This window comes from Aquarana catesbeiana, linkage group LG04, assembly GCF_042186555.1.
Source record: "Aquarana catesbeiana isolate 2022-GZ linkage group LG04, ASM4218655v1, whole genome shotgun sequence".
Taxonomy (NCBI): domain Eukaryota; kingdom Metazoa; phylum Chordata; class Amphibia; order Anura; family Ranidae; genus Aquarana; species Aquarana catesbeiana.
The window spans coordinates 441,210,577-441,282,665 of NC_133327.1; the positions used below are offsets into that span (position 1 = coordinate 441,210,577).

The 72,089-nt window shown below is 44.7% G+C and overlaps 1 protein-coding gene and 1 non-coding gene across 2 annotated transcripts; both read right to left on the reverse strand.

The window, feature by feature from the left end:
• Positions 1–581: 581 nt before the first annotated feature.
• On the reverse strand, positions 582–59,832 carry NUP43 (nucleoporin 43). The gene is made up of 8 exons (XM_073627453.1): positions 59,575–59,832; positions 54,583–54,705; positions 51,486–51,563; positions 49,690–49,861; positions 34,094–34,229; positions 19,709–19,860; positions 19,427–19,546; positions 582–2,872 (listed from the first exon to the last, which is right to left on the reverse strand). Exons 1-8 carry the CDS (start codon positions 59,692–59,694, stop codon positions 2,646–2,648), a joined length of 1,128 nt encoding a protein of 375 aa, XP_073483554.1. The 5' UTR covers positions 59,695–59,832; the 3' UTR covers positions 582–2,645.
• Positions 38,634–38,825, reverse strand: LOC141141790 (U2 spliceosomal RNA). Its single transcript, XR_012244235.1, has one exon. It is a non-coding gene; the product is annotated as a U2 spliceosomal RNA (small nuclear RNA).
• Positions 59,833–72,089: the final 12,257 nt, after the last annotated feature.

Genomic DNA, 72,089 nt, shown 5'->3' on the forward strand with positions numbered 1-72,089 from the left:
CACAACAAAACAAAAACAAACAAACAGATAAAAATAAAATATATGATAAAAAAAATGTCATTTATAAGCTATGGCATTAAAAATGCACTCCAGCCTTGGTCTATTATCCCGTTTCTTACTATTTTTGGGCTATGCGTAGCCGACATGAATGATGCCATCTCCCTGGTTTAGATGGCAAATGTTCTGTTTTGTATGTTAAAGAGAAAAAAAAAAATGCTCTCCAGCCCTACCTTATGTCTTGCAGTTATACAGGCTCCTGTCCTGTACTGAAAGTGCTTACTCTTTCACTGCACACGGACCTTCTAATAGTGTGCATTAGAAGCAGTAGCAAGTCAGATAGATGCCTCATTTTGTGTATGGAAGGCATCCAGCATTGTCTAGTACTTTCCTTTCCAGATTTACTATCCCTGGATCGCCCCTTTCAATCATGGAGGTTCAGCATCCCATCTGGGGGTTTTGTAGCTTCCAGAAAGCAGAAGTTATGATACAGGACCCGGTCGATCCCTTTCCACCAACAATAATCTACCTACATTGCCTAGAAACATCGTTATGTCATCAATGTGTCTAAAATATATGATATGTAATGTAAACAAAGATTTTTATTTAAAAATGTCATTAGCTTTTTGATTGGATAGGTAGGGGGAGGAACCATGGAAGGTAAAATATAAGCAGATTCAACTAAAGTTTAAAAAAATAAAAAAACAAATAATTAGTCCATTCAAAACCGATTGAGAAAGTAAAGCATACAAAAGTAGGACTCCTTGTACTGTGCAGCCAGAAAGTATTCACAGTGCTTCACTTTTTCCACGTTTTGTTATGTTACAGCCTTATTCCAAAATGGATTAAATTCACAATTTTCCTTCACAAAACTACAAACAATACCCCATGATGACAACGTGAAAGAAGTTTGTTTGAAATTTTTGCAAATGTATTAAACATAAAAAAAAAAAAAAAAAATAATCCCATGTACCCAAGTATTTACAGCCTTTGCCATGACACTCAAAATTGAGCTCAGGTGCATCCTGTTTCCACTGATCATCCTTGATGTTTCTACAACTTGGAGTCCACCAGTGGTAAATTCAGTTTAATGGACACGATTTGGAAAAGGCACACACCTGTCTATATAGGGTCCCACAGTTGACAGTACATGTCAGAGCACAAACCAAGAAACACTTCTGCAGCTTTGAAGGTCCCAATGAGCACAGTGGCCTCCATCATCCATAAATGGAAGAAGTTTGGAACCACCAGGACTCCTCCTAGAGCAGGCCGCTTGGCCAAACTGGGCAATCGGGGGAAAAAGGGCCTTAGTCAGGGAGATGACCCGATGGTCACTCTAACAAAGCTCCGTTTCTCTGTGAAGAGAGGAGAACCTTCCAGAAGAACCACCATCTCTGCAGCAGTCCACCATTTAAGGCCTGTATGGTAGAGTGGCCAGACGGAAGCCACTCCTCAGTAAAAGGCACACGACAGCCCGCCTGGAGTTTGCCAGAAAGAGCCTTAAGGACTCTGACCATGAGAAACAAAATTCTCTGGTCTGATGAAACAAAGATTGAACTCTTTGGCCTGAATGGCAAACATGTCTGGAAGAAATCAGGCACCGCTCATCATCTGGCCAATACCATCCCTACAGTGAAGCATGGCAGCATCATGCTGTGGGGACGTTTTTCAGAGGCAGGAGCTGGGAGACTAGTCAGGATCGAGGGAAAGATGAATGTAGCAATGTAGAGAGACATCCTTAATGAAAGCCTGCTACAGAGTGCTCCTGACCTCAGACTGGGTGAAGGTTCATCTTCCAACAGGACAATGACCCTAAGCACACAGCCAAGATAACAAAACAGTGGCTACGGAACAACTCTGTGAAAGTCCTTGAGTAGCCCAGCCAGAGCCCAGACTTGAACCTGATTGAACATCTCTGAAGAAATCTGAAAATGGCTGTGTACCAATGCTCCGCATCCAACCTGATGGAGCTTGAGAGGTCCTGCAAAGAAAAAAAATGGGAGAAACTGCCCAAAAATAGGTGTGCCAAGCGTGTAGCATCATACTCAACAAGACTTAAGGCTGTAATTAGTGGCAAAAGGTGCTTCAACTAAGTAATGAACAAAGGCTGTGAATACTTATGTACAGGTTTGAAATTTTATTAAAAAAAATATATACAAACTTCTTGCATGTTGTCATTATGGGGTATTGTTTGTAGAATTTTGAAGAAAATAATGAATTAAATTAAATTTGGAATAAGGCTGTAATATAACAAAATGTGGAAAAAGTGAAGCGCTGTGAATACTTTCCGGATGCACTAAACTTAAACAGGCAAAAGTAGGGCTCCATATTTTAAGCTTGATAACCTTTTACACCTATTTCATAAAGTTAAATTTTCTGTAGCAACCAGGCAAATATATATCAAGAATACCATGAAAACATCAACATACATTGATTTACTACATTTGTTTGAAGGAACACCACTTGCATCCGCATATCCATATTATCCCAAGGATAAATGGGAATCTTCTTTTGAGTATGGCATCACTAAAAACAAATGATTTGCAGATTAGAAGATTATTATAAAATGTTTAATCTTCTAGCAAAATACAAAAACAAAAGAAAAAAAAAAGGTCTTGCCACATCCCAATCCACTTCTGTTCAAAAATCTATGTTAAAAAGTTTTTGGAAACATAGATGGACTCTGAATCAGTGCCACATACAAGGTATTCCCCTAAAACATCCAGGCTATTCACAGATAGCGTGTAAGAGGGCATTAGATTGATCGTTTCTAGACGTCCTTTTGTGGGATCACTGCTGAGCCAAGGTGTCATTAATGACTGGTTAATAGACTGTCCTAAAGTGCTACGGGACAAATGTGAAGTTCCTCTTCCTCCTGTAAAAAAGGAGAAAAAAAAAAAAAGTAAAAAATAGAGTATGAGCAGGGTTAAATAGACAACATACAGAGATCAATGTATAAATGTTTTCACACATAATTTATACAAACTTTCAACCAGGATTCACAAATTTTTCCTATTTAATCTATGCGGTACAATAGATGAATTATTGGTGAAAGTCATTTAAAGAATAAGTTCACCTTTCATAACATGTTACGTGTTGCGCCTATATTCAGGGTGTAACATGTTATGAGCTCTGTAAATGGAAAACTACAAGGTCCGGCAGCCTTTGTGGCAGGTAGTTCATTCATTCTTCCTGTCGGAATGTATCGGCTTCCTCGTAAGAGGTACAAGCAAGCTGACACACTGACAGACCTGCATGGCACCAGCAATAATCTGCTGATCGCTGGTGCAAGGCTTTACAGGCTCCAATAAAAAATAATAAATGCACATTTGTTTACCTGCAAAAAAATGTGCATTTGTTATTTTTTGTGAAAAGGTGAACTTAGCCTTTAAATCCTGTGAAAACATGAATAGACTTCACAGTATTCAATCAAATAAGAAGATGATGATTAGCAAAGACAAAACTAGACTATGCCAAAACCACTAGGGGTGTCATATTTAGATTCAGTGTAACCACTTGCTGACCGGGCCTTTTTCTGATATTCTTTGTTTAGCAGTAAAAATCTATTTTTTGATAAAAAATTACCTAGAACCCCCCAAACACACACACACACATATATATATATATATGTGATATATATATATATATATATATATATATATATATATATATATATATATATATAATCTCTAGAATGTTTCGGTTCTGGACCATTTCCCTTGGACAGTCACCTCTTCCAGGACTGCTCCCCAACCCGAAAGGCTGGCATCTGTTGTTACCACCTTCCAGGTAACTGGTAAGGCTTCCCCCTTCCGCAGATTCTCAGATATCCTCCACCAACTGAGGCTCTGGCGCACTTTGAGGCAAACGCGTTGGAAAATCTAGCGCCTGGACCTTCTTGTTCCGGGCAGACAGGATACTGTTTTGCAGCAGTCTCGAATGAAAATGAGCATAGGGAACCGCTTTCGAATGCAGCCACCATCTTTCCCAACAACCTCACGCAAAGGCGAACAGAAGGACCCTTCTTTGCTCTGACCACCTGAACCAGCTCCTTTACAGCGCTGATCTTTGCCTTGGGTAAAAACACCCTCTTCTGGGCTGTATCTATAACCAAACCCAAGTACTCTAGTCTTCTTACTGGCTTTAAAAAAAAGATTTCTCTAGATTGAGGACCCAACCTAGGTATTCCAGGTAGGTGCCCATGCTTTGGTCTAAGCAGGCTACCAATCGGTCTATCAAGAGCAGGTTATTTAGGTATGCTATTGTTAATTGTGGACAGAGGAACACGTCACCCCCACCAGATAAAAGGGCGGTCCTCCAGGCCCATGTCAGTATTCTCAAGAACCGTAGGACCCTGCAAAACATATGCATAATACACATAACTTCAGACAATACCGGGTGGGAATCCGGCTGTCCTGGAAGACTCTCAGAAAAGGAGTTACCGGTAAGTCTAACTCAGCTTTTCTCCAAGCATCTTCCAGGACAGCCCATGAGACGATGAGCCAGAACTTACCAGTCTAGGGAGGGACAACTGCCTGAAGGACCTTACGACCAAACGCCTGCTCCTGAGCTGATAGGAGATCCAGGCGATAATGTTTAATGAAGGTCGAGTAACTGGACCAAGTGGCAGCCCTGCAAATTTGTTCCGGTGAGGCACCAGCCCTCTCAGCCCAAGACGTAGACAAGGCTCTAGTTGAGTGCGCAGTAACAAAAGGTGTAGGGACCTCCCTAATTTTGTAAGCTTCCAAGATGGCTTGCTTTATCCATCTAGCCAATGTGGCTTTAGATGCACTATTCCCCTTGTGAACTCCAGAAAAGAGGACAAACAAGGCATCAGTTTTCCTAAAGGTCTTCGTGACCTCAAGATAGACCAAGAGAATCCTTCTTACATCTAGAAAACTAAATTTTCTTTCTAAGTCGCCCTGTGGCGAACTACAAAAGGTTGGCAATGCAATGTTTTGAGATCGGTGTAATGTACTTGCCACCTTGGGCAAAAAACCTGGATCGGTTCGTAACACAACTCGATCCTCAAAAATCGTGAGGAAGGGCTCCCTAACTGATAGGGCCTGCAACTCACTTACCCTACGAGCTGAGGAAACAGCTATAAGGAACACAGTTTTTAATGTAAGTAATTTAACTGACATACTTTCCAGAGGTTCAGGGGCGTGACCGGATGCGGGAGTGAGTGGAGGAGTGAGTGAACCTCCCCCAGCTCGATGCCTCCGTGTCTACAGGAACCTACTCCAGTGCCTCCGACCTGGCTGTGAGTGCTCTCTCTCCCCATAGATCTTGGCCCCTAGCCAGCTGATCGACTCCCCCGCCCCTGTCTGTCCCGGAGCGTGACGCCGCAGCACCAGCTCAGCCGCTCGGGAGAAGCGGCACATCTGAATCCCTCGGAGCGGAGAGGAGGGGCGGTTGCCAGGGCGACGGCTTCGGCTCCAGCACTAAGGGGAAGGAGACGGCGTGGACGGTGTGCGCTCTTAGAGAAAGGAGCCATCAAGCATTTCCAGGGAAAGGAGCGTCCCTGTGCTGCCCAGGTATCCGGCAGCGCCAAGGTACAAGCTTTTGTGGCCACATTAGGGGGTGTACTAGAAGTGGACTATCTCTCCCCCCTCTCCAGGTGTTAGCCCATCGTTGTGGACGAAGGGGGAGCGGAGACACAGGTGAGCCCTGGCAGCCTGACATATTATCAGCCTATGACTAGTCCTGAGCCTAGACTGCCTTAAGCAGCCTGTTACACTGCCACACAGAGACCTGTGCATATTTGGGGAAAGTTATTATATGACGGTTGGTGGAGGACTATATCAATAAGGGATATTATTGGGCCTGAGACAGAATCGAGCGAAGAGAAGAGGAGCAGGGGAAAAGATAAGAGAGGGGGGGGGAAACATTAACCCCACGAGTGGCCAAACTTTCTTACACAACCCCCCGGCTGGTATAACAAGCCATGACCAGGAAAAAAGGAGAGGAATTACAACAACAGGACAACACTAGCTCCCAAATGACCCGTACCTCAAAAGAAAAGGCGAACCAGGCAGCAGTCGCAGCAGCGGCCAAACTGGAAAAGTTTGCTCACCCCTCCACTTCACCACCATCTAAAAACACCCAGCAGCAGCAGGACAGGCCGCAAGCAGGGGGCTCAGGGGATAGAAAGGGCTTAGGAAAAGGACCAGCTGTAACGCACACAATGAAAATGGCGGCCAGCAAAGGTCCTGCGGGTGACTCCGCGGGATTAGCAACCAGCAACGCTGCTGCGCAAAACGCATCAGCAGATGCTGAACCCACGCTGAAAGATGTTCTGCAGGCTGTCAACTCCTGCAAAGCCTCCTTAAACGACCTGAGTGATCAGCTGACGGGATTAAAGGAAGAGATAATTAGGGTAAGCCAAGAATTGCAAAGGACTATAACTAGAACATCTGAGCTGGAGGAGAGAGTAAGCCAGGCTGAAGATGATTTAACCCCACTAAAGCAAGATCTCAAGTTACTAAAAACGCAGATGGGACTACATAAAGCGAAAATGGAGGAAATCGAAAATAGGTCCCGCAGGAATAACGTGAGAGTGGTAGGCCTACCGGAGCGGTGCGAGGGCCCCCACCCTGAGGAGTTCTTGGAGAAGTGGCTTAGGGGTGTATTCGGGACAGAAACTTTCTCTCATTTTTTTGCCATTGAAAGAGCCCACAGAGTACCAACTAGGACCCCACCATCAGGGGGGTACCCCAGGCCAATAATAATGAAGCTTTTTAATTATAGAGATAAGGTAACATTGATGCGTAGGACCAGAGAACTGGGGGATATTCTGTACAATGGAGTTAAGATTTTATTTTTTCCTGACTATTCCCCAGATCTCCAGAAACGAAGGGCTGAATTTAGGGACATCAAGCGTAATTTACGGACTTACAATATAGAATACGCCCTGTTATACCCTGCACGGCTACGCATTACTGCCTTAGGATCTACCCATTTTTTCGACACAACAGCAGGGGCAACAAAATGGCTGGAAGATAATAAAACGGGCCTACAGAGTTAAGGGCCAAATAACGTTATCTAAACCTGGACAGGAAAGGAGGAAAATGTAATTTTTTTTTTTTTCCTCTTGTTTTTCTCATAGCAAATTAGTAGATGGCACGGGGGTGGGGGTTGGGGGGGGCACGAGAGTGGAAGCACGGATGAAGGAGGTGATTCCACTAGTTGCACATATTCTTTTGTGGGCTTGGAAGTGGGTTGTGGGAGGGGGGGTGGGGGGGGATGAGTGTGGTAGCAAATCACAATGTATCTTTTCAGTGTATGTGTGGGAAGTCACTTCTTGTATGGTTGGGAGGGGGAAAAAAGGTCACAAGCGCAGCCCCTAGGGCTAGCCTAACTAGGCAGGGGGAGGGGTCACGAATAAGGGTGGGAAGAAGGGGGTTGGATAAAGTCGAAGGGGGGCGGGAAGGGGGGTTTACAGTGAGTCATAGGGATAGGCAATGGCGCAAAAGCAAGCCACACATAGGTATGAAGGGTCGGTTCACAAAAACAAATGCAATGTATATTAGCACAAGTAATTTGTATTTGCAGTCAGAAATTGTAGGAGGGGGGTCCCCGGATGCGGGGGCCCCTTGCCCTTTTCACTTCATTTTTTCTTATTTTTCTTTGTATTTTCTCTTGGCTAACACAATCACAGAGCTCACGATGAGTTTGGAACCCACAAATGCACAAATGATTTTTTCCTTTTTTTTTTTCTTCTCTAAGATGCCTTTTAAAACATTAAGGATTGGCTCCTGGAACATCAGGGGCATGGGTGATCCCGCCAAAAGGGCAGCAGTATTTTTGGCAATGGAAGCTCACGGCGTCGGACTGGCTTGTCTGCAGGAAACCCACCTCACCAACGATACTAAATTACAGGTTCGGAACCACAAATTCCAAGAACAGTACCACTCAGTTTACACCTCATATTCTAGAGGGGTGAGCATACTGGTGGGGAGAGGCTTCTCGTTTTCCTGCAGGGAAGCCAGAATAGACGCGTTGGGTCGTTATGTCTTCCTGAGCTGCGTTGTGGAAAATCAGCCCCTGGTGATAGCAAATATTTACATTCCCCCTCCGTTTAAAACAGAGGCTATTTTGGACCTGTTGGAGTTTGTGGAAAGTAAAGTAGACGTACCGATTATACTAGTGGGGGACTTTAACACAGTTCTGGATAATAAATTGGATCGTTTTCCTCCCATGAACCGGGCGGAAAGGCTATCAGAGGGCCGCTTAGGCCAACTTTTGGAGGAGGTGGGGTGGTGTGACCTATGCAGAGCCCACAACCCAAATATCCGACAGTATTCCTGCTACTCAGGGACACACTCCACTCTCTCGCGCATAGACATGGCGGTAGGCAATGGGGATGCTATGCAATTAATAGGGAATATAGAGTACAAGCCGAGGGGAATTTCAGATCATTCTCCCTTGATCTTGACTCTGAATCTAACTGTTGGGTCTAGCCGCAAGAGGTGGACAATAAAACCATTGTGGTTGGATTTAATAAGCGGTCCAGCAGAAGTAATCTCTAAACTAAAAGAATTTGTAACATTTAATTCTGGCTCAGCCCCTGCGGGAGTAGTGTGGGACACCTTAAAAGCGTTCCTTAGGGGACTATTACACCAGCAGGTGGCCATAGCTAAGAAAACGTCAAGGGAATGGGAGGAGAGGGCTAGCAGGGAAGCTACGGTATCAGAAGCACAATATGTGGCGGACCCAACCCCGGAAAAACAGGCGGTATGGCTCAGCAGACAACAAGAGTATAGAGAAGTAATTAACAGAAGAGTAGAAAACAAAAGACTCTTCCAGAAGCAAAATTATTTTGGTGAAGGGGAGAGGGTGGGCCGGATGTTGGCCCTCATAACTAAGTCTAACATATCCCCATCAGCTATTTTCTCAATTAAGACACCGTCTGGAGAAATTACTTCCGACCCCGCCAAGGTCCTGGGGACTTTCTCGGTGTTCTATAGGGACCTGTACAGGTCGCGCAGGGGGTCGGACTGGCGTGATATGGACAGGTTTATGGAAGGGGTAGAGTTGCCTGTGCTCTCGGATAGGGACAGGAGTGAGATGGATTCCCCCCTGACCCTAGAGGAGTTGCAAAAAGCTGTCGCGGAGCTGTCAGGCCAGAAATCTCCAGGCCCGGACGGCTTGCCATTGGAGATCTATAGAAAGTATGGGGAAGTGCTACTTCCAGAGCTCCTAAAAGTACTGGAGCAGTCGATTAAGGACGGAAGGTTACCCCTGTCGATGTCGGAGGCCGATATAGTGGTGATACCAAAGGAGGGGAAAGATTTATCGGAAGTCTCCTCATACAGACCAATATCATTACTGTGTACGGACGCCAAGATTGTCGCAAGGGTATTGGCATCCAGACTAAATAAATGCATTACAAAACTTGTGCATCCAGACCAATCGGGGTTTATCCCCGGTCGGTCCACCAGCACTAACATCAGAAGGGCCTACTTGAATCTTCAGGTACCGGCGGAGAATGAGGGGTCTAGAGCCATATTGTCCTTAGACACCGCCAAGGCTTTTGATAGCCTGGAGTGGGAATATCTTTGGTGGGTCCTGGAGAGGTTTGGATTTGGCCCCCTATTTATCAGCTGGTTAAAAACCCTATATAACCACCCAAAGGCAAGACTCAAGGTAAACAATGACTTCTCGGAAAGCTTCCCCCTCGAAAGAGGAACTAGGCAGGGCTGCCCCTTGTCCCCTTTGCTGTTTGTTTTGGCTATGGAGCCATTGGCGGGAGCAGTGAGATTATCGGCCGAACTGCAGGGCTTCCATAGGAACGGCGAGGAAGAGAGAATAGCGCTTTTTGCGGACGACGTTTTATTCTTCCTTGGGGACACGATCTCCTCATTGGAGAAAGTGGTCCATTTGGTGGAGGACTTTGGTAAATTCTCAGGTCTGACCATCAACTGGGAGAAATCATCGCTTTTGCCGGTCGACCCATCGGTCAACCCTATCCCACTGAGCCTACCTCAATTAAGAGTCACGGGGAAAATGAAGTACCTTGGTGTTGTGCTGTCCAGGGACCCCGACGCGTTTATCGAGGACAATTTGGTCCCTCTCCTACTGAAATTTAAAAAAAAGTGCGACATCTGGTGTAGACTCCCTCTCTCTACAGTGGGTCGGGCCAACTTGATTAAAATGATATGGCTGCCCCAGTTGTTATATCTGCTCCACAATTCACCAGTGTGGATTGGGGAGAAGTGGTTCCAAAGAATTCAATCCCTCTTTAGGGAATTAATTTGGAAAAAAGGGCAGGCCAGGATAGGCTTACAAAAATTGCAGTGCCCCGATACGGAGGGGGGATTGGGCATCCCCCACCCGTACACTTACTTTTTGGCTGCCCAGCTGCAACAAATTGGTGGATGCGCCACTGATGGAGGGGGAGGTAAGAGTGTCCAAATTGTCCTACAGGGAAGCCCTCATAGCTCATTAGTCGAAGCACTGGAGGCAGATTCGCTACAACGAGAGATCCCAACATTTAAAATGATTACTAAGGTTTGGCAGGCAGCTAAGCGAATAATGGGGTACAAGGGAATCTCAGAATATTCACCAATCTGGAACAACAGGTTCCTGCAGGAACTATTATCAGTTGATAGGAACAAGTTGTGGGAAAGGAGTGGGATATGCCGGCTGACACAACTATACGAGGGGGACACCCTGAAACCCTTCGAGGAACTGAGGCATGAGTATGGGTTGCCAAACCGAGTATTTTTCAGTTATTTACAGATCAGGCACGCCTTGAGTAAACAGTTCGGAAGGCAACCCCCCATATGGTGTAAGATCCCATTATTACAAACGATAATAAAATCAGAGACCTCTAAGGGGTTAATCACAGTGATATATACCCAATTAATAAAGAAAATAAACACACAGGCAGGCTTTCCCGGGGGCAGGGACAGGTGGGTGGCTGACGTGGGAGAAATCACGGACACGCAGTGGAAAAGGATTCTGGAACTTGGACCAGAGGTGTCGGTTTCTCCCGCGCAAAAAGGTCTCTCACCTGATGCTGCTGCACAGATCCTACTATACACCGAAAAAGCTTTTTATATTTGGTCGCAGAGCTAATGATGAGTGTCCTAGATGTGGAAACACAGGCGATTTAATCCATATGTTCTGGAGGTGCCCAAAACTAGTTAGGTACTGGCCTGAGATCTTAAAGAAAATAAATACCACGCTTAAAACTAACTTAGAGTTAGATCCCAAAACCTGTGTGCTGGGATACGTTACCAATGGACTGGGAGACAGAAACACGGTGGTAGTGGCAGCAAGATGCCTGTTCCAGGCCAGGAAACTAATTGCACAGTCTTGGCAATCAAGAACTCCCCCTACTCCGGAAGACTGGATTAGAACCGTCAACTCCACTGTATGGAGCGAAAGAACATTCTACACTAGGTTGGGCAACCACAATAAGTTTGCGAAAATGTGGAACCCGTGGATTCAAGCAATGCCTTGTCCATCAGCAGTGTTAATCTAGTGCTGAATATACCTGCTCTCCCCATTAATGGAGCGAGGCTGAGCGAGTAGTAGCTTAGAGGTTAGAGCCGAGAGAACATAATGTATTGAATTAATATTGGCCAAAGTATGCGCCTTAGAAATAGGGGGGCTTAATAAGGGGGGGTTAAAAGGGGGGTGGGAAAAAGAAAAAAAAAAAAAAAAAAGACATACTTTCCAGAGGTTCAAACGGAAATTCTACCAGAGTTTGAAGTACTAGGGACAGATCCCACGTTGGACAACTTCTCACTACTACTGGTCTGGCCCTAGAAATAGATTTGAAAAATCTGGCTATAGTGGGATTTTCCAGGAGAGAAAACTGGAGGAACACACTAATAGCTGTCGCCTGTACCTTTAAGGTACTAACAGAAAGACCTTTGTCGACACCCTCTTGGAAAAATTCCAAAATAGACGGAATATCATGAGTTAATCTATCATTTTCAGATAACCATGAGTTAAACCTTTTCCAAACTTTGGAATATATGGCTCTAGTAACTGGCTTCCTGCAATTAACGAGAGTCCTGACTACTTTGTCAGAGAACCCTTGGGCGCTCAGTATCTTTTCTTCAGATACCAGGCCGTCAAGTTTAAGGAAACCACCTGAGGGTGTGATATTGGACCCTGCAATAATAGGTCTTCCCTTTTCGGAAGACTCCACGGAGGCTCTGAAACCAGAGACTGTAGCAGGGAAAACCATGGCCTCTTGGGCCAAAACGGGGCAATTAGAATCAGATCTGTCTCTTCCAGCCGAAACTTCCGGAGGACTTCTGGGATCAGCCTGATTGGCGGAAAGGCATAACATAGGCCTGGAGGCCACGGGTTCGCCAGAGCATCGATCCCCAAGGCTTGGTCTGCCGGGTTCATGGAAAAGAATATCTCCGTCTTGCAGTTGTTTCGGTTTGCGAACAAATCTGCTACCGGATAACCCCATCTCTTGGTGAGGTCTGCAAAGACTTCGGGATGAAGGGACCAGTTGTCTCGGTCTATCCTGTGACGGCTGAGATAATCTGCCAGGCAATTGTTTTTCCCCTTCAGGTGTACAGCAGAAATGGAGGCTAGATTCCCCTCTGCCCATGAAAGGATCTCCTGGGCAATGGACTGAAGCCTCCAGCTTCTCGTGCCTCCCTGCTTGTTGATATACGCGACTGTCGCTATATTGTCTGACAGGATTTGGAGGTTGTGACCCCTGATCTCCATCTGAAAAGACTGGAGGGCTCTCTGGACTGCAAGCAGCTCTCTTTGATTGGATGAGGCCCTTGCCTCCTCTGGGGACCACTCTCCTTGTGCTACTGCATTGCTGAGGTGGGCCCCCCATCCCCAGGAACTCGCATCCGTGGTAATCCTTCGGGAAATGGGAAAGGACCATGGGAGACCTCCTGCTAGGTGCTGACCAGCTCTCCACCACCACAGGCTTCTTTTTATCCTGTCGGGAAGCCAGATCCTTGACTCCAGGGACCTTACGTCCCCGTCCCAGTTTCTTAAAAGAAACCTTTGTAACGGACGCTGACGGAGTCTTGCCCATGGTACTGCGGGAAAACATGAGGTCATAAGACCCACTGCCCTCGACACCTGTCTCAGAGAGACCGACTGGTTGGTCTGCAATGTTGACATAGTCTGGAACACTTTGGTAATCTTCTCCTGAGGAAGAAAAACTCTTTGGTTCACGGAGCAAAAATCGTAACCCAGATAAGTTACTTTCTGGGCCGGAATCAAGGACGATTTTTCTTTGTTTATTAGCCAGCCTAGGGACTGTAAGAAGTCCTGTACAGCCTGGAGATCTTCCAACAGCCTTTGGTATGATTTTGCCACTATCAGGAGGTCGTCTAAGTAAGGGATAACCGTTATTGCCTTTAATCTTAGAGGAGCCAGCACTTCCCCCAACACCTTCGTAAAGATGCGTGGGGCTGAGGAAAGACCGAAGGGGAGGGCCTGAATTGAAAATGTCGGGTCCCCATACCCGTCTTCACTGCCAATCTCAAAAACTTTTGGAAGGCTGGATGGATAGGGATGCGAAGATAAGCATCCCTTAAGTCCAACGTGGCCATAAAGCAGTTTGGGTATAGTAGGTTTTGATTGTAAAAACCGTCTCCATACGGAAATGCTTGTATCTGATGGACTTGTTTAAGGTCCGGAGATTCAGGATAAGTCGAAACTTTCCTGCTGGCTTTCTGACCACAAATACATGGGAATAGAATCCCTTGCCCCGCTCCGATCGAGGAACAGGAATCAGGACTTTTTGATCTAATAAGTCTCCGATCTGGAGACCCAGAGCCCTTGCTTTCTCCCGATCTTGTGGAGGAAATGTGACCAACAAACGTTCTGGTGGTTGGTGAACAAACTCCAGCCTGTACCCGTTGGTCACTAGGTCCAGGACGAAGGGGCTCAGAGTGACTGCTGCCCACTGTGGGATGAAGGCCCTCAATCTCCCTCCCACCGGGGAACACAAGTCACTGCGGCTTGGCGGGCTGTTGAGGAGGGTTAAATAGCACTCCCCCTTTGCCTCTGCCTTTGTGCCCAGTCCAATGCTTTTTCGGCCTGCTGTCCTTTTCTCTAGGACTCGGTTGCCTGTTTGGCCACGAAAAAATTTTCTGGCTGTCTGAACTCTCTTTTTCTCTGGAAACGCCTTTTTCTTATCAGCCGTGCGTTACAGTGCCTCCTGTAGACCTGGGCCAAATAAATGATCGCCAGTTAAAGGAAGGCCACAAAGGCGCAACTTGGAGGCCGAGTCCCCTGACCAGGTCTTAAGCCAAAGGCTTCTCCTGGCCGAGTTCACTAGAGCCGAAGTCCTGGCTGACATTCTTACCGACTCAGCGGAAGAATCTGCCAAAAAACCCACTGCCTGAAATAGGAGAGGAAAAGACTTTAAAATTTGCTCTCTGGAGGTACCTGCTGACAGATGTGACTGAATCTGAGTCAACCAAACCTCCAGATTTCTGGCCACACAAGTGGAAGCCAAAGCTGGTTTCAGGTTTCCAACTGCTGAGTCCCAGGCTCTGTGGAGAAGGATATCCCCCCTCTTGTCCATCGGTTCCTTAAGCGTACCCATATCATCAAACGCCAGGTCCGAGTTTTTTGAAACTTTTGAAAGAGGTGCGTCTAACTTGGGATTCTTATTCCATGGCTGCGCAGTGTCCTCATCAAAAGGAAACCTCCTTTTTAGGTTACTGGAGAAGAATGGTTTTCTCTCAGGATTATCCCATTCCAGTTTAATAATATCAACCAAAGAACTATGAACTGGAAACACTCTTGATTTTCTCTTATGTAATCCTTTATACATAAGATCATGTTTGGATAACTGAACCTCTTCCTCTTTTAATTCAAGGGTAGTATAGATAGCCTTTAATAAGTCATCTACATCCTCAGATAACTTAAATCTTGAGCCTCGAGTGGATTCTCTATCTCTGGGCTCTGTATCTGACCCTGATTCTTCCAGAGAAGAACGGGTAGATCTGACCTCAGCCTCAGAGTCTTCACTCTCTGCCTGCTGCGGAGTGCTTACTGACGCCTTCAGTGAAGACGGACTCTCTGCTGGAGTCTGGAGCTTGTCAATAAGCGTTCTAAAGGAACTGAAGGTGGACGCAAGCTCATCCCTAACAGAAGTAAGCATCTTCTGGCAAGAGGCAACCGGGTCATCCTTTATTAGGCCTTCTATACAGGTGCAACAAACTGCTTTGCTCCATGAGGAGCTCAATTTGTTTGCGCAAACCGCACATTTCCTTTTAAGTGGCTGCGCTTGGGCCTTGTCCTGAGTCTTGGTCTGCAAGACAAAATAAATGACCCACAATGAAATTAAAGCCACACAATCACTCCGTAACACCACGTGCAGGAGGGAGGAAATGTGTCCCCTTACACCCACTACTACAGAGGGGGGAGGGGGAGGGAACACTCACAGGGATAGTAAGGTGGTGACAGAACACCCCAGGCTTACCTGTGAGGTGCTGGTGTTGGGAACTGCATCCGCTGCCTGTGCAGGTACTGCAGGAGGATCCATTCTGCCCCTCTTGGTCATCCACAGCCTGGCTGCTTAACACCAAGAAACACCAGCAGCCAGCGTTCTCTGTTCGCGCCGTTTATGAAGACTGGAACCTCGTCTCCCGCGCCCGATGATGATGTCATATGCCCCGGAAGTAACCCTCTCCAGGCACTTCCTGTGGGCCAGCTTGGAGCACAATAGCTCCGCCCCCTCAAACGCTGCGGCTTCCTCCATTCCTTGCTCAGATCAGCCAGGCTGTCGGCAGGGAAGGACAACCGAAGCTCAGCTGAGCTAGAGTGCAATGCACTGCGCTAGGGGCACGACCTCACACCGGTCCTGGCCCTCTCCAGGCACTGAGGACAGAGAACAGCAACACAGCCAACCTCCCCAGCGGTGTGCTGCTTCTGGCAGAGGAAGAGGTAAGTGATATGCCCCAGAAAAAAGGCCATACAAAGCCCCTGCTTATAAGGCCTATGGGAGCAGGTTCCATGAACATGTTACGCCCCGTCCGGAGGAAACACAAATAACTGACATGGGCCTGGAGGACCGCCCTTTTATCTGGTGGGGGTGACGTGTTTCCTGTCCTGGTAGGAGGAGCCCAAGGTCTCATGGGCTGTCCTGGAAGACGCTTGGAGAAATAAAGTTTTTCTACTTCGAAATGCAGATATTTCTGATGAGAGGGGAAAATAGGTACATGCAGGTATGCATCCTTGATGTCGATTGACGCCACAAGTTCTCCTTGTAGGATGGAGACTACTGATCGGATTGATTCCATGTGAAAAGAGCGGATTTTCAGGAACCAGTTTAGATCTTTAATTTAGAATGGGTCTGACATCTCCATTTGGTTTTGGCACCGTGAAAAGGTTTGAATAAAACCTCAACCCCTGTTTTTCCATGGGGTCCACCATGATCACTTTTTGCGACAAAAGTCGGTCTAACGCTTGAAGGAGAAAATTTTTTCTCTGGATCTTTGGGAACATTTGACCCGAGGAAATGAGGAGATGAGGAGATGAGAATTCTCAGAACTCTAATTTGTAACCTAGTTTTTGAGGAGACCACCCATCTGTCTTGAAACTCCTGCCAGACCTTTGAGAACTGTAGCAGTCTTCCCCCCATTCGAGCGAGCGGGGGCCACCCCTTTATAAAGAGGCTTTAGCGTTCTGTCTTGTAGGTTTCCTCCCCCAGGACTTCCTTTGTCCCTGGGGTTGACCCTGAGGTTTACCTCTTGAACGTGACGGGTCACGACTGCCTGGAGGCTGATGTCCCCGGCACTGGAGAAAGAGCACGTTTAAAATGAGGGAAGTTTACTCCTTTTCTTACCTGGCAAATGGGTACTTTTCACACTTGATATCTTTTGGATATATTTGTCCAAATCATCCCCAAACAGCCTTTAACCGCGGAAAGGAAACCCAGCAAGGAGCTTTTTGCATGGCGCTTCGGCTGACCAATTTTTCAACCATAAGATTCTATGCATATGCACCAACCGAAGAGTAAGGCGAGTAAGTAAGAGTAAGTCTGAAGAATAGAATCTCTGATTGCGTCAATTGCAAAACACAAAGCCCCTGGCAGCTCGGCTAAATCCTGGGCCTGTTCAGGGAAAACCTTGAGCACCTGTTTCAAGTGGTCCCTCAAGGATTGACATACCCCAATTGCCGCCACTACAGGTTGAGCTACTAAACCTGCCAAAGAAAAAATGTTTAACAGGAATTCCAATTTTTTATTGGTTGGATCCCTAAGCATTTGAGCATTGTCATCAAACTTTTATTCACAGAGGATATGGCAGCGTCAATTGCTGGTATACCCCACATCTTTGTAAATTTTTCCTCCATAGGATAAAGTGTTGAAAACTTTTTAGGAGGGAAGAAATGCTCATCTGGGTGATCCACTCAGAATACATAAGCTTTTCCAGCAATGGACAGGAAAGGCACGCAAAGCTTAGGGAGAATTCAGTGAACCCAAACAAGAAGTGGGCTTTTCAACCGACTGAGTTAAGGGTAGCTTAAAATGTGGAGCGGACCATTTCAGTAAAAGATTGCACCATCAATTTCTCAGCCTGCGAAGCTGAAGAAGGTCATTCCCCCACTTGATCCCTCAGAAGAGGAGTCATAAGCCTCTTCACAGTCCCGTGAGGGGGAATCATCTTACCCCTTCCACTGTTCCTCTGTTTGAGGGTCCTGGGTGGTAGAAGGGGACCTAATGCGTTTTCTTCCACTCTGAAGATGCAATTAAAGCCACTAATCTTTCCTCTAATCCAATCATGGCTGAGGAGAAAACCTCCTCAGTAATATATACAGGGGCTGAAATGCCAGAAGCCGTTGCAACCCCTGACAACCCCGATGGCTCGCTCTGACCAGCCTCCCTAGGCCTTTCAGGGGGGTGGTGGCGTTGCAGAGGGAGGGTCCTCAGAGCCTGAGGGAGATCCCTTTGAGCCCCTGTTTTTTGGGGTATTTGCACCTCCCCCTCTGCCCATAGTGCTAAGCACAAATGCAGAGGTACTGCCAGAAAACGCACCCACTGTTGAGCAAATAGTTCAGCAACTGCCGCTGCTATCAAGGCTCAGGCTTAAGTAAACGTGCCCTGGGAATGCCTGTGTCACCAACACTCACATGCCCCGTCTGCTCTGTGTCCCTCCATTAGCATTCAGCTAACGAATGCACCTGCAAAAGGTGTATTTATAGCCTTCACCACCCATGCGTTGTGAATGTTGAAGCATGACGAGCTAAGCCCTGCCCCTTCCGTCTTCCCACCGCAACCCCCACCCTCACTCTCTTTAAAAAAAAAAAAAAAAAAAAGAAGACTGCTTTCCCGCGAGAGTGGGGCCCTGATCCGACCGGATTGGCATGTAGGGGGGCTGGGGTGGAGGAGAGCTGCTGGAAGAAAACTGCCGTGCTATGGCGGCGCAGCATACCGCCCACTGGTCCGCGCTCCTTCAGCCTCCTGGAGAGAAAGAAATACCTCAGTCCAGGTGGGAGATGTTTAAAAGAAAAGCCCCCCTTCCAACATCTTACCCGAGGATTGGGACTGGAGGAAGCGTGCAGCTTGTACTGACACAGAGCGAGACTGACAAGCATGGAATCAGGTACGTGCTCTTGACAGCCCCCGGTGGCGACTTTAGGCATGACAACATTTACTTAAAGGAGAAACCCCATAAGAATTAGAAAATTTCTTAGGAATCTCCACTTACCTTATCCAGCTGCAGGGTTCTGTGGTAAACCAATCTTCACCACTCACGGTGGGCTTCATTTAAAAAACCTTCAAGGATAGGGGCCCCTTTTTAATCGGGGGTTCCACCCCCCTTGGACCCGTAAAGCACCCCACCAGGAAATATGGCTGAAAAAACAAAGCACTGGATCCCGGGGTCCAGCTCTCTAAAAAGAGAAGCGTTACAGGCAAAACCTCGTTTCTTCCAACGAGGCCCGGGTACCATTCAATTCAGCCTGAAAAGACACTTTGAATGGATCCGGTTGCATAGCTTGCCCCAGCAAAAGGAATATTCCAGTGGAGCTCAGCCCAGCACATCTTTACTCGTGACCAACACCTAAGACACTGGCGAGGTACTTCCAGTAAGGGGAGGGGTTATATAGGGAGCTAAACTTCCTGTCTAGGGTGTGCCAGTGTCCATCACCTAAAGGTGCCTATATAACCCATTCAGCAATTACTGTGGCTCTGTGTCCCGTGGTGTACGATAAAGAAAGAAAATCGCCGTCTGAAAATTTTAATACCGGGGTTATGGCTGACAGCTACAACCATAGCCCTGGTAAACCAGTTACGTAAATGTACATTAGGGGGTCTCGAAGTGGTTAATGTGCACTTTAACAAGAACATAGATTTAAAATTTGAGTATTTTTGGCTTTTAACACACACACATTCTAATAGATTTCCATGAGCCAGTTTTACTTTGAAACTCTAAAAAAAAAAAAAAAAATAAGAAAAATTTATATTGCTTACCAATAAGAAAGGAAGGTCGGTCTGCAGCTTCAGCTGATGCATCCCAATGCCAAAGGGAACCATCTTCAGAACATGTGAATATGTGATCTGGTTTTGAAGGGTGAAAATGAACCTCCCACACTATAAAAAACAAAATTGACAAAAACATTACACTATCCAGCCAATGGACGATAAGTGGTAGGTTATATAACTGATAACTACTTAGTTTTCTGTACTTAAAATGAGAACTTGTACAGACACTGAAGGTGCAAGCCTACATGAAAGTACCAACTACCAACTTACTTTCTGCATTGTGAGCGCTGAGCAAGGATACTGGAATTTTGCTCTGTCTAACATCCCAAATACATAGCATGCCATCTTGACCACCTGTTGCGACAACATGCTGTTGACTTGGATGCCTGTCCAAGCAGTGTAAAGGGACCCTCTCATTAGCTCTGATAAAAATGGGAAACAGAAAAGGTTGTTACATCATTTTTAAAACATTCGTTAAAGCTAAACTCCGGGCACAAAAACTCTCATTCAAATATATTTCTAAACAGCCACAGATATAATCTCACTTTGTGTACACTAAATGCCTTACAAACCCAAATATTACCACACGTCTGGCTCAGGGTAGAATTTTCGGCACTGCTGAGTGACTGAACTCCTGCACATGAGCAGGAATGATGTGATCTCGGGCCAACAGTAGTATATTTCCGCTTTAATGAGTTGCTTAAATTTGGATTTCTACACGGATATGGATAATATACACAAAGAACACCAATATTCAACTCACAATACACATGTCTCTTGTATTTAGACCTCTTTCACACTGAGGTGTTTTTCAGGCGCTTTTGGGCTAAAAATAGCGCATGTAAAGCGCCGGAAAAACACCTCCCCTGCAGCCCCAGTGTGAAAGCCCGAGTGCTTTCACACTGGGGCGATGCGCTGGCAGGACATTAAAAGAAGTCCTGCAAGCAGCATCTTTGAGGCGGTGAACGAGTGCTGTGTACACCACTTCTGCCGATTGCAATGAATCAGCAGCGCTTCGGTAGCAGCGCTACATGGGTGCATTTAACCCTTTTTTCAACCGCTAGCAGGAGTTAAAAGCACCCTGCTAGTGGTCTAATAGTGCCACCAAAACTTGCAGTTTTTACCAGCAACGCCAGCCCCAGTGTGAAAGCAGCCTTAGACAAAACCTTTTTGCTTGCAATTCAGCTTTGACATATTTCCAATAATGAATTACCGAAGCACTTATGCAAAAAGCAGCAATATTCATTTTGTATACTACTGCACAATTTACAGGGAAGAGCAGGAAGGAGGGCTTATACAAAACCAGTCACCCTTCACAATATGAGCGAGCAGCAGTGACTGTTTTTTACTCCTACTTTGGTAATGTAATATCAGTCAGAGATAGATAAATGCAATTGCATTATTTTAAATTCATTTCTGACAATTTAAAAGCCCAACAACTCCTGGCGATTTAAAGCCTAGGCCGGAGATTACCTAAAACAAAACAAAAAAAAAAACAGCACAAAGGATTTTACTTTCAGCAAGATGTGTCCCTTGTGCTCCTGTGTTCTCCTTTAACCACTTCAGCCCGGAAGGATTTACCCCCTTAATGTCCAGGCCATTTTTTGCTATACTGCACTGCGTCGCTTTAACTGACAATTACGGGATCGTGCGACATTGTACCCAAACAAATATGATGTCCTTTTTTCCCCCCACAAACAGAGCTTTCTTTTGGTAGTATTTGATCACCTCTGCAGTTTTTTTTGCGCTATAAACAAAAAAACAAAACAAAACAAAAACAAAAAAAAAAAAAAACCCTGACAATTTTGAAAAAGAAAATAGGATTTTTTATAACAGCTTACCTGTAAAATCCTTTTCTTTCGATGGACATCACGGGACACAGAGCCTCAGTAATAACTGATGGGTTATATAGGTATCACTAGGTGATTGGACACTGGCACACCCTAACCAGGAAGTTCAACCCCCTATATAATCCCTCCCCTTACAGGGATACCTCAGTTTTGTAGCAAAGCAATATAAGTGTATTAGAAGAGGGGCGGGACCTCTGTGTTCCATGATGTCCATCAAAAGAAAAGGATTTTACAGGTAAGCTGTTATAAAAAATCCTATTTTCTTTCTCGAACATCACGGGACACAGAGCCTCAGTAATAACTGATGGGATGTCCCAGAGCAATGCTATCTGAGGGGAGGGGAATCACAACCAAGTAGGGTGCAATCAGACCTGAGGACCCTGTACCACTGCCTGCAGCACACTACGCCCAAAGGCGATATCCTCATGCCTTCTCACATCCACCTGATAGAATCTGGTGAATGTATGAACTGAAGACCAGGTTGCGGCCTTGCAGATTTGAGCCATAGAGGCCTGGTGATGCACTGCCCAAGAAGCACCAATAGCCCTTGTGGAACGTGCCTTGATCTGAAACGGAGGAATCTTCTGTTTCAAACCGTAAGCTTGAATAATCAATTGTTGAATCCATTTAGGAATAGTAGCTTTTGACGCTGCCTGTCCTCTATTGGGACCCTCTGGCAGCACGAACAAAACATCTGTTTTGCGAATTTGAGCAGTTGCTTCCAGATAGGCCTTGACTGCTCTTACTACATCCAAAGAATGTAGTGACCTCTCTTCCGAAGAACAGGGGTCTGGAAAAAAGGAAGGCAGAACAATGTCTTGGTTTAGATGAAAATCTGAAACCACCTTCGGCAAAAAACTAGGATGAGGGCGCAATACCACTCTATCCTTGTGTACAATCAAATAAGGCTCTTTACAGGAAAGAGCTGCTAATTCTGATATTCTTTTAGCAGAAGAAACGGCTATCAGAAAAATAGGATTTTTTAAAACAGCTTACCTGTAAAATCCTTTTCTTTCGAAGGACATCACGGGACACAGAGCCACAGTAATTACTGATGGGTTATATATTTATCACTGGTGATTGGACACTGGCACACCCTATCAGGAAGTTCAACCCCCTATATAATCTCTCCCCCTTGCAGGGATACCTCAGTTTTGTAGCCAAGCAATATAGTGTATTAGAAGAGGGGCGGGACCTCTGTGTCCCGTGATGTCCTTCGAAAGAAAAGGATTTTACAGGTAAGCTGTTTTAAAAAATCCTATTTTCTTTCTCGAACATCACGGGACACAGAGCCACAGTAATTACTGATGGGATGTCCCAGAGCAATGCTACCTGAGGGAGAGGGGACCACGACCAAGTAGGGTGCAATCAGACCTGAGGACCCTGTACCGCTGCCTGCAGCACACTACGCCCAAAGGCGATATCCTCATGCCTTCTCACATCCACCTGATAGAATCTGTTGAATGTATGAACTGAAGACCAGGTTGCGGCCTTGCAGATTTGAGCCATAGAGGCCTGGTGATGCACTGCCCAAGAAGCACCAATAGCCCTTGTGGAATGTGCCCTGATCTGAAACGGAGGAATTTTCTGTTTCAAACCGTAAGCTTGAATGATCAACTGTCGAATCCATTTAGAAATGGTACATTTTGACGCTGCCTGTCCTCTATTGGGACCCTCTGGCAGCACAAACAAAACATCCGTCTTGCGGATCTGAGCAGTTGCCCCTAGATAGGCCTTAACTGCTCTTACTATATCCAACGAATGTAGAGATCTCTCTTCCGGAGAACAGGGATCTGGAAAAAAGGAAGGTAGAACAATGTCTTGGTTTAAATGAAAATCAGAAACCACCTTCGGTAAAAAACTAGGATGAGGGTGTAGTACCACTCTATCCTTATATGTGTAATCAAATAAGGCTCCTTACAGGAAAGAGCTGCTAATTCTGATACTCTTCTAGCAGAAGAGATGGCCACCAGAAAAATTAATTGCCTTGTCAACAAGACCAAAGGAATCTGACTTATTGGTTCAAAAGGCTGTTTCTGTAACACAGCCAGGACCAAATTCAAGTCCCAGGGGTTTAGGGGCACTTTAACCGGAGGATTAAGACGCATCACCCCCTGCATAAAGTTTCGGACCAAAGAATGCAAAGCAAGTGGCCGCTGAAATAATACTGATAAAAGCAGAGACCTGGCCCTTGATGGTACTCAAGGCCAGCTTCATCTCTAATCCGAATTGTAGAAAATCAAGAATTCTACCTATGACATATTTCCTGGGATGCCAACCTCTGGATTCACACCAGGTTATATAAGCTTTCCAGACTCTATGATAAATCATCCTGGAAGCTGGCTTCCTTGCATTGATCAAGGTAGATATCACCGGACCTGAAAGCCCACGACTCTTCAGAACGTGGGTTTCAATAGCCAAACCGTCAAATTTAGCGTTTGTAAGGCAGGATGGAACACTGGACCTTGAGATAACAGGTCTGGGCGTACCGGTAGGGTCCACGGGGAACCCACCGTCATCCTTACTATTTCTGCATACCAAGTCCTTCTGGGCGAAGCGGGGGTCACCAGAAGTACCGACTTCCTTTCCTGCCTGATCCTGCGAAGGAGTCGTGGTAATAGCAGAATAGGCAGGAATGCATAGATCGGTGAGAACCGATGCCACAGAATCACCAACGCATCCGTCCCGCATGCAAGAGGATCCTTTGTCCTTGCCACAAATCTGTCTATCTTTTTGTTGAATCGGGATGCAAAGAGATCTACATCTGGAACCCCCCATGTTTGGCATATGGCCCAAAAGACGTCGGGATGCAGAGACCATTCCCCTGGGAGTAACTGCTGGCGACAAATAGTCTGCCTGCCAGTTCTCTATCCCTGGAATGAAAACTGCCGATATGCATGGCACATGCTTCTCTGCCCAGACTAAGATCTGGTTCATCTCTCTTTGAGCAGCTCGGCTCCTGGTGCCTCCCTGATTATTGACATAAGCCACTGCTGTGGCATTGTCGGACTGGATCCTGACCAGGCAACTCTGTAGCCTGATAGTCCAGGCCTTTAGGGGTAGATATACCGCACGGATCTCCAGAATGTTGATGGGTAAAGTCCTCTCTGTCCTGGACCATACCCCTTGGACCGCAGACTGTTCCAGAACTGCTCCCCAACCCAACAGACTGGCATCTGTTGTTACCACCATCCAGGTAACCGGTAGAAAGGATTTCCCCTTCTGCAGGTTTTCGGGTAATAGCCACCAATTGAGGCTCTGGCGCACCGCATGAGACAGGTGCATCGGAAAGTCTAATGCCTGAACCTTCTTGTTCCAGGCCGACAGAATACTGTGTTGCAGCAGTCTTGAATGAAACTGGGCATAGGGAACTGCTTCAAATGAAGACACCATCTTTCCTAGAAGCCTCATACAAAGGCGGACAGAAGGACCCTTTTTGGTCCTGACTGCCAGAATCAGCTCCCTTTAAGCAGTGATCTTTGCCTGAGGAAGAAATACTTTCTCCTGGCTTGTATCTATGATCAGACCCAAATACGCCAGTCTTCTTACTGGTTTTAGGAAAGATTTTTCTAGGTTGAGGATCCAACCTAGGTGTTCCAGATACTTGACTGTGGTCCTCAAGTTCCCGTTCAAGGAAGCTACTGACCGGTCTATCAAGAGCAGGTCATCTAGGTATGCTATGACAGTTATACCTTGAGCCCTTAATCTGGCCAGAGGAGGAGCCAAGATCTTTGTGAACACCCGAGGTGCAGTGGCTATTACCGAAAGGCAGAGCCACAAACTGGAAATGGCGCCCTCCTATCTCGAAGCGCAGAAACTTCTGATGAGCAGGAAAAATGGGCACATGCAGATATGCATCTCTGATGTCTATCGATGCCAGAAATTCTCCTCCCTGCAGGATGGAGACTACTGTCCGAATTGATTCCATGCGGAAGGAATCCTTAGGAATCGATTCAGATCCCTTAAATCCAGAATGGGTCCAACACCCCCATTTGGTTTTTGGACCGTAAAAAGGTTGGAATAGAAGCCCAATCCTTGATCCTTCGTGGGAACCACCATAATGACCTCCTGCGACAAAAGTCGCTCTAATGCTAGAAGGAGCGACTGCTTTTTCTCTGGATCTCTGGGGACACTTGATCTGAGGAAACGAGGAGAGGGAAATTCTTGGAACTCCAGCTTGTACCCTAAGGTTACTGTGGAGATTACCCATCTGTCCTGGAAGTCCTCCTGCCAGAGCCTTGAGAACTGTAGCAGTCTTACCCCAACTCGAGCGAGCGGGGGCGCCCCTTCATAAAGAGGCCTTAGTGTCTTTCCTAGTAGTCTTCTTCCCCCAGGACTTCTTTTGTCCCTGGGGTTGACACTTGTTTCTTGACCCAGACGGAGGAGGCCGTCGTGACTGCCTGGAGGCTGATGCCCCTGGCGCTGGGGAAAGAGTCTGTTTGAAAGAGGGACGCTTACTCTTCTTCTTAACAGGTAAGAGTGCTTTTCCCACAAGAGATTCTCTTGATATAGTTATCCAAGTCTTCTCCAAACAACCTTGCACCACAAAATGGAAACCCAGCCAGCAGCTTCTTACATGGTGCTTCGGCTGACCAATTTTTCAACCATAGGATTCTACGTATATGCACCAACCCAAGTGAAAGACGAGAGGTTTGCATGATAGAATCTCTGATGGCGTCAACAACATAACATAAGGCTGCTGGAAGGTTAGCCAACCCCTGGGCCTGCTGTTCAGGTAGAACTTTGATGACCTGCTTAACATGGTCTCTTAAGTATTGACAGACTCCAATCGCTGCTACTGCAGGTTGAGCCACTGAACCTGCTAAGGAGAAAACATCCTTCAATAGGGATTCCATCTTTTTATCCACAGGATCCCTGAGCATCTGAGCATTGTCTACAGGACAAGTCAGACTATTATTTACGGAGGAAATGATCGCATCAATGGCCAGTATTCCTCGCATTTTAATAAACTTTTCTTCCATAGGATAAAGTGTTGAAAACTTTTTCAGCAGAAAAAAAAAACGTTTATCTGGGTGATCCCACTCAGAATAAAAAGGAGTTTTTCAAGTAAATTATGAACAGGAAAAGCATGTGCTGTTTGAGGAGGTTTCAGTGACCCTAAAGAAGAAGAGGGTTCTTTAACTGATTCAGATATGGGCAACTTAAATGTGGAGCGGACCAATCCAGTAAGGATCTGTACTAAGACTTTCTCCTCTTGGGAAGCCGAAGAGGGTCCCTCTCCACCTGATTCCTCCGAAGAGGAATCATCCGTCCCATCCTGATCCTCTGAAAGGGATTCTTCTCCTTCATCCCAGAGCTCCTCTGCCTGAGGGTCTTGGGAAACAGAGGGAGGCCTAGTGCGTTTTCTTCCACTGAGTGAAGATGTAATCACGGCCATCTTTCCTCTAAACCATTAATGGTTGAGGAAAAAACCTCCTGTGTAATGTATACAGGGGCTGAAGTGCCAGAAGCAGGTGTAGCCCCTGACCCCAACGGCCCTCCCTGGCTAGCCGTCCCTGGCCCCTCGGGGGGGGAGGATGCTGCAGAAAGGGGGTCCTCAGAACCTGAATGAGATCCCCTAGAGCCTCTGGTTCTTGGGGTATTTGAACCTCTTCTACCCATAGTGCAAAGCAACAAGGTGGAGGTATCACAAAATGAACACTGACTGCTGAGCGATGTAGTCTGGCAAAAGCCTTGCTACCAAATGCCCAGTCTGGTGTTACCTTAGTAAATGCTGCCTAGGAGAATGCCTGTGTCCCACCTTACATGCGACCTTCAGCTCTGTGTGCCTCCAAAGGGTTGTGCACCTGTAAAGTGTGCCTTTAATAGCCATGCAGCCGGCTATGTGGGCGTCTGAGCACGCTGGACGCTGTGTTGACGCCCCCCCCCCCCTCTACCCCCCCCCTTCGTTTTTCAAAAAAACGCGCGCTTCCCGAGCTAGCCGACCCTCTGGGACAAGCATGGAGTTAAGGCTGGGGGTGGGGGAGGAAGGAGAGAGGCCGGTAGTGATGGGGCCTGCACGTGGCAATGGCGGCGGTGATAGTGCAGTGTACAACCGCCTCACAGACCACCTGCGGCCTCCCCCTAGTCTGGGGGGAATATCCAGAGGAGAAAACCCCCCATCCCATCCTACCTGGAGCCGGCCGGAGGAGCTTGTGCAGCGTGAGAACACTGAGACAGACATCAGCATGAGAAGGTATGTGCTCTTGGCAGCCCCCGGTGGCGACAATAGGCATAGCATGCATTTACCTTAAAGGAGAAAACCTACTAGAATTAAAAAATTCTGTGGAATCTCCCTTACCTTATCCAGCCGCAGGGTTCTGTTTATACAGACCCAATCTTTACCTCTCATGGTGGGCTCCGTTTGGAAAACCTTCAGAGACTGGGGCCACCTACGGATAAGGGGATCCACAGTTCTGGGCCTGTAAAGCACCCGGCCAGAAATTAGGCTAGAAAAAACATTTTCTGAAATGCGGGGTCCAGCTCTCTAAAAAGAGGAAACGTTACAGGTAAAACATTGTTTCTTCGGACACAAGGCCCGGGTACCATCCAATTCGTCTAGAAAGGACACTTTGAAATGGATCCGGTTCACCTGGCTTGCCCCAGTATAGGATATAGGATATTCCCTTTGGAGCTCAGCACAGGAAATCTTTACACGTCCAACACCTAAGACACTGGCGTAAAAACTGAGGTATCCCTGTAAGGGGAGGGATTATATAGGGGGTTGAACTTCCTGGTTAGGGTGTGCCAGTGTCCAATCACCTAGTGATACCTATATAACCCATCAGTTATTACTGAGGCTCTGTGTCCCGTGATGTTCAAGAAAGAAACAATATTTTTTACTTTCTGCTAGAATACATATTCAAAAAAGAAAGGAAAAAAAACCCAAACATAATAAAATGTATTCAACAGTTTAATTAGGCCAATGTGTATTCTTCTACATAATTTCTGGTAAAAAAAAAAAAAAAAAAAAAAAGCAATAATTCTATATGGATTGGTTTGCGCAAAAGTTATAGCATCTATAAAATAGACGCTTTTTTTTTTTTTTATTTTTTTTTATTTACTAGTAATGATGGGGATCAGTGATTTTTAGCAGGACTGCAACATTGCGGCAGACAAAGCTGACTAAGTGACACTTTTTGGTGACAAGTGTGACACCAATACAGTGATCAGTGCTATAAAAATGCACTGATCACTGTATAAATAGCACTGGCAGGGAAGGGGTTAACACTAGGGGTGAGCAAAGGGTTAAGTGTTCCCTAGGGAGGTGCTTTCTAATTGTCGGGGACGGACTGACAGAGTAGCGAGAGATCGCTGTTCCGGATCACTAGAAACAGCTGATCTCTCTCTCTCCTCCCGTCAGAACAGGGATCCACCTTGTTTACATAGGCAGATCTCTGTTCTGCCTCTCTTTAACACAATCGCAGGTGGCCGGCGGACATTGAGGCCACCGGACCCGCACGTGAGCTCCTGCGGTGCGCGCTGTATCTAATGCACAGACCGATGTACAGGTATGCGCAGTTGGCGTTCCGGAAGTGGTTAACCAAAATCTTCCTCCTCCAATGCTTTCCCACCCCCACTGCTGTAATCTTCCACTGTGGCAGGGGTTGATAGAACTATGACCTCTTGCACACTGTACTGGTGTATTAGCATCAGACATTCCTGGCAGAAAAAAAAAACAAAAAAACGCAAGGATTGGCGGTCTTATCACTTGCACATACTTCCACATATTTGCGAGTATGCAAACACAAGCATAAAAATTCTTCTAGCTTTATTTTAATGAAGGGAGTGTGTGTCATATGTGTGTAATTGAGAGCATGCACGCAAAAATACTGACTCAGATTTCTGTTTATTTTTTTTACTGATCAATAGGCAGTACATGTTTATATCTGCTGTGTCGCACAAGCACACTGAGAACAATGGGCTGCATTTAGATCTGTAAAAAACAAAAAACACAAAAAAACAACGCTTGTAAAAAAAATGAGCGTTTTCAGGCAATAGTGTACAAAAGACCTAAGGGGCTGTTTGACAGGCACTCATCTAGAGTGCCCAACTAGGTCTGCCCTTACCATCCAGCTTCTCCATTCATACTACAAAGTTAATGAATGAAACACGACCTCTGAATGGAGAGGGAGAACCTATCATTTGCCTGCTCTCTATTCATAGATCCAAGCGTGTTACTGGTCAGACCACCAGGTAAAAATAAAGGGAAAGAAGAAAGAGAAAACGAATACAGCCAATACATTTCATGACTGGTAGGGCTCTTTCACACAGGGCGGATCAGTGATGATCTGCCCCGTGAACATCCGCTTGCTCAGCGGGGATCGCTCCTCCGATCCCTGCTGAGCAGGAAGATGACAGGTCCGTTGCTGCACAGTGTGCAGCGACGGACCTGTCAGAGCACCGCTCTCCCCTATGGGGGATCAGGTGATGACGGACCGTAGAGTCCGTCGTCACCCGATCTGATCCGAAAACTGATGGAAAAGTAGGTTTTTCCTCCGTTACACTTTTTCGGATCGGAGCAGGTCGGATGTCAGCGGACGTTCATCCGCTGACATCCGCTATTCCATAGGGATACATGTATGTCCGTTTTTCATCCGAAAATGGAAGGATGAAAAACGGACATACGGATTGTCCGTGTGAAAGAGCCCGTAAGCTGCTATATATTTATGTATTTGGATACAGTAACACATTAAATAATGGCTCTTCAGTCTGAAGGTGGCAGAATTCACCTGCAGATTAAAGACTTTAATATTTGTCAATGGAGACTCCAGCCTGCATGTGATCTCTATGACAGTAGATATAGCGATTACATAAATCAGAAAACCACTTGGATTTGTGCCTGCTCTTGAGTGTGACCCTGGCTATCAGTGAAAGCTGGGACTGAAAGCTCACTTTGTCACCTGCTGGTATTGATAGTAAAGAACACTTATCAATACTTTTCAAGCATGGGACATTGTGCCGGAAACACTGACATACTGTTCAGATTACGAGCAGCAAGGGGTTACCTCAAAAGATATAGTATATGAAGGCAGTATACTTTGGAGTTTATATACATGGGTTGGACAAAATTATGGAAACCAGTATGGTAAAAGAACAACATGGTTACCCAGTATGATGTTGGATCACCTTTGGCATCCAAGACAGCCTGAATTCTCCTTGGAATGACAAATACAAGTCTTGGATGGGGGATAATGGAATCAGATACCACACTTCATGCAAAAACCTGGGTCACAATCCTACGCAATGTCCTTTTGCCTCTTTCAGTCCAAAGGCATGCAAATTGCTGCTGACAGCTATGGTGATATTTTATTGTTGCAGGGTTGGGAAGGAGATGAAAGTAGGTGGCCTCCCAAGTTAAAGCCCAACTCCAGGAAAATCCTATCTTGGATGGAGTTATGCCATCATTGTATAGGGTTAGCTGCTCAAAGGTCTAGGAGGCTAGATTTACTATGCTGCTAGACCATTCCCTTGCGGGATCTGCCCCCCTATGCCCCAGCCGTCTAAAGGTCCTGATGTCATCAAGACTGATGCAGAGTCCACAGCCCCGCACTGAACATGAGGATGCTGAGGGGCAGTCCACCGCCAGAGCAAGAGGGAGCACTGTCTTCCAAGATGATTAAGTAAAATGCTTTTCATTTTTTTCTGCTTTGAAGTGGCAGCAGTGGCAGATTTTTTTTCTCTGTAACAGCAGTATGGTGCTAAGTAATCAGACCAGGACAGTGGTGACATGACTGCTACTATATTGCCCATACTTCAGAACAAAAAGATGTGCTGACATAGCAACTAGATGCTGTCACCACAGCCTGCATCACAGGTATGTGACAAGCAGAAAAGTCCAACACTAAATAAATAAAAATGGCACTTCCTAAAAACAGCTAAGCCACATGCTACACAAGGGCAGAACAGAAAACTCAGTAAAGATACACTGTGTGCCTCGGATATAACAGGCCATACAGAGAGAGAATCCACCTAAAACACAGGCATTAAACCAATGCAAATGCACTTCTTATAAAAACGAATACGAAAAGAATATGTCTAGAGCAAACCATCAGGTTTTAGATTCAGCCCACTCCCATGCACTAGAATTTAAATCACTATAGGCATGATTTTCAAGTACCTTTTCGCATAGGAAATGTTATTATAAGCCTTGCTGCACTACCATTATGCCAATTTCTGCTAATCATACTAGCTGCTACCTCTCAACTTTGTATAATTTTGTACACATAAGCATGTAAATGTATTACATATATTAGCTGAAGCAGGATTTAGATATCATACCAATCACGTATGCATCTCTTTCCTAATTTTACTGCGTTCTAATCGCCATAATTTGACGTAAATGATTGGGTCCACTGACGTATTATAGTGCTACATATCTAAACATTAGATTGTGCTCTATGGCGTTGAATGTCACTGCTGGAAACCACGTCTTTCAGGCAACAAGTGTTTGTTTTGCTGGTGCAAAGCTGCAGCAGCAGCCTGGTGGCTTCCTAGAGCTGGATAGAGTACTCTGTAAAAAGAAAACAAAAACAAAACAGTGAGACCCCTTTCACACTGGGGCGCTTTTCAGGCGTTTTAGCGCTAAAAATACCCTCTGTAAAGCACCTTTCAAGCCACCCCAGTGTGAAATTCCGAGTGCTTTCACACTGGAGCGGTGCGCTTGCAGGATTGAAAAACACAAAAGTCCTGCAAGCAGCATCTTTGGGGCGGTGCGGGAGCAGTGTATACACCACTCCTAAACCGCCCCCTGCCATTGAAATCAATCAGCAGCGCTGCCGGGAGCCTTTAACCATTTCTTTGGCCGCTAGCGGGGGTTAAAAGCGCCCCGCTAACAGCCGAAAATTGCCGCTATAACAGTGGTAAAGCGCCGCTAAAACTAGCAGCGCTTTACCGCTAATGCCTGTGCCACCCCAGTGTGAAAGGGCTCTAAACACTACCATATTTGCTTCAGTGTTTCAAACCCAAATTTACTTTTGGAGCCTACAACCAGTTCATGAACCTACGCAAATATCTGTCAGCTTCACAAGAATTTATCTGAAAACAAGGACATATGCATATCCTGTCACTAACAACTGAAATTTAATGCATAGCTTAACCACTTCACCCCTGGAAGGTTTTACCCCCTTCCTGACCAGAGCACTTTTTGAGATTCGGCACTGCGTCGCTTTAACTGAATACACACAACAAACCAAGTTTAGCGCTGTCCCCACTATACCTATTACAACAGTGAACAGTCTGTATGTATATTCCTCGCTTAAGGTGTTGCAGCTCTCCCAAAATTCCACTGGGTGGTAGACATGATTCATGAATGAATCAGGATGAATCATGTCGCTTTAACTGACAATTGCGCGGTCGTGCGACGTGGCTCCTAAGCAAAATTGACGTCCTTTTTTCCCCACAAATAGAGCTTTCTTTTGATGGTATTTGATCGCCTCTGCGGTTTTTATTTTTTGCGATAAACAAAAAAATAGTGACAATTAAAAAAAAAAAAAACGCATTTTTTCACTTTTTGCAATAATAAAATATCCCCATCCCCAAAAAATATTTAAAAAAAATTTTTTTCTTCCTCAGTTTAGTCCAATACGTATTCTTCTACATATTTTTGGTAAAAAAAAAAAAAAAAAAAAAGCGCAATAAGCGTTTGATTGGTTTGCACAAAAGTTATAGCGTTTACAAAATAGGGGATAGTTTTATGGTATTTTTAGTATTAATTTTTTTTTTTTTTTTACTAGTAATGGCAGCGATCATCGATTTTTATCGTGACTGCGACATTATGGCGGACACATCGAACATTTTTGGGACCACTGTCATTTATACAGCAATCAGTGCTATACAAATGCACTGATTCCTGTGTAAATGACACTGGCAGTAACCACTAGGGGGCTAGGGAAGGGTTAAGTATGTCCTGGGTAGTGTTACTAACTGTGGGGGGGGCGTGGCTACGTGTGACACGTCACTGATCTCTGCTCCTGATCACAGGGAACAGAGATCAGTGACACTGTCACTAGGCAGAACGGGGAGATGCTTGTTTACATTAGCATCTCCCCGTTCGTCCTTTCGTCGACTCACGGAGCACCCGGCCAGCGCACGCAATGGCATGGCGGCAAATTTAAAAGGGACGTACAGGTATGCCCATTTGCCCAGCCGTGCCATTCTGCCGACGTACATCGGCGTGCGCCGGTCGGGAACCGCTGTCTGTGCCCCCATTGGAGAGATTTACCCTATTTGTCCAAATTTACCATTATTATTGGAAGGGAAAGAAAAAAGAAAATCCCAAATTTTAGTTTGTCCCCACAAAAGCAACAGAGGGGAAATCTTCCAATGGGGACACTAGTTCTGGTGACCTGACCTGACCTGCCCCCCCAAACCCAGCCCCCCCCCCCCCCCCCCAGGGATTCCCTTAATTTGCAGGGATTTCCTCTCACTTCTTGTTTTGGCTACGGGACAGGAAGTGAAGAGAAATTTCCCCAATAAAACAATGCCAAAAAAAAAATCACTTGCCCTACCATTTTAGATTCTAAGCTTGTACATGCAGGGTCCTCCTAACCCTCTGAATTATTTTGTAACTGTATGATCTCCCTTTATTTTGTGAAGTCGTGAGCAAACTGCTGGCGCTATATAAATCCTTTATAATAATATGCACAAGTCAGTTGTAGCTCTGTGAAGTAGAATCACCCAGAAGGTACAATCAGCAGATGAACTGTGAACACAAAACAGTGTAATTTACATACTTCTCTCACCCCCAAACTTGATGCTTAAAAATTGGAGGTGCACTTTAATAACTCCTAAAATGAATACTCACACAGAGAAGATTTGTGTAGGATCATTGCCCTGCTGTCTAAGGTCCCACATCTTTAGCTGCCCAATGGAATTGACAGTCAAAATCTCAGTGGTACGAAGATAAGTTACTGCATGCATTGTACTGCTGTCTGCATCATCTAAAATAATGAAGGGAATACATGAGATGCTTCAGTAAATTTCTGGTGGCAACAACATTTATCACAAAATGAGGGTGATTACTGTTAGTTGAGTGCAACATATCCCTCTTATCTTAGTTACCCATATAAGCATGAAGAGAGACTGATCATAACGGCACTGCACAATGAAGAAAGGTGGTGTACAGAAAACATTGTTCCTGTAATAAAAGTCATCTCAGTTATCTTCATACAAGAACAAAGAGCAAATGTTGCTCTACATTATCTGCACACCAATTTTAATAAAAATCTGAGCTTACAGATATCAGATTATACAGATCTATATATGTAAAATTGCAAAATTATAAAATCAAACACTGAACTTTGTTCTATTGAAGGAAAACCGCTAATCGTTAAAGAAAAGAAAAACGAAAATCATTAAAGAAAAAAAAAGTGACATCCCCTTCTGCAACAAACAGAATTACATTTTAAAATAAATCAATGTAAAAAAAACTATGCTGATAGGCAGAAGTCCCCATGCCCCACTGTCTCCAAACTGCCCAGTGTGTACAAGGTTGGTACAGCATTTACATTAGCTCTTTTACTTCAATATCAGGATAAGTTAAGCCTATAAAGCGAAAGGTGGGGTCTGTGCCAAGATGGCTCATTGGTGCCATTCTGGCACAGACCAAGCTTTTCCTACAGGCAACCCTACAGACCCTCCCTTCCCTCACAAAGTCAATATAACCACTTGCTGACCTCAATACGTAAACATAGTCAGGTCTATAAATATTGGGACATCAACACAATTCTAATCTTTTTGGCTCTATACACCACCACAATAGATTTGAAATGAAACAAACAATGATTTGCTTTAACTGCAGACTTTCAGCTTTAATTTGAGGGTATTTACATCCAAATCAGGTGAACAGTGAGGGAATTAGAACAGTTTGTATATGTGCCTCTCACTTTTTAAGGGACCAAAAGTAATGGGACAGATTAACAATCATCCATCAAACTTTCACTTTTTAATACTTGGTTGCAAATCCTTTGCAGTCAATTACAGCCTGAAGTCTGGAATGCAGAGACATCACCAAACACTGGGTTTCATCCCTGGCGATGCTCTGTCAGGCCTCTACTGCAACTGTCTTCAGTTCCTGCTTGTTCTTTGGGCATTTTCCCTTCAGTTTTGTCTTCAGCAAGTGAAATGCATGCTCAATCGGATTCAGGTCAGGTGATTGACTTGGTCATTGTATAACATTCCACTTTTCCCTTAACCTCCCTGGCGGTATGATTATTTCGGATTTTAGGTGCTGAAAGCGGTACCATTATTTTGCATGGAAATCTGGCGTTATATATTGTAGGTCTGTAAATCTTAACAATAACACACTTAAATCTGTCCAAACCAGAGTCTAGTAGATATCCCGGGTATGATAAAGTTTGAAACACAAAAACATAAATTATAATATAATAAATAAAAATAAATAATTAAAAAAAAAAAAAAATAGTAATAAAATAAATTTCCCCACAATTCACTATCGCTCAATTCTGCAAGTGTTCTAATTTACTATCGCTGTTTTCTAGCTGGTCTAAAGCCACTTTTGACGTAAAGGGACACTTTTTGGTTGCTATGGACAATCTCCAGTTTCCAGGCAGAAAGAACAGTGTATATCATGTAAAACTGCATGCGGGGCAAGGGCCAAAGCACTGGGGACAAAAGGGATGTGAAATCATTTCATACAGTACTGTAATCTGTAAGATTACAGTACGTGTTATGATTTTTACTTTTTTTTTTAATTTGCCACCAGGCTCCGCCCCCGTGCGTCGTGCCGCTCGCAGGGAACGGAGCCTGGCACGGAGAGGCTTCGGAGGAGGACGGAGCCCTCGGACACTGCGGGTGACATCACAGGATCCCGGGGACAAGGTAAGTAACGCCGCCCCAGGATCCTGCAATGTGATCCCGAGTGTGGCTCGGGGTTACCGCTAATGGTACTGAATTTTAACCCTGAGCCACACTCGGGAAAATCACCAGGGAGGCTACAAATCTCTTAGGTTGCTTTCGCAGTATACTTCGTGTCATTGTCCATCTGCACTGTGAAGCGCCATCCAATGAGTTCTGAAGCATTTTGCTAAATATGAGCAGATAATATTGCCCGAAACACTTCAGAATTCATCCTGCTGTTTTTGTCAGCAGTCACATCATCAATAAAATACAAGAGAACCAGTTCCATTGGCAGCCATACATGCCCACGCCATGACACTACCACCAGCATGCTTCACTGATGAGGTGGTATGCTTTGGATCATGAGCAGTTCCTTTCCTTCTCCATACTCTTCTCCTCCCATAACTCTGGTACAAGTTGATCTTGGTCTCATCTGTCCATAGGATGTTGCTCCAGAACTGTGAAGGCTTTTTTAGATGTTGTTTGGCAAACTCTAATCTGGCCTTCCTGTTTTTGAGGCTCACCAATGGTTTACATCTTGTGGTGAACCCTCTGTATTCACTCTGGTGAAGTCTTCTCTTGATTGTTGACTTTGACACACATACACCTACCTCCTGGAGAGTGTTCTTGATCTGGCCAACTGTTGTGAAGGGTGTTTTATTCACCAGGGAAAGAATTCTTCAGTCATCCACAACAGTTGTTTTCCATGGTTTTCCGGGTCTTTTGGTGTTGCTGAGCTCACCAGTGCGTTCCTTCTTTTTAAGGATGTTCCAAACAGTTGATTTGGCCACACCTAATGTTTTTGCTATCTCTCTGATGGGTTTGTTTTTTCAACCTAATGATGGCTTGCTTCACTGATAGTAACCGCTCTTTAGATCTCATATTGAGAGTTGACAGCAACAGATTCCACATGCAAAAAGCACACTTGAAATGAACTCTGGACCTTTTATTTGCTCTTTGTAAATGGGATGAGGGAATAACACACACCTGGCCATGGAACAGCTGAGCAGCCAATTGTCCCATTATTTTTGGTCCTTTAAAAAGTGGGAGGCACATATACAAACTGTTGTAATCCCTACACCGTTCACCTGATTTGGATGTAAATACCCTCAAATTAAAGCTGAAAGTCTGCAGTTAACCACTTGACCACCGGGCGCTTAAACCCCCTTAATAACCAGACCAATTTTCAGCTTTTGGTGCTCTCACATTTTGAATGACAATTACTCAGTCATGCAACACTGTATCTATATGAAATTTTTGTCCTTTTTTTCACACAAATAGAGCTTTCTTTTGGTGGTATTTAATCACCGCTGGGTTCTTTATTTTTTGCGGTATAAAAGTGTATAAAAGAAAAAAGACAGAAAAATCTGTAAAAAAAAAAAAAAAAAAAAAAAAAAGCATTTTTCTTAGTTTCTGTTATAAAATTTAGCAAATTTGTAATTTTTCTTAATATATTTTGGCCAAAATTTAGAGTATGGCGGGGTATGGCAGAGTATGGCAGACTATGGCGGGGTATGGCAGAGTATTGCACAGTATTGTGGGGTATTGCAGGGCATTGAGGGATGGCTGAGCATGGATGGATGGATGGCAGTTGTCACTGAGCAGCGCTGTGGACACTACAGATCCAGCCCACAGCGCTGCTGCCATCCGATCCCTCCCTTCTCCGCTCACAGTGTACCGATCGGTACAGAGAGGGGAGGAGAGGAACCGGCATCATGAGATGAGGCCGGTTTGTTTACATGTGATCGCTCCGTCATTTGACGGAGCGATCATATAGTAAATGGCCGCGTTTAGCGGCCATTTACCGGGATCCGTGATGCGCCGGGTTCTCTGGACCCATCGGTCACGGATGCTCTCGGGTGCGTGCCCCAGGGGGCGCGCGAGAGCGGAATTCTGGGAGGACGTCACTGTACGCCCTCCCAGAGTTAAGCAACCGTCCTGTAGCCTTCATTTGGCTATGGGCCGGTTGTTAAGTGGTTAATGCATATCTTGTTGGTTTCATTTCAAATCCATTGGGGTGGTGTATAGAGCCAAAAAGATTAGAATTGTGGCGATGTCCCAATATTTATGGACCTGACTGTATGCTGCGGCTTACAAGTGATTTACCGGGGGTTATGTCTAAAGCTATCAGCCATAATCTTAATATTTTTTTTTCAGCCAGTGATTGGCTCTCTCATGAAAGCGGTCCAAATGGCTATTTAACTGCTAGATCACTTTAAAAAGCAGCCAATGTTTCTCGGGCTTATTGTTGTTACATGCGCGTGCCCGAGAAATGATCCGACAGTTCGCGCAGCTGCCCATAGAGTTTACCAGACACCAGACCATCTCTGATCGCCTCTATGATCTTGGGAGGACCAGAGCAACGTCATGACGTCACTTCTGGTCTAGGGTCGAAGTGAACAGTTTTTTTTTTTTTTCAAAGCCAAAAAGTCAAATGTTATTTTCATGTGGGCTTTTCTTTTCTGATTTTGGAAAACTGCATAAGAGAGGGGTGCACCGGTCCTGGTGGTACTACAATACCAGGTCGATGCGTGGAGTGGACAGAGCAAGCTCTTCTTCCATCTCCCTATTCTAAAAATCAATTAATATATGGTCCCCTCAGATAGAGGATATCTCAGATATTAAACTGATAAGAACAGATACTGCAATTGATCTTAGCCAAAAGGCTGAGAAGCGGCGATCACTTTTTTTTTTTTTTTTTTTGATCTTTTGCTTTTAAAAAGGTAGAGGAGAGATTTGGGTCTCATTGAACCCAGATCTTTCCATAAAGAGGAACTGTCATCCCTTATTTCTATTACAAAGGATGTTTACATTCCATGTAATAGGAATAAGGCCTCTTTCACACGAGGGATCCGTATGTCCGTTTTTCATCCTTCCGTTTTCGGATGAAAAACGGACATACATGTATCCCTATGGAGCGTCGGATGTCAGCGGTGACATGTCCGCTGACATCCGACCCGCTCCGATCCGAAAAGTGTAACGGAGGAAAACCCTACTTTTCCATCCGTTTTCGGATCAGATGACCACGGACACTACGGTCCGTCATCACCCGATCCCCCATAGGGGAGAGCGGTGCTCTGACAGGTCCGTCGCTGCACAGTGTGCAGCGATGGACCTGTCATCTTCCTGCTCAGCGGGGATTGGCGGAGCGATCCCCGCTGAGCAAGCGGGTGTTCACAGGGCGGATCATCACTGATCCGCCCCGTGTGAAAGAGCCCTAAAAGTGATCAAAGAAAAAAAAAAAAAGATTAAAAAGGTGGACAGTTTTATATAGTGGGTGAGGTTGAAAAAAAGACACAAGTCCATCCTATGTGTGTGATTGTATGTCAGTATTACATTGTATATCCCTGTATGTTACGGTCGTTCAGGTGCTTATCTAATTCTTTTTTGAAACTATCGATTCCCCCCGCTGAGACCATCACCTGTGGAAGGGAATTCCACATCCTTGCCGCTCTTACAGTAACGAACCCTCTACGTAGTTTAAGGTTAAACCTCTTTTCTTCTAATTTTAATGAGCGGCCACGTGTCTTGTTAAACTCCCTTCCGCAAAAAAGTTTGATCCCTATTGTGGGATCACCAGTACGGTATTTATAAATTGAAACCATATCCCCTCTCAAGTGTCTCTTCTCCAGAGAAAATACATTTCAGTGCTCGCAACCTTTCCTCATAACTAATATCCTCCAGACCCTTTATTAGTTTAGTTGCCCTTCTTTGTACTTGCTCCGTTTCCAGTACATTCTTCCTGAGGACTAGTGCCCAGAACTGGACAGCATACTCTAGGTGCGGCCGGACTAGTCTTGTAGAGCGGGAGAATTATCGTTTTATCTCTGGAGTTGATCCCCTTTTTAATGCATGCCAATATTCTGTTTGCTTTGTAAGCAGCAGCTTGGCATTGCATGCCATTGCTGAGTCTATCATCTACTAGGACCCCCAGGTCCTTTTCCATCCTAGATTCCCCCAGAGGTTCTCTCCCCAGTGAGTAGATTGGATTCATATTTTTGCCACCCAAATGCATTATTTAAAATTTTTCTACATTAATCCTCATTTGCCATGTAGTTGCCTATCCCAATAATTTGTTCCGATCTTTTTGCAAGGTTTCCACATCCTGCAGAGAAGTTATTGCCCTGCTTAGCTTAGTATCGTCCGCAAATACAGAGATTGAACTGTTTACCCCATCCTCCAGTTCGTTTATGAACAAATTAAATAGGATTGGTCCCAGCACAGAACCCTGGGGGACCCCACTACCCACCTCTGACCATTCCAAATATTCCCCATTTATCACCACCCTCTGAACTCGTCCTTGTAGCCAGTTTTCAACCCTTGTACTCACCCTATGGTCCATGCCAACGGACCTTATTTTGTACAGAAACGTTTATGGGAAACGGTGTCAAATGCTTTTGCAAAATCCAGATAAACCACGTCTACAGGCCTTCCTTTATCTAGATGGCAACTCACCTCCTCATAAAAGGTTAATAGATTGGTTTGGCAAGAACGATTCTTCATGAATTCATGCCGATTACTGCTAATGATACCTTTCTCGTTACTAAAATCTTGTAAATAGTCCCTTATCCCCTCCAAGAGCTTGCATACTATTGATGTTAGGCTAACTGGTCTGTAATTCCCAGGGAAGTATATTGGGCCTTTTTTAAATATTGGTGCTAAATTGGCTTTTCTCCAATCACCTGGTACCATTTCAGTCAGTAGACTGTCAGTAAAAATTAGGAACAATGGTCTGGCAATTACTTGACTGAGTTCCCAGAGTATCCTCGGATGCAAGTCATCTGGTCCCGTTGATTTATTAATGTTAAGTTTCCCAAGTCTAATTTTAATTCTGTCCCCTGTTAACCGCTTTATTATTTATACTATATATATATATATATATATATATATATATATATATATATATATATATATATATATATATATATATATATATATATATATATATATATATATATATATATATATATACACACACACACATATATACACACACACACACACACACACACACACATACACACTGGGGACGGAAAGTATTCAGACCCCCTTAAATTTTTCACTCTTTGTTATATTACAGCCATTTGCTAAAATCATTTAAGTTCATTTTTTTTCCTCATTAATGTACACACAGCACCCCATATTGACAGAAAAACACAGAATTGTTGACATTTTTGCAGATTTATTAAAAAAGAAAAACTGAAATATCACATGGTCCTAAGTATTCAGACCCTTTGCTGTGACACTCATATATTTAACTCAGGTGCTGTCCATTTCTTCTGATCATCCTTGAGATGGTTCTACACCAGGGGTCCTCAAACTTTTTAGACAGGGGGCCAGTTCACGGTCCCTCAGACTGTTGGGGGGCTGCACTATAGTTTAAAAAAAATATGAACTAATTCCTAAATTCCTATGCACACATCTTTTTTGTAGTGCAAAAGAATAAAAGAATGAATAATAAATAAATAATTATATATAGGGGATGGACAGGGGGACAGAGGGGATGGACAGGGGGACAGAGGGATGTACAGTGGGATGGACAGGGGGACAGGGGGATGTACAGGGGGACAGTGGGATGGACAGAGGGGGGGGGGGCAGAGGGATGGACAGGGGGACAGGGGGGGGGCAGTGGGGTGGACAGGGGGACAGAGGGGGTGACAGGGGGACAGAGGGGGGGACAGTGGGGTGGACAGAGGGGTGGACAGGGGGACAGAGGGGGGGACAGGGGGACAGAGGGGGGGACAGGGGGACAGAGGGGGGGACAGGGGGACAGAGGGGGGGACAGGGGGATGGACAGAGGGGTGGACAGTGGGGTGGACAGTGGGGTGGACAGTGGGGTGGACAGAGGGGTGGACAGGGGTCCTCACTTGTTAGTAGGCTGTTGCCTGAAGCCTCCGCTCTCACTGTCACTCTTCGCGCCTCCTGTCCCCGCGCGGGACTGTGCTGGAAACTACACTTTCCAGCATGCAGCGCGGCACACGGAGCCCTCCATTACTGGGGTGGGGGAGGCGGCTTGAGCGGAGTGGATATGCTCCCTGCCGAAGCCGAGCCGACCTGGCCCGAGCCTGTCGGGAATCCGGCCCTGTGTGGGGTGGGCCGGATAAATGTCCTCGGCGGGCCGCATGTGGCCCGCGGGCCGTAGTTTGAGGACCCCTGTTCTACACCTTCATTTGAGTCCAGCTGTGTTTGATTATACTGATTGGACTTAATTAGGAAAGCCACACACCTGTCTATATAAGACCTTACAGCTCACAATGCATGTCAGAGCAAATGAGAATCATGAGGTCAAAGGAACTGCCTGAAGAGCTCAGAGACAGAATTGTGGCAAGGCACAGATCAGGCCAAGGTTACAAAAAAAATTTCTGCTGCACTTAAGGTTCCTAAGAGCACAGTGGCCTCCATAATCCTTAAATGGAAGACGTTTGGGACGACCAGAACCCTTCCTAGAGCTGGCCGTCTGACCAAACTGAGCTATCGGGGGAGAAGAGCCTTGGTGAGAGAGGTAAAGAAGAACCCAAAGATCACTGTGGCTGAGCTCCAGAGATGCAGTCGGGAGATGGGAAGAAAGTTGTAGAAAGTCAACCATCGGGGCGTGGCCTGGAGCGGCATGGAATAGGACGCTGAGACGCTGAGCTCCGCCGGACATCTATCCTTTCCTGCATATCCTGCTGGCATCACTGCTCCCAGACGCCCCCAAAACACCACCCTACACAGGGCAATCGCTGGCATCATGTCGCCGCCAAAAAAAACGGCCACCACGACAGCCAAGCTCGACCAGTATCGCCATCAGGAGCGGGACTCCCCAGGCCAAGATGGCGGCGTCACGAGGAGAGAGGAGACGGCCGCAAATGCAGACACCACTAAGGTATTAGAAGCGATCACTGCCTGTCAGGAAGCTATTGCTGCGTGCCAATCCACCCTCACAGCCAGAATAGAGGAGGTTAAAGTGGATATTTCACTGGTGAGGCAGGACTTCCAGAAGCTCAGGGAGAGGGTCACAGAAACTAGAATCAGCATGGTGGAGGACTCCCTCCCCCCTCTTCAACACTCTAGCGAGGCCATGCAGGCACAGGTGAACCAGCTCCTACAAAAGCAAGATGACCTGGAAAATAGAATTCGGAGGTGCAACCTCAGATTCATAGGCCTCTCAGAGGGGGCAGAGGGAAGGGACCCAACGGAGTTCCTGGAAACTTTATTATGTGACACATACGGCAGAGCAGCATTCTCCACTACATTCACTGTTGAACGCGCACACCGCATGTCAGGCAGACCCCCACCGGTGGGTGCACCGCCTCGCACCTTCATCGCCAAATTCCTTAATTACAGGGACAGGGACACCATACTACGCCTCAGCCGTGAAAAAGGCAATATCCCCTTCGGCAATAAAATGATAGCTGTCTTCCCAGATTTTTCTGCAGATGTACAAAGAAAGCGCAAGACCTTTACAGAAGCGTAGCGTCGCCTACGCATTAAAAATATCAAATATGCAATGCTTTTCCCAGCCCGCCTGCGAGTGGAAGGAGAAGACAGAGCTCACTTCTTTGAGGATCCTGAAGCGGCCATTGCGTGGCTGGAGCGGAGAGATGCATAGAGATAAGTGCCTTAACTTTTAAATACCAAGCTCAATCTCTCACATTTTTCTTTTATTATTTTCTCTCCTTTTTGGTCGTTATGGTTTTTGCTTACCCTTTATTGGCGGATGACGCAGTCTAATTCTTGTCAGCGTGATGGGGCAATTGACTGCATATAGACATTGCTCTCTGTTATACTTGCCCCTGAGCGGTAAAAACTTAGCACACATGATTCATGAACATCGGGTGTCGGTAAGGCCCTCCGTGTATGTGTGCCGCTTGGATGGATATTGGTGCGACCTGGGCCAGTTAAGCCTACATGCTACCCCCTTCTTGCGGAGACATAACTGGGCAGAAAGTTTGTAGGATGCCACGACCCACAAAAAGTACGTCTGGTGTGAAAACCTGATCTTACACATTTTTTAGCTATACCTTTCCGGCGGAGGGAAGCAATTGGCTAATGGGCTCACTACAGCAAGTGGGCTCAGTTCTACACTATGCTTTGTTATGCAGCGAAGTTTCGCCCTACTATATCCAACCCAAGATGGACTACAACACTTGAAGACATACAGCATGCAGTTGTTGCCATCGTGGAGATGAGGTTTACTCTCTCTGGCATGGCAACACTAGTAATTTTTCTTATATTTTTTTGTTCTCCATACTCTTTTTGTAGGTTGGACAATGTTTATGCCATGTTGGCAGTTACAGGGGAAAGCCCGCACCGGTTGGGAAATGTGCTGGGCAGGGAGGGGGGGGATGTAATATATATTACATTGTAAGACGAAATCCCTATATTTGGTTCAGTATGCTAATTATACTTTGGTATCAGGATGTCGGAGGTGCAATGATACACCTAATTGTATACTTGACCATGTTGACTCTCAGAAAATATTTAGTGGCCGGTGGAAGTCATGGAGTTTCACATTCCAAATACCTCACCTCATGGCTGCTTTGACATTACTCACGTGGAATGTACGTGGAGTAAGAGACCCAATTAAAAGGTTGGCGGTATTTGCTCTACTTAAGCAGCAACGAGCAGACGTAATGGTTTTGGTAGAGAGACACATGCAGAGAGCTCAGTTCAAAGAGCACTCAAACGCCCCTGGTTGGGGTGGGCATACCATTCTGTGCACACCACACACTCTAGAGGAGTTTCAATTTTTATCGCCAAAAACACTCAGTTTGAGCTCCATGGCTTCGTATCAGATCCACAAGGTCGAAATTTTTTTTTAAAAAACAAAGCTGTATGGTGAAATGATTTTATTAATGGCATTCTATGTACCTCCACCATTTCAGACCTCCAGTCTAATAGAGGGATTTAATTTTATGGCCTTACACCCTAACGTGCCAGCGATGTGGTTGGGTGATTTCAACAATGTTTTGGACCCCACACTAGACAGAATGACCAGCTCCTCCCTATCTAACGCCCCTCAACATCAAACAAGATTTGCAAGACTGTTGCTAGATTTTAATCTGGTTGATACGTGGAGATGCAGGAATCCCTCGCTTCGGGCATATTCATGTTTCTCCACGTCCCACCAATCTATGTCTCGTATTGATTTAATATTAATCTCTAAAACACTCCTCCCCAGATTAATTGATGCAGGTTTCTCTCCCAGATCATTATCTGACCATTGCCCATATTGGGTCAAACTCTGCATCCATCATAATAGACCACCAGTCTCTTGGAGACTAAACCCTTTTTGGCTGACCCTTTTTCCAGCAGAGGACGACCTCTCCTCACATTGGACACAATTCTTTGAGACCAATGAGGGCTCAGAGTCCCCTCAGATAGTCTGGGAAGCATTCAAGAAACACGCTCGTATGATATTCACCACACACATTAACAAACTAAAGCGTTCCTCTGAGGCAGCTATCACTGCTGCCACTGAGAGTCTGCTTTCAGCAGAAAAGGAATTTGTAGAAGACCCCACTCCAGAGAAGGCAAATAATCTCAAACTTTGTTCTAGGGCCACTGATCAACTCTTGTACGAAAAATCTAAAAGAAAACTTTTTTTCCAAAAACAAAGGTTATTTGAGCAAGGGGAAAGAGCAGGTAAACTACTAGCCTATCTTGTACATAGCGAAGACAGACCCCCAGTTGTAATTTCGCTTTACTCCTCTGACGGTACTCTGATGACGGAACCGGCCCAAGTTATAACAATGTTTAGAGACTTTTTTACTACACTATATACTTCCAAGGCCCCAACTGATAATACTTTAATGGAAGCTTTCTTAGACGATATTACTATCCCCCGCCTAACGGAAGCTCAAATAGAGACCCTAGAGGCCCCATTGACAGCAGAAGAAATCACTAAAGCCATTGCGGAATTTCCCAAAGCTAAGGCCCCTGGATCCGATTGACTACCAGTGGATTTCTACTCCTCCCACTTAGAAATATTTATTCCTAGACTACTAAAACTGTACAACTCCATCTTCACTGACTCTGAATTGCCAGCTGCTATGCGAGAGGCTACAATAGTACTAATTCCCAAACCCGGTAAGGACCCGCACCTTCCGGAGTCCTACCGCCCCATCTCCTTGCTACAAGTGGATGTAAAAATAATTGCAAAAACCCTAGCTATGCGTCTAAATGCAGTCATCTTGTCTTTAATACATGAAGACCAGGCTGGTTTTATGCCAGGGCGAAACATCTTTTAATCTCCGTAGATTGTTTATCAATTTGCAAGCAACACATGACAATCCAGGGTCCAGAATAGTTGTGGCCTTGGATACAGCCAAGGCGTTCGACTCTGTCGAGTGGAAATATCTCTGGACCTGCCTAGCTAGATTTGGACTTGGTCCCAGATTTATAAAATGGGTCCAACTCCTCTATCAAAACCCAGTTACAAGAGTAGTGGCAAACGGCTGGCCATCTGATCAATTTCCCCTATCTAGAGGTACGCGACAAGGGTGCCCTCTATCGCCTTTATTATATGCCCTGGCAGCAGAGCCGTTGGCAATTGCAATACGGGCACACCCGGGTATAGTGGGACTTCGGAGGGGAGAGGTAGTGGAAAAAATCAGCACATACACGGACGATACTCTGCTATACCTGGATGACTCACAGGAATCCTTGCCAATAGCTTTGGACCTGATAAAACGCTTTGGAGTATTCTCTGGTCTAAGGATCAATTGGGATAAATCCCAAATACTTCCTTTAGATAGCTTCCCACTAAACAGAGATAGGGCCACACTCGCTTTGCAGAGAGTAGACAAAATAAAATACCTAGGAGTACAAACGACTCGGGATTCATCAGAATACATCACACTTAATATAACACCACTGATCGATATGATTAAGCAGAAAACCCAGATATGGGCGCGCCTTCCACTTGGAGTGACAGGCCGCATTAATTTATTAAAAATGGTCCTACTACCAAAAATTTTGTACATGATTTGGCACTCACCTGTATACCTGATACTCAGACACTTTAAAATTATGGAAACTCTACTTAAGCCATTTGTCTGGGTTAACACTAGGCACAAACTCTCTTGGCATAGGTTGAAGAACCCCACTGACCTTGCTGGACTGGCACTCCCTGACTTCAATATGTACGATCTCGCATCCCAACTCTCTCAAATTTTTCATATTGACAAAACAGACTGGAAAAGATTTTTATTTCTTGTATGCCCAAAATGGATACAACAGACTCTAGACCCATTATCAATGATGGGGGGGAGAGATGGAGAGGGTTTGGGGACAGACCGCAGGTCTTTACTATATCAATATAAGAAAATCTGGGATATAGCCTCCAAAAAACTTCACATTGAATCACCAAACATTTATACCCCCCTATGGCATAATGAGTCCCTCTCTGAGTTTAGACGCATGCAGGACACCGAGGTGGGGAGCTCTAGAGGAATAATATACTCGCTACACATAACAAATAATGGGAAATTGAAAACATTTGAAACTCTAAAATCTGAATTTGCATTACCTAACTCCATGTTTTTTTTTTTTAGGTACATACAACTAAGGCATGCTGTTTGTACACAATACCCCGCAGATGACCTTACCCCAAAAGATAACCCATTAATGGCTGCTATAAAATTCCCAGACCCCCAAAAAATGATCTCTCAATTTTATGCCATGTTAACAATACCACAGGCAACTGTTCAAGCCTATGCTTTGAAAACTAGATGGGAGGATGAAGTGGGTCCTATTGAGGATGATGAGTGGAGCGATGCACTAGATACATGTAAATTAGTATCCCCTAAAATATCAGACCAGCTCACACAGATTTTCATCACACACAAATCCTACCTCACGCCACTTAGGATTTCAAGATACAAAAGTAACCAATCTGCTACCTGCCTAATGTGTAACCAAGCCGTGGGCACCTTCTTCCACTTAATTTGGCAGTGCCCTAAGATCCAACAGTTTTGGTCCCAGGTAATAAAATTCTTGCACGATACTATGGGTTCGCCCATCACGCTACAACCAAAATCGTGCTTATTAGGAATTTTTCCTGATCCGGAACTTAACAAATTTATCAAAATATTTTTACATGAATCTCTCTTCTCGGCTCGCAAGGTAATAGCCAAAATATGGATGAGACCCACGCCACCAGAATTTTCACAATGGGTGTTAGAAATAAATAATTCTTTGCCATATAAAAAAATAATTTACTCCCATAGAGGATGCCCCGCTAAGTATGAAAAAGTGTGGGAGAGGTGGCTCAGTTCCCCGGATACCTGCATTGATAGGATCTAAATCACCCTGGCTTACGGGTCCTGCACTTGCGGTGTTCCTGTTTTCGATTGGGGTCCCTCTCCCACATCAGATTACAAAATGTGCTCATGCTGGGTAAATGGAGTCAAACATAATATAGCAGAATGTATAAGATACCAATGTGAATGTCTTACATGAAAATATACTAAAATAGGGGAAAAAAGTTTTTTTTTTTGTTTTATATTCAGTTCTATATATTGAATGTAATATACGTCAAGACTTTATACTGCATGTAATCTCCTTTATTTGTTCAATAAACAGAATTTTATAAGAAAAAAAAAAGAAAGTCAACCATCACTGCAGCCCTCCACCAGTCGGGGCTTTATGGCAGATTCTCTGGTCTGATGAGACCAAGATAGAACTTTTTGGCCTTAATTCTAAGCGGTATGTGTGGAGAAAACCAGGCACTGCTTATCACCTGTCCAATACAGTCCCAACAGTGAAGCATGGTGGTAGCAGCATCATGCTGTGGGGGTGTTTTTCAGCTGCAGGGACAGGACGACTGGTTGCAATCAAGGGAAAGATGAATGCGGCCAAGTACACGGATATCCTGCACGAAAACCTTCTCCAGAGTGCTCAGGACCTCAGACTGGGCCGAAGGTTTACCTTCCAACAAGACAATGACCCTAAGCTCACAGCTAAAATAACGAAGGAGTGGCTTCACAACAACTCTGTGACTGTTCTTGAATGGCCCAGCCAGAGCCCTGACTTAAACCCAATTGAGCATCTCTGGAGAGACCTAAAAATGGCTGTCCTCCAATGTTTACCATCCAACCTTACAGAACTGGAGAGGATCTGCAAGGAGGAATGGCGGAGGAACCCCATATCCAGGTGTGAAAAACTTATTGCATCTTTCCCAAAAAGACTCATGGCTGTATTAGATCAAAATGGTGCTTCTACTAAATACTGAGCAAAGGGTCTGAATACTTAGGACTATGTGATTTCAGTTTTTCTTTTTTTTAAAATCTGCAAAAATGTCAACATAGAGTGAAAGCAGAAAGCGTTGGGACTGTTGCAACCCCTACATTTTGGCATTAAACTGTACGTATCCTTCAAACTTAGGCAATTCAGGCTAAGCATATGGTTAAATGAAACATAAAGCAGACATTTCCTTTAGTGAAACAGTATGCCCAAGGGGAAGCTAATTATATAATCTAAATTCTGTGTCAATATTCAATTGCTCTAGCTACAACCCTTGTACTTGTCTCCTACTTGGTAAAGAGTCATATAACTTACCTATGGTTCTTACTATGTCTTTGCTGTCAGCTCTGAAAACATTTATTCGGCCATCCTCTCCAACAGACACAATTTCTGGACTGTTGCAAACAATACCAGTGCACGGTGCTCCTGTGCCATTTGAGTCAACATTTTGATGAGCGTGTTCCCACTTCTGTTTTTCTGATAATGTCTTGAGAAAAAAAAAAAAAAAGATATTGAACAAACAAATGCAAGGTTTTATTAAGAAGAGGAACTGCAGCCTGTTCACATAATTTGTAATAAAAACATATTTGCCATTCTGAAGCTTCCCTACAACCACTTTGCATATTATTTTACATATACTGTGATTCTGTACTTGCCAAATATGCTGCAGAAATCTCCCTCCACTGAGTCTGGTTGAATCCATTTTAACTGTGGGCAGCTGAAGCTGCTGCCTGTTCACTTCTGGATTTACACAGACACACCTCCAGCTCTGCAGCTCCAATTGGCCCTCTTATGACTTATCCCCCCTTCCCTTCCTGGCAAACTCTCACTAGAGTTTAGAGAGAGAGAGAGATGTGCATGATGTCATAAGCCTAGGATTTTTACAAGACAAGAAACATGAAGTGGGCTGTATAAGGTGTTTACTGGCAGAAAAAAAATATGATTTGCTATCCAAAGTTAAAACAACAAGAGTAGAAGATTTAATAGATGGAAAGATGAAAAAAAATGACTGAAGGTCCGCTTTAACTAATGAAATTTAGTCTAGCAAAACCTCAAACATATATTTTAATAGAAGCGGCCTAATCCTGACAGTTTCTGACATTGAACCATCTTAAAGAACTCAAGATAAGCATAACATTTCAGTGAGCATAAATCATGCCTACAGGGGGAAAGGGACATTAACCCTAGGTTCACCTGTACTTTCAAGTAATGGAATCTGGATTACCAGATAAAGAAATCCCCAACTGGATTGTTAGGATAAATTAATAGTATAAAAGAACTAAAAAAGGTAAAAAAAAAATTCCTCATTTTGGAGTAAGGGAGGGTATAACCCGTCAGATTTTCTTTTTTTTTTTTTGCACTAGCTGTGTCCCAATGAGGATATTTCCATTCACTTCCTGTCCCATAGCCACGACAGGAAGTGAGAGGAAATCCCTAGCTGTAATCAGGCTCATCACCATAACTAGGGTCCCCATTGCAAGATTTCCCCTCAATTCCTGTTCTGGTGATCTTTTTTCACTTTCACTCTCAATGATACCGGTAAAACAGGACAAAGAGAAAATGTGAATCTCCCTCAGATCTAGTGATCTGAATCACTTGCTGAGTCACAAACCCTGCACTAATAGAGATATATAGATATATATAGATATAGATATATATATATATATATATATATATATATATATATATATATATATATATATATATATATATATATATATCTATATCTATATCTATCTATATCTATATCTATCTATATATATATATATCTATATATATATATATATATATATATATATATCTTTCATTCTGGTCCTGACCAGTTATTGAGAAAAGCCCTACATTCTTCCTTCAAAACACAATAATAATAATTATATTTTTAAAAAGGCGACAAATATATGCTAATCTGACCTTTGCACTATGACCTAATGAGTTTAATTTGATTTTTCATTAGCTCTCTAAGATACAAAAAGGCTACAATACAGTCGCTGTAAATTAAATGAGCACTTCAAAAAATACAATGAAAGAGGATTAAAAAAAAAAAAAAAAAAAAAAAAAAAAAAAAAAAAGGAAATACAAAAAGAGCAAAACTACATCAGATGCAAGGTTACCTCATTTGTCTGATGGTGACGAAAGATTGTTACTTTTCCAGTTGATGATGCCGTCACAATTCTTTCTTGATCTAAAAACTTTAAAACAAATGAGGTCAGGTTAACTCTTTGGGTGACTATAAGCAACACTATATGGACATTGCCGATGATGAAATGAGCTAGGGCATCCTTTGAACTCCTCTCTAACCCCCCCAAAAAATCTTTTTTTTTTTTTTTTTTTTTTACTCCATTGAGCTGTGAGCTGAGTAATTCCCTCACTACAGCTCATGTAAACAAAGAGGCGGGCTACAGGACAGGAATAACCCAGCCCACAGATCATCTGAGTAGTTACATGCAAATAGAGCCGCCACTTAACCCTAGATGCAGCCAGTATGAATTCAACGTTGGCATTTCTGTCAAAACACAACAGTTCAGTGGGAGACATCGCTAAACTAACCTTGCATGGTTAGAACAGCGGCACCGACCGAAACTGACAGTTAGTGTTACCCGGCTTAAAGGCTACATTCACACTTGTGCAACTTGTCGTGCAACTTTGGACATCAAAGTTGCATGACAAGTTGTTTTCCAATGATAACCGGGCAATTTGATGTTTTCCTTCCACTGCTGCCTATCACTGATAAGCCCCTCCTCTGTCCCCCAGGTTCGTTAGAAACCCAGGCGTTCTCCTGGTGGCTCTCTCGGGGCTTCACGCGAGTCCAACATTTTCTTTCCTCCCGCTCCCTTCCGTCCTAGGAGGCCATTCGAGAGACACACGAGGCCCCAGCCGGGGAGCACTTTCGCTTTCTTCAACTAAAACATTGGATTGCTGCCCTGTGTCGCAAGTCCACCTTCCCATATCAAAAAACGTTCTTTGAACATGCGTGCCAACATGCCCCGGAGTCCCCTGACTTCATCTCAGCTATCTACGCATCTTTGAACGGACGCACGTCATCAGCATTCCTCTCCTACATGTCTCAATGGGAGCGGGACTTCCAATCCCAAATAGATGTAGAAGACTGGAGTAAGGCTTGGAAATCAATTGCAAAATGTTCTTTTAATACAAATACAATCAAAGTCGCGTATAAGGTTCTTTTGAGGATGTACTGGGTCCCTGCCCAGGTCACCAATGCTTACCCAGGACAGTAGTGACAGATGCTTTCATAACTGTGGGCAAAGGGGAGATGTCCTGCATACATGGTGGTCCTGCCCGAGACTGGTGGGGTTCTGGTCCAGGCTTTTTGGTCTGCTCCAGACCCTCTCCTATAACGGTCCACAGGGACGCAAAGTTGGCTCTATTGCATTGCCCGATTCCTGGCCTATACACACCCAAGCAGAAGCTGGCTACTTATCTTTTTATTTCCGCTAAACGGACCATAGCCCAGGCCTGGAAGACCCCGCATGTTGCCTTTCAAGGGGTGAAGTCACGTATGACTGCCTTGAAGCTCCATGAGCAGATGTCTAGCATCATGAACAACTCACGTACTAAATTTCTTAAAGTCTGGGAAGCTTGGATTTCCTATGAGCTTCCCTCACTTCAACTGGTTTGTTTGGGCCTTCGGTGACTGCTTCTGACGGCATATCCGAATCTGAGCTCTTTTTCCCCTTCCTTTCTCTCCTTCCTTCTCTAGACTCTGACTTTCCCTTACTCCCTGCTACCTTATTTCTGGTTCTTTTTTTCTCTCGTTCTAACAGATGTCAGCCCCTGGGGTTGGTCTCAGGAGTTGAGCCACCCTGGGATGTCCGTGAGTAGGCTGTGGTGCACGGACTCTTTATCCTTCAATATCATGCCTATTGCATGAAGGTTTAACTACGATTGATCTGCATGTATTCCTTTTGGATTCTACTGTAATACCTGATCATTCTTTAGCCCCTGCGCGGGTGACCTATATGCTTGCTTTCGATTTAACTTTTGGCATAAAACCAATAAATACATTGAAACAGAAAGTAAAAGTTACAAAAAAAACAAACTAGATATTTAATAAAGATACAAAGTGAACCCATCAAGACAGCTCTAGTAAATCATTTCAGTACTGCAGGCTCAATTTCTTGAAGGGATGATTATTTTTCAGAATGTGCACACCTCTGCAATGCACAGTGACTTGGTTTCAGCAGATTTCCATTGATCAGACAATGACAGGTTGTGCAGCCATCCTGACATGTTCCCAAAAGGAGCTCAGGGACACACAAAAAACAAAAACACACGGGCTATATAGAATCTACATATCTATAGCTACAAAAAAAAGAAAAAAAGAAAAAAAAAAAAAAAAAAAGAAGAAGGAATCCATTTCAGTGCTACTTATCAGGGAATTATTTTATGTCACATTTACTAAAACTGGTGCATTCAGAATTTTGTGCAGCTGTGCATGGTAGCCAATCAGCTTCTAACTTAAAGTGGAGTTCCACCCAAAAGTGGAACTTCCACTCATCGGATTCCTCCCCCCCCTCCAGTGTCACAGTTGACACCTTTCAGGGGGGAGGGGGGTGCAGATACCTGTATATTACAGATATCTGTACCCACTTCCGGCATAGATAGCCGCAGAATCTGCGGTTATTTACGCCACTTCCTGCCACTCCCCCCCCCCCCCCCGCTGTCTGCTGGGAAACACATGGGTCCCAGAGACAGCAGGGACCATCCGTATTGCGCTGCGCGACTTGCGCATGCGCAGTAGGGAACCGGGAAGTGAAGCCGCAAGCCTTCACTTCCTGATTCCCTTACCGAAGATGGAGGCGGCAGCACCCGAGAGACGGTTCAGCCTTGGGTGCCGACATCGCGGGCGCCCTGGACAGGTAAGTGTCCATGTTTTAAAAGTCAGCAGCTGCAGTATTTGTAGCTGCTGACTTTAAAAAAAAAAAATTTTAAAAGTTAGTTCAATTAAGCCTTTGCAATAAAACCTCGAAGACAAATGGTTTCTGTGTAGACCTGCACCAGATTTTGCAGACTCCAGTTTTAGTAAATCTATCCAGTTTCTATTTGTTTGTATTTTGTCACCTCCTGGGCAGCACAATAAATGGATGCTGGCATACCATGGCTTAGCCTTCACTGTGCTGTATAAAACTGTACTTTTTATTTCCCAAATACAGACTGAACAATCTGAACAAACTGTAGAAGTGACAATACCTGCAGGTCTGTTACATCGCCTTTGTGTCTGATCTCACACAACAATTTTATATCGGCTAAGTAATCTTCATCCATAGTAATTGTTCCAAACTCTCCAGTGGACCATATGGAAACTTTGTTTTCCTAAAACACAATTGAGAAAAGTTATGACCATAGAATCATATTATAACTAAGGGATCATTAGTAGATCAAATTTTCTTTATAGAAAACATATTCCCTATCAATATGCATATGGCATAAATATTACTCACCTTCGTCCACGAGCCAGTGCAATTTCTAAACTGGTTACTCTACAGCAACCTTTCCCAATCAAGGTTTTGCAGAACCCTAGGGTACCCCCCAGAAGTTGCTAGGGGAGCACTGAGCAATTTCTGCCTTTCAGATAAGTAAAATCGCTAACAAGTACCTTTTTAGCAAATCTGTAAGGTCTCATGCACACGGATTTACTTCAAAAACGCTGCCAGAAAAAAAAAAACAAAACAAAAAAAAACTTTAATCTTGTATATTTGCACGTGTTTAGGCTCGTATTTGCATGTGTTCATGAGTGTATTTATGCACATTTACAGGCACTTGGCATTTAAAAGAATATGAGCCGGGGGGGGGGGGCAGGATCCCCCACACCCTCGGACTGCTCTGTGGACTCGCCCGGCCCATCGGTTGTGTCTCTGGCCCCAACACACCCAGGATCAGGCCTATACAAAGCGCAAGCTCCCATCAAACTTCTGCATCTACTCATCCCTCCCCAAATTCTCAGAGGCAGCCCCGCTCCAGGGACCCCAGTTCCTGCAGAGGAGCAACAGGGACTTCTCTGTCCTATGCCCAAGCTGTCCACTTGCCAGCAATTGCTCACAAACCAGGAGATTCACATTCACCTGCTCCCTCTCCTTCATATACCCCAGCGTGGCATGAACCCTGGAACACCCACCAGCTGCCTGCGCCCTAATTCCCACCCGCAGTCCTGGTGGGACCATATCCTCCATCCTCTCCCCCTTATTGCCCCACACAGATGGGAGTACTTGCCCCCTTGCACCAAATGCTTCCCCCATGGCATTCCTACCTCCAAACTATGCCTACCAAAGAGGACGTTAAGCGGACAGAGTGGAGATGGCGGAGGAGGAGATCCAGGAAACTAAATTGGTGGTCCGCAACACACAGATCCAGGGATCTGACCACCATCTTCTTAGGGACATGCAGCGGCATGTTGAGGACTTAGACAATCGAGGGGCGCAGGAATAACATCAGAGTGCAAGGCTTTCCGGAACCTGATGGTCCAGAGGACCTCCAATCCACCTTGCAGACCCTGTTCAATGCTTTGCTGGGAGACCCTCCAACTAAGCATATTGAAATGGACAGAGCACACTGGGTCCTACGACCAAAAGGCTCAACCTCCAAACCTCCACTCTTAACCTTTGAAAGAGGACATTATGTGAAAAGCTCGCTCTCATCGCAAAGTGCTCTTCGAAGACACCCAGATCCAGCTCTACCCTGACCTTTCTTGGATTACCCTCCAGAAGCGCAGACTTCACCAACCCCTCTTGCGCACATTGCAAGAAAAATACATTATCGCTGGGGATTTCCTTTTAGCCCAGCAGCGAAGCATCAGGGTAAATCCACAATGTTGCATTATCCAGAAGATAAAGAATATCTTGCTACTTTCTGTGATGTCCTGGAAATACCCGTCCCTCAGCTCCCAGACTGGGCTCTTGTGTCTACACTACCTCCACCACCACCACCCACAGTATGGCAGAAGATCTCCCCACCTAAACGCTCCAGAGGTCCAGACACCCCTCGCAAGTCTACGAAACACAAGAACGGATGAAGGACTTGGGACCCGAGTAACCAGTGTCTGATTTGCTTGTTTGGTCCCCACTGACACTTAATTGCTTGCTACTAGCCATTAGTGGTTTTTTTGCAGAAATGTATCACCCTATGGACTATGATCACTATTTACAATTTGTTTGGTGTTATTTGTACTATTAGGCAGAGGTGCACTTTTATGTCTTTGTTCAATGCTAAACCACTATACTATATGGTGGTTTTCTTTGAAATCCCATCACAATTATAGGTGTTTAGTTTACACCTTCTATATTCTTGTGTTCACTTTTTTATGATTTTTTATCACTTAAAGCGGGGGTCCACCTATCTATGCTTTTTTTTTTTTTTTTTTTTTTTTTTGAGTTCATTCACAAACTTTTCTTCTCAGCATTACATACTCACATATTGTGTGTAATATGTCCGCCTGTGTCAGATTTCGTTGGAAAGAATAACTTATATTATTCACTGCAGGCGGTTTCCATCTTCATTGTGGGCATTTGAAGCCCACAAGCATTTATTTCCTGGATGTGGTGAATGCTGTGCTCCCAGCATTCACTGCTCGTTCCCGCACATGCTCAGTGGCATCCTGGGAAGCCTGAGACTAGCTCCCAGGAGTCTGGAGAGGCTAGAAACACGCCTACTCCCACGGGAGGAGAACCAGGAAGTGCAAAGAAGAATAGAAAAATAAAAGGTAATTACGGCGATTTAAATTTTTTTAAACTGCATGTCAGCATCTAGGCAAGGAAGAGAATACATACAGATATTGTTCAAAATTTGGGTGGAACTCCGCTTTAAGATTGCTTATATTGGCACTATTTACTAGTGGTACCATAAACCACCAGTAGGGGTTATGGTGTTTTTTGTAAACTTCATTTAGATATTTGGTACAGCTTACACTATCACACATCAGGACACCAAGGGATAACAACCCCCCCCCCCCCCCACACCTCCCCCTTCGCTGTAGCTGCTCATCCCATATAATCCTATAGGGAGCGCCATACCCCATTGTGAATAATCTTTAGCTGCAAATAGGTGCAGCTGCCAGCATCCTGTCATTATAGTGAATGAGGCCAGCGACCACCCCTAGTCGGAATGTAAAGTTCTAAACTTTAAAGCGTAACTAAAGGCAAAACTTTTTTTTTTGATACAGTGGAGAGGGATTAGAACACATTTTATGCTGTCTGTGACCTCGTTGGGTAGATTCACACTGTCTATTTGTCATGTTTACCATTTTCATTGAAAGTGAAAGTAGCAGAAAATCCCAAATGTTGGGTTAACACCAGAACAATAATAAAGGGGAAATCTTACAATAGGGATACTAGTTCTGGTGAAACCCTCGGAGTCCCTCACTTTAGAGAGTGATTTTCACTCACTTCCTGTGTTGGCTATGGGACAGGAAGTGAAAGGAAAGCTCCCCAATGGGACACAGGTAGCAAAAAAAAAAAAAAAAAAAAACCACACACACCACACACACAAGCAGATAGAAGTTATAACCCTTCCCTACTCTATCCAGAATGAAAAAAGTTTTGCCTTTAGCGACACAAGCCCATTCATTCACACTAGCATTAATCTGTATTATAGCGCACTTGTAAAATGCAGATCAACGCCTAGACACATAAAAAACAATTGTTTTCTATGTGTCCTATTCACACTACAATGCTGCAATGACCTGCGGTGGGTTAAAATGTAACAAGTAAGCATTTTAATGCAATGCATGTAGACATGTGTAAAATGCACGTCAGCGCAAGTAAAGAAAAGAAAAAAATTTGCCACGAGCACCCGTACCAGTGGCCATCTTTGAGAAATTAGAGAGTGAAAAGAGGAGCAGTGTATGCAGAGCAGGTGCTTTCTAGTCAGCATTGTTGTGCTAGACACCCTGGAGTAGATTTACTAAAACTGCTGCACTCAATTTTGTGCAGCTGTGCATGGTAGCCAGTTTCTAACTTCAGTTTGATCAATAAGGCTTTCACAATAAAACCTGGAAGCCGGTTGGTTTTATGTGCAGAGCTGCACTATGCAGTTTACCAAAAAAACTCTCCAAAAATGAATACATCTTCGTATTTACATCCATTTTCCCTGCATGTCAGTGTGAATTTAGCTTTATACTATTGACCGGTTTTCCCGATTTAAAAAAATGCAGGTAACTGCAATGACACACAATAGCTTTCCATGTGTCATGTTCACACCAGAAAGCTATTGATCCATGCATTCCATAGCATTGAAGGCCCATTCACAAGTGATGCATTCGGATGCAATTTTGACTGCACTTGAACTGTATATAGCCAGTCCAAAATAAAGGTAATCATATGGGCATAGTTCACATTAGTGCAGTAAAAAAAAAAAAAAAGTAGGAGAATGCAGCATGTTTCTGCACCGCAACACATCACAGTGCACATAGAAGCCCAGGGAATAAGAGAAGAAGGAAGTGACCTCACAGGCTAAATGCAGATAGAAAAAACACACATCAACTGCATGTAAATGCACAAAAAACAACACACAACATCAAATGCATGCATACGTGCAAGGAAAAAAACCCCACAGTGAATGTACAGATTCTAGTGTGAATGGGCTTTGCGATTTTATGCAACAGGTTTGCATAACACACACAAAAGGTGTCACAATGCACCTCTCAGGGCCCATTCACACCAGAACGCAGTGCAAGACAGCCGGCTTCCTGCAATACCCTTGCGGTCTACTGCAGGGGTTGTTACAACTTACCAACACCCCAAAACGCAATGCATTTGCCCGCACTGAATCGCGCGGTACTAAACAATGCGGTTGCACGTTTCAAAAAGAAGCGCATTCACTACTTTTGGCACAACGTGATTTCATCCCCAAGATCAATGGGGCTGAAATCACAACGCAAAGAACTGCGTGTGCAGCGCACAGGAACTGTACAGTGTTCCTGTGCGATTTACGTACAGCTGTAGTGTGAATGGACCCTTAGGAAACATGACAAAAATGTAACGCGCTGTAGGCTGGTTCTTGTGTGGGCCCATAGCCAGAATAATAATAATCACATGGCATCCATAAGCAGTATTGTGTTGTATTGCATTCCTCACTGATATTAGCTGGAAATGAAAAGATAAAGCGATGCTTATTTTTCTGGCCAGTCCCCATTATTGGTCAGTGTAGTGTGAAGGGTCCATGCTTGTGTTTATCACTGTCCATACTCACCTCATTGTCCCAGGAGCCCGCAGCGAACAGGTCCGGCTGCTGCAGAGAGGAGGCCGGCTCCGGGCGCCAGCGGGTCTTACTGATCTTCTGCGACACGAACTTGGCTTTAATGTTGTCCATGATGTGGAATCACAACTCTTCTCCCACACAGCACATGGAGCGCCAAATTCTGCCACAACTATGACAGGCCGACTTCTCTCTCTATTCTCCTGATTGGTGAAGCCATTCCCCACCTAGTTTCTGTCATACACTAGGGGACAAGATGACTGAGAATTGGCAGCAACTTATGTCTCCAGTACAATGGGAAAAACGACCGGTAAGGCGGCCATTTTGCCGTAACTTAAGCGCATCTTTATTATACAACAAGGCTTCTAGAAGATGGCTCTTGTACTATGGACAGGAAGATACGGAACGCTTTCGTAGATAGGCGGGGTTTTCAAATAGGTCGCGGTGTAATTTTATGTTGATGTATTGTCCATTTGGAAAAGAGTCGGCTCTGAGCATGGGGGACGGGGCGGGGCAGAATGCATCGCTCCCTGATTTTGAGGGACAGTCCCTGATCTGGAGCTCTGTCCCTCTTTCCTCCTCATTTGTCCCATTTGGTCTGATCCATATAGTTGTATATAAAATGCACTTTTTATCTTTTAAAAAGTGTTTCCCAGCGCTAAACCTTTCATCCAATTTCTAAATTGCTGCATTTGTACATTTTAAAAGCCAATATAAAGGAATAGTAGTGGTAAGAAAAAGCACTTCTCGATTTAATTAATCTTTTTTTGGTTAATTCTCCTTTAAGGGGGTGTGACAGAGGGCGTGTCCTATGCCTATATACATTTGTTAGTAGGTGTCCCTTATTCCCATCTCAAAATGTTGGGAGGTATGCAGAATGCACAAAAATAAACGATTAATAAATTCTTAGATATTTTAGGCTTTCTTAAGCCCCGTACACAGGATCAGAAAATCGTACGGAAAATACCGCTTTCGAAGCGATAGTACAATAATCGGATCGTTAGTACAGAGCTTTCGAGGATATTATTCTATCGGACATGCACAAAAATATTTCTCGTACGATTTTTGTTTAATCAGTACAACTGTCTTTCGAAAATGCATTACAACACATGAGATCACTTCTGAATTTTATTTCTGTTGTGCGGGAATTTTCGTGACTTTAGTAAACTCATCAGATTCGATCTGAGATTAGCATGCAATAAAAAATGGACGATAATCTCATCGTGTGTATGGGGCATTACTTCTATTTTCATCTGATGATCCAGCCAGTAAGTCTGTAGTTTTTCAAAAGCAGAAGCCCTCTAGCAGAATGTATCAGTAATGGATGAGAAAAAACACTGAACACTGGCAGGGGTGATTAAAATGATCAGCTTTTATTTATTGTTGCAAAACCTTAACCACCGGTGCCCGCCCGGTGTATTGTAAAATGACACCGGCGGGAACCTCTCATCCCTCCATGCAGGCATCATATGACGTCCACCCATTCTTGCTGCTCCTGCACGCCCCTGGATACAGCCCATCCCCAATCAGGGTAAAGAGACAATTAAAATGGCTCTTTACCACGTGACTGGCTGTGTCCAATCACAGCCGGTCACATGTGTTGTCCTCATTCTCACCACTCGTGCTCATCCCCGAGGGCGAGCAAGGTGGCGATCGGGGATGAGGCGTGTCTCTCGGACACAGCCCATCCTCAAGCAGGGTAAAGAGCCAATGAAATTGGCTCTTTACCACGTGACTGGCTGTGTCCAATCATAGCTGGTCACAAATGTCAACAAACGGCTGTAGTGCGTGAGAAGGAGACCTGGAAAAACTGTTCCTGCAATACAGTATTGTGCCCCCCAAATAAAGAGGACCTGTCACCAGCCCATCAGAGTACCTGTCACCAGCCAATCAGCATACCCAAAAACCTGTCACCAGCCCATCAGAGTACCCAAGTGCCTGTCACCAGCCCATCAGAGTACCTGAGTACCTATCTGCAGCCCGGTGTACCTGTCACCAGCCCATCAGAGTACCCGAGTACCTGTCACCAGCCCATCAGAGTACCCGAGTACCTGTCACCAGCCAGAGTACCCAAGTACCTGTCACCAGCCCATCAGAGTACCCGAGTACCTATCTGCAGCCCGGAGTACCTGTCACCAGCCCATCAGAGTACCCAAGTCAAAAAAAAAAAAAAAAATGAACTGTGCTAAACCAGAAATGAAGTAATATACTTTGAAATATATATCAAACAATATCAAACAACGAGAGTATTAAATAAATATAATCATGAGGAGTCAGATAAAGTGACATAATAAAAATAATGATGTGAATAGCAATGTAAGAAAAAAAGTCCCAAAAAAACAAAATGGTATCCAATGGTGATTAGATTAAAACTCATCAAATGGCACCCAGTGAAGGATCCACCACCTGTAGTAATACACGCTTACAAGACAGCTTGTGTGTGAATAGGATATCCGTTCAATGGAGGCATCCCAATCCGACCTCACCGGGAGAGGAAGACAAGGCAGGAAGGCTCCGTCCAGTGGGTAGAGGTACTCAGCAAGGGGGACCTGCACGTGTAGTAGAGCCGGGCTCAGCAGTCCTCCGTGTCACCGCTCCGTCTGTGCCGGGATGTGTGTGCTGTGGCGATGACAGTCCCAGGGAATTTGCTTTTTATGCAAATTCCCCGGGAGGTTCCAACATGACTGCACACGAGTGCAAGGTCCATAAAGATGAGCCAGTTTGGGGTGGAGGAACTTAACTGGCCTGCACCTAAACCCGATAGAACACCTTGAGATGAATTAGAGATGGAAGACTGCGAGCCAGGTCTTGACAGACCGGAAGTGATGTCAGAGACTTGTATGCTGCTCTATGTTTTAACATAATAAGGCATTTTTTATCGATTTGAATGTAAGAGTTACTACTTTTTAATAAATATATTGATTTTAACTACTACACTATGGGAGGTATGGGAGGTCACTTTGCTTTAAACTAACATATGGATTATACGTGGTGGACGGAGCCTTAAAGGGACCACTACCAAGGATTATCTAAATACATCTGATAGACCTGGAACTCCAGGCTAGGATCGGTGGAACATCACCGTGAGCATTGTAATCAAAAGGCTTATTTGATTACTCACTAAGGTGAGAGTTCTGGAAGCAAAGATGTGTCAGAAAGAAGGTGAAAGTACACCATTTTATTTACACATACTCACACAAGAAGCACTTTATTTGGAAACAAGTGATTAGTTGTCACATCATCACTGGAGATGTTATACACTTTAATATACAGATGCACCTTTGAAATGGACTACACTATTGTCATGCACTTTTTATGCTATTTATGTTTATTATGATTTATATCACAGGTTATGAAATGATTATGATTTGCTGATGCACATATATACTTTAGAGTTTGCTTTAACCCACGCATACAGTGCCTTGAAAAAGTATACATACTGACGTGGAGATTTCGCTATACGCTATGCGTAATCCATGTCTCTTGCCCTAAAAAGCGCCCTTTCATCCTTTTGGTATAATGCATCTTACTAAACCCAGATAAGTAAACAGACATGACCACCATCTTACATCCTCAGCTTGACTGTCTACCCTCAGGAGCCCAGGCACTTCGTTTTATTTATCGGCAACAAAAGGAAATGACAAACAGGAAGTCATGGCCCCAACAGCCATTCGCTTCCACCGTGCAAAATGACATCACAGGAAATGACAACACTAAAGGGGAGGGTATCCACAGGAGTAGGAGGGAGAAGTGCACATGTCTCATCCACTTGAGGCATGTACACTGCCCCCTGCCCAGCCACATGCATGCACATCCACTATTTTGGTCATCATGGAGCCCACTCAATACTGCTCAGAGTAACCAATATCTAGTAAGATCATTTTACTTGTTCTTACAGGCTTGAGAAGATCTGCGGGGACATTGCTACTGCTGTTGTCAATATACGGTACAAGTATACCAACAAGGCAGATATCAATGTCCTCTTATAAAAGCAGATATGTATCCAAAAAGGGATAGCATAGCCACAACAGAGATATAATATGTTTCTCTTGTTATGTGTACTTCGCTTCTCTAATGTGCATAGACATTTGAAGGCAAGAAGCCCAGCGCATTGCACATGATACTTACAAATCGGCAAGCGCCCACAGAGAACACGTCTCCAAACCCATGAGAAGGTTTTCATACTGACGGTTTTACCGCTGGTCCCGATTCAGCTCTGCTAGAGCGCTCTTTGGTTAAATCAGACACAGAGAGACAGATGACAATCTATAAAACACACATCCTAGAATAAAATGTCCACATGAGTCCATATAATAAAATTTCCACAACAATACCCCTGAAATTTTGGTCTTATTTGACCAGAGGAACTTCTTCCACATGTCTGCTGTGCCCCCCACATGTTGAGTTCAAATCCGACAAAAATTTTATAGCCTGCACATCCAGCTTTTGTCTGACGAAAAAGTCAAATCGGCTGTCGAAAGCACCATACTAAAGATCCGAAAGCTCGTCTTACGAATTTTCCCTTCTGATTTTCATATAGTGTGCATGAGGCCTAACACTGCTTTAATATGAAAACAACAAAAAACCTGGAAACCAAGCTCATCTAAAGGAAAGTCCTAAAGAGCAGGTCTCGGTGAGGTGGGTAGTTGTCCACGTCATCGAACACTAGACCTGTTACTATAAACTTAAAAGGAACCATTCCCTGTATATGGACCAAAAGGCCACTGGGTGGCGATCCTCTGAATACAAAAGCATATATATTCAAAAAAGGTTGGGACAGAGGTCCCCAAAAGGAATTCTTCAAAGAGGATACAAAAGTATAAAGGACTAGTTTAACTTTATTTCAATTATACAAAAATAAATAAATAAACATTTACATAAATACTTGTCTAAAATTGTGAAAAAGTTCCAAATTCCCTCTTCCAAACACATTTAATTAAAATTAAGACAAGAAAGTCTTAATGGAACACCGGTGTCCATAGCAGATCCAGCCATACACATCAGTCACCCATCTCACACACACGATTCAATCTAATTGTTGTGCATTCACCACAAATTGGCCTGGTAGCTCAATAGAGACAAAAGTCACTTGTGGTTAGAATGAAAAGCAGCCAGCGGTGATTATATATATATATACATTTGAAGTTCATGTGTTCCGCTCAGCAAATGGCTTCCACTCAGACTTGTAAACCAGCACATGCATGAGGATTTCAAATCGCACAGTTTGAAAAGCGCAGATCATTGGTTGCTACGTAAGTATGGATCACAGTTGATTAATCAGGGATACCATCGGTCAAAGGAACCAGTAACGCTAATACTGTTTGTTACTGCTTTAAACCTCTCTGCAACTTTATCCCAGACCTGTATGGTGTGCTCCTTGGGCTTCATGATGCTATTTGTTCACTGTGAGGGCTTCACAGAACAGCTGTATTTATGATGAGATTAAATTAAACAGAGGTGGACTCTATCTACTAATTAGGTGACTTCTGAAGGCAATTGGTTCCACTAGATTTTAGTTAGGGGTATCATAGTAAAGGGGCTTTTCTGATATTTATTTGTAAAAAATTTTAAAAACCATTTATCATTTTCCTTCCACTTCACAATTATGTGCCACTTTGTGTTGGTCTATCACATAAAATCCCAATAAAATACATTTACGTTTTTGGTTGTAACATGACAAAATTTGGAAAATTTTAAGGGGTATGAATACTTTTTCAAGGCACTGCAATTACCCATAATAACAATATCAATTAACATAGGGCTTGTATAAGAGGTTTAGGTCAGTATAACACTTTTAATGGTTACGTAGGGGTGTATTTATAAAAAAATCTGCAGAGCTTTTTGTCAGGCAAACTTTCATATAGATACATGGTGTGCTGTGGGGCAAAATCAAATGTTATTGGTCTATTTTCTCTCTGCTTCAAAGATTATTAATTCGTAGAGTGAATTAAGAAAATACTGCATGATGGCCACTAGCTGGAGCTGATGATCATAATATATAAATACTTACTTACTATGATCGATCATCAGCTCCATCTAGTGGCCATAATGCAGTATTTTCCCGATTAATGGCATCAGTGCAAAAACCATCACTCCTGTCACATAAGGCGGGTGCTATTTGAACAGGGAAGCGCGGCAAATGCCCCGCAATCTCGTGTAATGCAAGCAGTTGCGTCACGTGAGTGTGGCAATTACAGGGTTAAAGAGGAAGTAAACCCTGATGGGTTTTACTTCCTCTTTTTTCCCCTGCTTTCCCCTGCAAAGTAAAAGCATAATGGGCTAGTATGCATTGCATACTAGCCCGTTATGTGGCACTTGCCTGCAAATGAAGCCCGCGTTGTCCCTGCTGCTGGCCGCATCCATCTTCACCCTTCTTTCTTCCGGGGCCACGGATTCCGGCTCTGTGACTGGCCGGAGTCATGTGACGTCACTCCTGCGCTTGCACGCTGGAGTCGTCAGCCATGGCACTTGCTAGTGAAGAAACGGCACAGAGGGCCATTTCTTCACAGGGCATGCGCCAATGACGTTGGTGCAAGCGTATATGGTAAATATCTCCTAAACCATGCAGGTTTAGGAGATATTTACAGTACCTACAGGTAAGCTTTATATAGGCTTACCTGTAGGTACAAGTGAGGTAACTAGGTTTATAATCACTTTAAAACAGGCATTGAGAGGTGTCACATCAGAGGCAGGGGCGTTTAGAGATAGAAAAAAACCCCCACTGCCAGCACATGAAGGAGCAGCAGCCTTTTGGCAGAACAAAAATGCTTGACTCTTGTAAATGCATTTAATGCGTTTAGGCATGTTTAGCCGCATCAAACGTATGGGTATTAATTATTCTGGCCATTAAAATGAATTAACGCTCAAGCACTAAATGCACCTAGTGTTAACGTGCATTTAGACACGTTAACGCGCTTTTGCCTGCATCAAGAGTTTTTTCTGCCAAAATGTTCCTGCTGCTTCTGTTATTTTTAAAAAGAAGTCTCTATATTGTTCTATTTAAACAGACAGGAATGGAGGGAAATGGATGTAATCAGATGACATCCTTTTTGCATTTGTTTTTGCATTGGTTGTTAAAACAGAACTAAATCCCCCTATACTTTTCAGCCAAGGAAGCTGCCATCTTAGCCTCTGTTTGATCTGCAACATGTGCTGCACATGTGATCAGTTATGGCACCAGCCATTTGATAGTTTGACAGTTTGGTTGCGAGCACAAACAAATAGGCTGGGTTCACACATGCTGCGGCCGTGGTTCACAGCATTGGGTCCGGTGCATCCCTGTTCACTAATTCAGGTGTGAATAAGGTCCGAATTTTTTCCTGAACTTGCACCTGAATCGGAAACCAAGGACGCACAGGACCCTCTCCAAATGGGGACTGCAGCCACCCTGGAGCTGTATTAACCAGCTCCATTGAGAGCCGGTCAAACCCTCCTGTCATGCGATTTGGATGCGGAGAAACTCGCATCCAATTTGCATATATGTGAACCTAGCCTGACAGTTAGCACCCACATGCCGGGAAAGTAATGGGCTTAGTAACCGCTTTAAAGTGGAACTATACTCACCTTGGCTCCAATGATTTGGCGTCCAAAAGTCCCCCGCCCGTCCGCTGACATCTTCGGTTGCTGGCTTCCAGCTTGTGCGTTTCACTGTACAAGGGCGGACAGGCAGGTAGGTAAATTTAATGCAAAAAAAAACAAAGCATGTCTCTTCTGTGGAGTTGGGTGAACGGTTCGGAGCCGAGCAAAAGTTTGGCCCGAACAATGCCTGTTCGCCCCTTCAGCAAACACCCAAATCTACAGGGCGTTTGGCGGGTGTTCGCCAAGCCGAACACCCTGCAATGCACTGCACAGTGCATTCTAAGCCCTGATTGGGCAAATCTTTGCCCAATCAGGGCACAGTGAATAGCTGGTTGTTATAGAGTGGGGCTGGGTAGCCGGTCGCAGCGTCCTTAAACAACCGATAAGCTATCAGCAATAAAAAAGTGGAAAAAAAACACCCTTCAGGTCTGATGTGGATTTAAGGGAAACCCCACGCCAAAATTAAAAAAAAAACAAAAACGGCGTGGGGTCTTACCTACAATCCATACGAGACCCTTATCCGAGCATGCAGCCTGGCAGACCAGGAAAGGGGGGGGGAAAGCGAGTGTCCCCCCTGAACCATACCAGGCCACATGCCCTCAACATGGGGGGAGTGCTTTGGGGCAGGGGGGCTCTGCCCCCCACCTCAAAGCACCTTGTTCCCATGTTGATGGGGACAAGGGCCGCTTCCCGACAACCCTGGGTGGTTGTTGTGGGGGTCTGTGGGTGGGGGGCCTATCAAAATCTGGAAGCTCCCTTTAACAAGCTGGCCCCCAGATACCAGCCCCCCCCATGTGATTGAGTATGGGGTTCTTACAAGCATATTTTCAGGTGTACTGGGGCACTCTATAGGAGATGGGGGTTGATGTGTCGGTGCTTGCTACCTAAAAAGGGTGAAAACGTATGTATGTAGGGTTAAAATGGATTAAAACATTTGAAGTACATCTCTGATACATGCACACAGAGCCTAAAAGCCCCTATGTGATAGCATATACAGTATACCATGACAGGTTCTCTTAAATTAGATATTAAGGATTGTGCTCCAATAGCTTCTTCCCAAGTCACAGCCTAACTAGTATGTGTAAATATTGGGTTAAAACATTTATAGATCCCTTTGTATGTCTCTGCTATCAAAACAAAAAAATGCATATTGAGGGCATGTGGCCTGGTATGGTTCAGGAGGGTGGCTCCCTCGTCCCACCCCCCACCCCCCTTTCTTGACCTGCCAGGCTGCATGCTCGGATAAGGGTCTGGTGTGGAATTTGGGATGGAGCCCATTGCCGTCAATTTAAATGTAATTTCATTCCTTTTTTTAGTTTACAGGCAGACTAAGGGGACCCACCAGACACTATATTTAAAGGAATTTTTCACTTTTATTGTTTCGCTTTTAGCATGAATAAAATCACTGCTCCTGTAAAAACGCAATACAAAAAAAAAGTCACCAAGTGAAAGACAGTTTTTGTTTTAATAGCAGAGACATACAAGGGGGTCTATAAATGTCTTCACCCAAGATTTACACATTCTAATTAGGCTGCGACTTGGGAAGAAGCTATTGGAGCACAATCCTTAATATCTGATTTAAGAGAACCTGTCATGATATATATGCTATCACATAGGGGCTTTTGGGCTCTGTGTGCATGTATTATAGAGATAAACTACAAATGTTTTAATTTATTTTGTCTTGACATACATTTTAACCCATTAGCAAGCACCGACACATCAACCTCCATGTCCTATAGCAGGGATCTTAAAACTATGGCCCTCCAGCTGTTGCAGAAAAAAGTCCCATGAGGCACATAGTTGCCAACAGTCCCGAGGCTGTCCCGAATCGGGATTTTCCATAAGGAAAAATCGGGAATGTTGTTTTTTTAATTTTTGGAGCAGCTGGCTCCAGCAAAATGGCGGCCGGCACTGCAACTCGATCTTCCCCCTAGTGTTGAGTAAGTGGAGAGAGGAAGGGGGCTCGATCCGTGCAGCCAATGAATCGGCTTCTTTGGCTGCATGGCCCCTCCCCTCTCCACTGAAGCAGAAGACACGGCGCCGCCGTTGCCGTGTCTTGTCGAAAAGTTCCCCAGCCCCGTACTGCGCAAGCGCTGCGCCTGCGCAGTACAGGGGGTCCTTACTTGCCGAGGGGAACTTTCTCGGCAGAACACCGCCTGCTCCTGCATTGTGGGGGGGTCTGCACTAATAGAGGGGGGCTGCACTGAGGGGGGGCTGCACTAATTGAGGGGGGGTCTGCACTAATAGAGGGGGGGCTGCACTGAGGGGGGTCTGCACTAATAGAGGGGGGGCTGCACTAATTGAGGGGAGGCTGCACTAATAGAGGGGGGGCTGCACTGAGGGGGGGCTGCACTAATGTATGGGGTCTGCACTGGTGGAGGGGGTCTGTATTGATGGAGGGGGTCTGCACTGATGGAGGGGGTCTGCACTGATGCAGGGGATCTGCACTGAGGGGGTCTGCACTGATGGAGGGGGTCTGCACTGATGGAGGGGGTCTGCACTGATGGAGGGGGGTCTGCACTGAGGGGGTCTATACAGACTCTGCCGGGGGCACCTGATGCAAGGACAGACTCTGCCGGGGGCACCTGATGCAAGGACAGACTCTGCCGGGGGCACCTGATGCAAGGACAGACTCTGCTGGTGGCAGGCGACGTGGCTAGTGACACGCTCAGGGATCCCACTGATTCGGCATTATGGTGAGTTAAATGATTTAATTTTATATTACAATGTAATAATAGAAATAATGCGCTTCAATCATCCTGACACCATAACAACCATGGTGCCGGGATGATTGAAGCGTTAACACCAGGTGTTTGGAGTATCTTTATCTACTGATTGTTAAACTTTCTAGAATACACATATTTCTATTGTGTAGGATCTGGGGCTGCTGTCCCGTCATTCTTCTCTCCCCCTTTCCTTCCTTCTCCCCCTTTCCCCCTCCATCCCACATTCATCTCAGACTCTAACCACACCCTCTTGAGCCATGCCCATTTAAGCCACACCCACTTTTCCACGTAAGCCACACCCATTTTACGCCGCAGTGCGCTTCGCGCGCCACACGTGTACATTTTGCTAAGCCACGCCCCCTAATTATTGTACGGCTCCGCCTACAGCCAAAAAAGTGTCCCACATATTTTTTTTGCAATGTTGGCAACTATGGAGGCATTGTAAAACTCTGATATTCACAGACATGACTAGTCATGATTGGAATTGTAGTTCCTGAACAACTGGAGGGCCATAGTTTGAGGACCCCTGTCCTATAGAGTGCCCCAGTACACCGGAAGAAGGGGCATTGTAATTGTGGAAGAGTTCTGGTGCCTCAATGCCTTTAACAAAATGCTTCCTTAGGAGAGGGGTGTTCAGAAAGGGAAAACCAAGGTAGTTAATCTGTAGGGACCATATGGCACCCAAAACAGTACACCTAGGGCATAGGGATGAGCTTCGAGTTCGAGTTGAACCCATGTTCGACTCGAACATCGCCTGTTCAACCGTTCGTCGAAGTGTGAATGATATGGGCTGTTCGCGCCAAATTCGAGTGGCGCATCACGGCCCATAATTCACTGTAGCATCGCAGTGCATTGCTGGCTGATGATTGGCCAAGCATGCACTATGACCCGCATGCTTGGCCAATCACAGCGCCGTGTGTACAGAGAGCCGTAATTGGCCAAAGCCAGGGTGGCTTTGTCCAATTATGGCTCAGGGGGTTTAGTACACGCCCCACACTATATAAGGCCGCCTCCGTGGCGGCCTTGTGTAGCGTGTTGCGACGGCGGAGAGAGATAGATAGACAGAGAGACAGTGTCATTTGATTTAAGTTAGATAGAGTAGGCAGGTCGAGTCAGTTAGCTGCACGTACAGTGTACTGTGTATATATATGCATCCCAGGTGTTTTATATATATATATATATATATATATATATATATATATATATATACACACTGTATTCAGTTTAGCTAGATCTGTTCCTGTTATTCTCTTCCTAATATACTGGCAGGCAGGTGTTTTTACATTATTTACAGTTCGTGTACTGTGTACCCTGCACAGTTGCACCTACAGTATAGCTACCTGAAGACAAGTGCTTGTGTTCTTCTTCTGAGCCTATTAATAGCACAGGCAGGCTCTTGAAGTATTTACAGTTAGTGTACTGTGTACCCTGCACAGTTGCACCTATAGCTACCTGAAGACAAGTGCTTGCGTGCTTCTTCTGATCCTATTAATAGCACAGGCAGGCTCTTGAAATATTTACAGTTAGTGTACTGTGTACCCTGCACAGTTGCACCAACAGTATAGCTACCTGAAGACAAGTGCTTGTGTTCTTCTTCTGATCCTATTAATAGCACAGGCAGGCTCTTGAAGTATTTACAGTTAGTGTACTGTGTACCCTGCACAGTTGCACCTATAGCTACCTGAAGACAAGTGCTTGTGTGCTTCTTCTGTTCCTATTAATAGCACAGGCAGGCTCTTGAAGTATTTACAGTTAGTTTACTGTGTACCCTGCACAGTTGCACCTACAGTATAGCTCCCTGAAGACAAGTGCTTGTGTTCTTCTTCTGATCCTATTAATAGCACAGGCAGGCTCTCGAAGTGTTTACAGTTAGTGTACTGTGTACCCTGCACAGTTGCACCTATAGCTACCTGAAGACAAGTGCTTGTGTGCTGCTTCTGATCCTATTAATAGCACAGGCAGGCTCTTGAAGTGTTTACAGTTAGTGTACTGTGTACCCTGCACAGTTGCACCTATAGCTACCTGAAGACAAGTGCTTGTGTGCTTCTTCTGATCCTATTAATAGCACAGGCAGGCTCTTGAAGTATTTACAGTTAGTGTACTGTGTACCCTGCACAGTTGCACCTATAGCTACCTGAAGACAAGTTCTGGTGTGCTTCTTCTGATCCTATTAATACCACAGGCAGGCATTCTGCTAGCTGCTGT

What these genes read in the sequence shown, in the direction of transcription:
- NUP43 (XM_073627453.1), bottom strand. Translation starts at nt 59,694, where the DNA reads ATGGACAACATTAAAGCCAAGTTCGTGTCGCAGAAGATCAGTAAGACC. An exon ending in GCGATGTAACAGACCTGCAG is followed by an intron (nt 51,564 to 54,582) that starts GTATTGTCACTT and finishes TTTGTTTTAAAG; the next exon opens with TTTTTAGATCAAGAAAGAAT. An exon ending in CAGCGCTCACAATGCAGAAA is followed by an intron (nt 19,547 to 19,708) that starts GTAAGTTGGTAG and finishes TGTTTTTTATAG; the next exon opens with TGTGGGAGGTTCATTTTCAC.